Source organism: Triturus cristatus, chromosome 7, assembly GCF_964204655.1.
Source record: "Triturus cristatus chromosome 7, aTriCri1.1, whole genome shotgun sequence".
NCBI lineage: Eukaryota > Metazoa > Chordata > Amphibia > Caudata > Salamandridae > Triturus > Triturus cristatus.
The window spans coordinates 728,104,989-728,177,077 of record NC_140590.1 but is presented as its reverse complement, the minus strand read 5'-3'; positions in this window follow the sequence as shown (position 1 = coordinate 728,177,077).

Sequence of the window (72,089 nt, the reverse complement as noted above, 5' to 3'; positions counted from 1 at the left end):
TGTCCAGCGGATAACTTTAACTATGCACAAACTCGCATAGATACTTACAAATTCATACGTAAGTTAAAGCTTCGAAAGTATTTTGAACTGAACAAAGACAAAGCTACTAAAACACAAAGTGCAACATTGGTCACTCCCTCCAGTCCTCCAGTAGGTACGGTGGGTGACTACAATCTTCTTTGTGACCTCCAGTTATTACAAGAAGAGGGCCGTGTTGATAATCCATCACAAATCGATGTTGCTCCCATTACCAACAAACCGGGCATAACACCATTTAAACCGAAGTCCACTTTTAGTCCCATCATGGTCCATGACAATATAGAAACATACAATGAAATGGTTACCTGCCAATTGAAATCTTTACAGAAATCAGTTAAAGGTGTTCGGCATACCCAACAGCATTGGAACCATGGGTATGGACAACTGATGAAGATCCAAAGTGATGACAATATCATTGTCCGTCAATCGGATAAGGGAGGTAACGTCGTCTTGTGGCCAAGAAAATTGTATGTTGATGAGGCCCTTTTGCATCTTAATGACAGGTCATAATACAAGAGAAGTGATTGGAAGGTGGTCAAAGCTACATGGGGCGATTTCTATAGCAAACTTCTGGCATGGAAAAGTACTGGTCTTCTCAGCACTGAGGAATTCAAATTCCTGAAAGTCAACCATCCCATCATGCCGGTTTTCTATCTTATTCCAAAGATACACAAGAACACAGTTAAACCCCCTGGAAGGCCCATCATCTCGGCCAGGGGGAGTATCTTGGAGAACACGTCGCTCTACGTCGATTTCTTCCTACAGAAGCACGTGAAGGGACTAACTTCCTACATACAAGACACTAACGATTTCTTGAGGAAGATCAATGACATTGAGTGGCAGGATGAATACTGGTTGATCACGCTGGATGTTACCGCTTTATACACCAGTATTCACCATCATGATGGGATCAAAGCGGTTGAATACTTTTTGAGAACTGAGCCAATGTATATGATGGACCACTGTAAGATGATTCTGGATATAATTAACATCTGTCTCAATAATAACTTTTTTCTATTCCAAAATTCAGTGTTCCAACAACTAAGAGGTGTGGCTATGGGGGCTTGCTTTTCCCCGAGCTACGCGTGTCTACACATGGGCTTGTGGGAAGAGCAAGTCCTCAAAGTTGAGTTTAGTGAAGCCATGTCTAACAACATCATTACTTGGCTTCGCTATATAGATGACCTTTTTGTGGTTTGGAAGGGGTCTAAAACTTCGGCCTTGGAGTTTATTCAGGCCATCAATGTCAACCGACTTAACCTACAATTTACGGCTCAGATTAGCCAAACTCAAGTTAGCTTTCTAGATGTGGAGGTTTTTGTTCTTGAGGGCAATCTACACACAAAGCTGTTCCGCAAAGCAACCGCGGGCAATACCGTGCTGCATGCTCTTAGCCATCATCCTGAACATCTTATACGTAGCATCCCCTACGGGGAGATGTTGCGCATTAGACGCATTTGCAGCACGGATGAACATTGCACTTTAGCCCAGGAACAGAGTAAATTGAGGTTCTTAGCAAGGGGTTATTCCCCGGCAGTGATTGACAAAGCATTGGCACGTACCAGGTCCAAACCTAGAGACCTTACCCCGACCACCAAGAATAGCGATTCCATCTCCAGCAAGGCCTCCAGTTTGACATCCATCCAAAATGATGCCCCCAGATTGATTTTGACCTATAGTCGTCAACATCATTGTTTGCGCAAGATCTTCAAGAAAAATTGGTCGTTGATTCGCTTTGACCCAGTAATAGGTAGTAATATGCCTAATGCCCCCGCTGTAACCTTTCGGAAAGCTCGGTCCATGAGTGACATGCTAGTAAAGAGCAGTCCTGAATTGAGCAGTAACACCAGCAACTGGTTACAAGCCAGTAAGGGATTTATTAAATGTTCCTCTTGCAAGGCTTGCACGTTGGGCAGAAGCACCACTACCTATTCTTCTCCATTTGCCAACTCACCCTGCAGGATTACTAAAAAACTAACTTGCAGGACAGATTTTGTGGTTTATGTGCTGGAGTGTACATGTGGCCTGCAATATATTGGCAGCACCAAATTGCAGGCACACAAACGTATACTCCAGCACATGAGGGCGATCACGATTCATGACATATCATACCCCGTAGCAAGACATTTTGGTGACAAACATAATAGCAACCTTAAAGATCTTAGCTACTTTGTGATCGACTCGGTGCCTCCACTGAGACGTGGGGGGGATCGGGAAGCCATCCTCAGAAAACTAGAGACGCGGTACATTTTGGAGCTAGACTCCAAAGTACCTAACAGGTTAAATGCTAGCGAGGACTTCTACACTTGGCTCTAACCCTTGCCTTCGCCACATCTGTCTTGTTTAACTATCCTGTACAGCATGTTATAGTATTTATTCCGCGCCTGTGTTCGGATTCTAAATGACTGTTGAGTGTCGTTGTACCTTTCCTCAGGTTTTTTCCTTTTATTTAGAACAGTAGTTATCACTTTTTTTCTGTCTCCTCTTTTTTGTTTTCCTTAAGAAACCAGATGTTGGTTTTTTTCGGATTGCACTTTTAATACTTTCTTGAACGTAGCCATATTCAGAAGGTCTCAGGAAGTGAAGCGGATAATCCCTTTTCCTTTGTTTAGTGGGGCTTAGTTTAATGTGAATTGGAATGGATTAAACCAGTTACAGGCAGCAACTCATTTGATCCGACATGAATTCAGTTTTTTTAATTCTTGTTGGGTTCACACGTAAACTAAAAAATGTGGAATGGCGTGGTTTTAAGGTGAAAAATTGTTTACTAATATGTTTACAACCTTATTTTGAGTCTATATATCAGCTGTTTAAAACCAATGAAACTATTTTTAATGTAAATATTTTCTCTACTTTTTGTGCTCCCTATTTACTTGGTGTCCCCTAATTTCGTGTCTATTGATTCAGACAAGTTCATCTATTGTTGTTTATTTCTTCCAGAGACCTTTTGTTGATATTGTTGTTTTGTAGGGGTATAAAATGTATTTTACATGTATTACAACTAATTCTTGCATCGCAAGCAAAATGTTGACCTTGATTATCAAAACTACGATGCCTAAAAATGTTCTCTATGTTCATGAATTTGATGTCACGTTATCACGCACTTGCACTTTAAATACTCAGGCTTCCTTTGTTAGCGTCATGTGACCAAGGCCTCCAGTAGGTCGAAACGCGTCATGGCGGTGGTGCAGGTTACGGAGTAAAATAAAAAATTAAGAGCACCTATTCCTGGGTCCGTGTTCGTCTCTGGCGTTTTCATGCAGCGTATCCTGTGAGGCGATTCCTTGTGGCATATATATATATATATATATATATATATATATATATATATATATTCACTGAAAAAACCATAGGTTTCACACATGTTATAGCTAGCTGGACATTTCACTCGTACAAAACCATTGAAATTCCCCCGTTATAGTTAGTTCAGCTAACACTGATGACATCTCAAATGACATCACTGATGACATCGCTGATGACAACATCCAGTGAATGTGGTTTAGTTTGGAATTTAAATATGTATTATATATATACCAATCTGTATTGAAGATTGAATGGATATATAACTGTCTGGATCGAGGGTTTTGTAGCTGTCTGACTGTCTGTTTAAGTGAGTAATTAAAAGTGTCTCACTTAATACATGGATTAGTAACTAAACTATGTGAATGTGTGCATCACTGTCTCTGATGTTGCATAACATGCTGCATCAGTTGGCTACTAACTACATGAGTGTGTATATTATTTATTGATTAGTTGGGTGAGTATTTGTATAGGACACTGAGTTTGTGTGTGGTTGGATGGGGTGTGTGTAACTCTATGCATAGATGTGTGAATGGTTGATTGACTAGGTGTATAGGTTTAAGAGTGCATGTGGAAACAGTTGTTTGGGTGACTGAGTGTATTTATCTGTGTGTTGGTGAGCGAATACATGTTTTAGTTGTACATCCTCAACAAAGTAAAAAAATAAAAGGCATTGTATGTGAGAGTTGGTGTATATAAATAAGTATATATAAGAGTCAGTGATTGTGAGAGTAACTATATGAATGAGTGCATAATTCTAATGGTGATTTTTTAACATATTAACTATGAGTTACTATGTGTTTGAATAAATGAGTTGTTGTGTGTATAATTGTGTAAGTGAGTAAATGTAAGTGTGATTAATTGTTTTCATGAATGAGTAGGATGACTGCATAACCGACTAAGATGACTGCTGATGTGTCAATGTCTATATATGTGTATAAGTGCATTTGATAGTGTTCTATTAATTAGTGACTGCATGTATATGTGATTCTGTTGTTGAATGGGTAGTTTGTGTGTAGACTTAGGAATCAGTGAATGGGTACGTAGTAAATGGTATTGTGTGTCAATGGTTTCAAATATGGTACTCAGTGAGTGATGAAAGGTTATACTAGTGTATGATGAGGTGTATCAGATTGTCACGTGGATGATGTCATCAGTGATGTCATTTGAGATGTCATCAGTGATGTCATCAGTAATGTCACTGACCATGTCATGAATGATGTAATATGTGACATCATCAGCAGTGCATTGCGGGCGCACAAGTTATAGTTAGCAGAACTAACTACAACGGAGGAATTTCTATGGTTCTGTACGAGTGAAATGTCCAGCTAACCATAACACCCCTGAAACCTATGTTTTTTTTCCTGTGAATTTCTAAGGTTTTTTAAATGCTAATTTCTAACTATAATGTCTCTGAAACCTATGGTTTTTTCAGTGAATTTCAAAGCTTTTTTAAATGCTAATTTTTAAGTGTAATAGTAGTTATACCTATTTTTTTGTACTGATTTTCTACAGTTTTTTAACTGTTTATTTATAAATATTTTATTCATTAAATAACATTATATATTTTTTCTGGAAATTGCAAAAAAAAAATAAAACTAAAATATTGTTAAATTTTTTTTGTTTTATTTTTTATTTTAATTTATTTATATTATTTTCTTTTTTAATTTTTTTTCCCAATTTTTTTCGGAGTCGCACACCCAAAGCGTACACATTACGGTGGGTGCGCGGATTCTAGCCGCCATTTTAGAAACGTCGTGAAGTATCCGTGTACGGTGTGCGACGGCTGCGTGTTTTTCAGTTACATCATATACATTTAATATTATGTGATGTGCGCGATTGGTATGCGACCAATCCGTGACTCTTTCTCCCATGCATTCGCTACACATGCGGTACGGTACGCGACGCTTGCGCGGTGGTGGGTCTCACGTGACATCATATACGTGCTGGGGCGCGCTGGGTGCGCGACGCCCGCAAAAAACTTTTATGTTCTAAAATGATATGTATGTGTGTTTAATATACATATTAGGGCAAGAGACTATCTAAGATATTCATAAAAATAATATATTTGTACGTCTAATAAACTTATATTATTTTTAAATATATTTTCGCAAAGTCGCGTAGGTTGCGTGCTTCGTGAGCGCAGAGTGCGCGGATCCCATGTGACCTCAATAAAAAAAGATTTCATTGGTTCATAACATTTCCCACTGTAACTATTGAAGGACCCCACCCTTTTTAATAATTCTTGTTGGAGCATCTTTAGAGAGACATCTCTTTTCCTACATGAACCCTTTCTGCTTGGTTTTTTTGGTGTTTTTCAAAAAATATCAAACCAAATGGCATCTGGACAGCAGCAGCAGCAGGAGGAAGTATCTTCTGTAGAAGAATTCTTGCAGGAGGCACCACGTCCACAGAGGCCGGAATCTGTCGTGTGGAAATTCTTCACTTTTCCACCTGGAGAGAAGAAAGTAAATGCGAGAAAGGTGACGTGCAAAATTTGTGACCGAGTCATGTCAAGAGGCAGTGAAAAAAAATACTCTTGTGGCACTGCTTCTATGTACAAGCATCTCCGGACAACACATCCTCTCAATCTTGCTCGGGAGGAAATGAGGCAAGCTGCTTTGAACCCCTCACCTGCCGTAGCAAGTACATTTGGAGCATCCTCAGGAACACCTGCAATGGACATTAGGCCAGAATTCGCCTTTCTCGAGCAACACTGCGTGAAGTGTAAGAAACTTATATGCTTCGGTGAGCAGTCGGTGGATGCAGTTTGTGCTGCGCAACGCAACAATCGTTGTTCATTTTTTTGTTTTATTGTTTTTGGAATGATAAGTAATTCCAAATGTTTCCTGTTTTATTCGTTCTTTTTTTGTTAATTTTTTGAAAAAATACAAAATTGTTCAAAAAAAGAAAAAAAAAGAAAAATGAAAAAAACCAGTTCTTATCAGAACTACCTTATCTGGTTAAAGAAAGAACTATAACTGCAAGGTAATGTGTGAAAGTTTGGTTGAATATATGTATACAGCATGATTGACTGAAAGAATGCATTAGTAGTGTATGGTGAAGATTTATGAGGAAGTACTGCAGCGTGACACTGCAAGCTCTTTAGCTGCACTGCACTGTGGGACTTCCGAAGCACAGGGATGTGGCATATGTACATGAGTATGTTGCAACTCTTTGCTTCCCTCTGCACTGCTGCACAAACTGCAGCCATGCGGTGACACAGGCACCCTTGCACCATGGTGCAAGGATGTCTGTGTCTTGTGGAGATTGTTTTTGTGCAGGAAGGGACACCTTCCTGCACAAAAACAATCAGTAAAGGCATTTTCCTCTTTCAATGTATGCTGTGGAATGCAGCATGCATTGAAAGGGGAAAAAATGAAGAGAAATGAAAACAATTCTCCTCGTTGCGCCTTGCTACACCAACTCTAGGATGGCGCAGCATTCACACACATCTCCAGATTTACGATTTCTCATAAAAATGTGTCTCGCTCTATGGGTGTTGCGTGGGAACACCCACAGCAACACCTATGGGACGCCCCTTCAACGCAAAGTTCTGTGTATGAAGGGGTCGTATTTACAAGGAGAGGAAAAACCACGCAGGGTGGCTTTTCCTCTCCTTGTAAATATCAAGGAGTGCCTGGCACCAACACTACATTGCAAAAAGTGATGTACTGGTGGCGCAGGGTGCTTGTAAATCTGCCCCATAAGTGCGTAGGTATTGGCAGACTGATACAATAAGAACATAGTGCTGGATGGGTGATTGAAGAATTGCATGAGACTGACAGGAGGTATCCTACGCTGCATGGGTACTACTTCAGTATTTACTGGAGTGGACCAATAGTATGTATCTGCTTAGAGATTTGTAGGGATTATGCACAGAATATTTTATGTGTACTTGTGTTGGTGCCTAGGTCATTTTATAAGAATACCACTAGTACCTGGAATGATGACAGTGCTGCAAATAGAGTGAACACTTAATTTATAAGTGCTTACGTATTGGTGGAGTGATAGGATAAGTAGATAGTGGTAGATAAGTGATTAAAGAAGTGCATAGGACAGACTGGACGATTCCTACACTGCATGAGTACTAACTGGGTATTTAGAAGAGTGTATTAATAGTATGTAGCTAGTTAGAGGTCTGCTTGGATAGTGCACAATATATTATAGATGTACTTGTGTTAGTAGCTAGGCCATTCCATAAGTTCATGACTAGTAACTAGAATAATTACAGTATTACAAACAGAGTGTATAGTGAATTTATAAGTGCTTAGGTATTGGTGGAGTAATAGGATAAGTAGATAGTGCTGGATGGGTGATTGGAGAAATGCATGGGACAGACAGGAGGATTCCTACACTGCATAGGTAATAACTGGGTATTTAGAAGAGCGTATCAATAGTTTGTAGCTGGTTAGAGGTGTGCATGCATAGAGTACAAAATATTGTACCTGCACTTGTGTTTTTGACTATGCCATTCCTTAGTATACGACTAATAACTGGAGTAATTTCAGTGTTGCAAAGAAAGTGCGTGCTGAATTTATAAGTGCTTAGGTATTGGTGGAATGATAGGATACGTAGATAGTGCTGGATGGGTGAATGGAGAAGTGCATGGGACAGACAGATGGATTCCTAGACTGCATAGGTACTAACTGGCTTTTTAGAAGAGTGTATCAATAGTATGTAGCTGGTTAGAGGTCTGCATGCATAGTGTACAAAATATTGTACCTGCACTTGTGTTAGTGGCTAGGCCATTCCTTAGGTATATGACTAATAACTGGAGTAATTTCAGTGCTGCAAAGAGAGTGCATGCTAAATTTATTAGTGCTTAGGTATTGGTGGAATGATAGGATACGTAGATAGTGCTGGATGGGTGAATGGAGAAGTGCATGGGACAGACAGATGGATTCCTAGACTGCATAGGTACTAACTGGGTATTTAGAAGAGTGTATCAATAGTATGTAGCTGGTTAGAGATCTGCATGCATAGTGTACAAAATATTGTACCTGCACTTGTGTTAGTGGCTAGGCCATTCCTTAAGTATATGACTAATAACTGGAGTAATTTCAGTGCTGCAAAGAGAGTGCATGCTAAATTTATTAGTGCTTAGGTATTGGCAGAGTGATAGGATACGTAGCTAGTGCTGGATGGTTGAATGGAGAAGTGCATGGGACAGACAGAAGGATTCCTAGACTGCATAGGTACTAACTGAGTATTTAAAAGACTGTATCAAAGCTATGTAGCTGATTAGAATTCTGCATGCATAGTGCACACAATATTGTAGCTGTATTAGTATTGGTGTGTCTACGGTTTCGAGAATGGTAGTCTGTATTTTAGGGTGTGAGGAGGTGCATCAGATGATCACGTAGATGATCTCATCAGTGATGTCATTTGAGATGTCATCAGTGATGTCATCAGTGATGTCACTGACCATGTCATGAGTGATGTAATATGTGACGTCATCAGCAGTGCATTACTTTAATCCAAAAAGCTGGCGGCCATATTGGCCTGGTCACGATGTGAAAATTCAGGAATTGATACAATAAAGAAAAGAAGACAAGTGTTAATATGCACAAAATGTCATTTCAGCATATCTTGCCCCGTGACCGCCATACCTGTATGTTCGTCAATGTGACATATTCATAATAAACATACTTAGAATTGCAAACATCAACTTAAACAATGGACTACACATTACTTTAAAGTGAAAGGCTATCGTCCATATTAATCTGGGCACATTGAGTATTATAATGGTTCTTACATGAAAGAAAAGGAAATGTAATATCTGACGTCATCAGCAGAGGATTGCGGTCGCATGAGTTATAGTTGCCTGCAGTAACTATAACGGGGGAATTTCATTGTTTTTTACGAGTGAAATGTCCAGCTAACTATAACATGGTGAAACCTATGGTTTTTTAAGTGAATATATATATATATATATAACAACGCAATCCCGGTAGAGATAAAGGCTGTCTAACAGGGCGGTCCGTGCAGGGGTAACCGGCAGCCCCAAATATATCACACCACACTTTCCGATAGAAAAGTAACGCACGGACACCTTGGAAGATTGCAGTTAAGTTGATTTATTCACTGCAAACACAACGCGTTTCAGATTTCGCCTTGTTCACGCTTGAACAAGGCGAAAGCTGAAACGCGTTGTGTTCAGGACGACTGACGACGGAATCTGGGGATCACGGTTCGATCCCCGGCGCCGGCGGAAGATCAGCCCAGCACCATGTGACTCTGGGCAATAGCTTGCTTACTCTTCCTGACGGCCCCCAGCGCCTAGAGACCCTTACGGGTGATTGTTCGCGCTTTACAAATGTGGATTATTATTATTATTATTATTATTTATACTATATCGGAAGTGGGAAGCAAAGTACTCACGCTTACCGGTGTGAAGACTCGGGGATCAAACCGAGCTGATTAATGTAAAGTGATGGGCTGTTGGCGCTGTAGCATACTGGCCGCTGTAGTATAAGTGTGTAAGTAGTGTATGTATGCGATTATACTATACAGGGAGTGGGAAGCGAACTACTCACCCCTACTGGTCTGAAGACTCGGGGATTAAACCGTGAGCTCATTGTTGTAAAGTGATGTGCTATGGGCGCTGTAGCATACCTGTGGAAGTAGTGTTAGTTTGCGTTTATTCAATACAGGGATTGGGAAGCGAACTACTCACCCCTACCGGTCTCAAGACTCGTGGATGAAACCATGAGCTCATTACTGTAAAGTCATGTGCTCTGTGTAGTATTCCAATGTAAGTCATAGTAGAATGTTAGTATGTAATGCTACTATAATGTAAGTATGTAATGTTAGAATGTAGGGCTGTCATAAGGGGAATCTTGGGGAGTTTGTACACGGTGCTGGAGAAGACGGTTGCCTTGCTGTCAGGTCCTGTTCGTGGCTGTTTAAGCTGTCTTCTTTTCTTGCAATAAATCTACTTATCGGATCCACTGCTGTCTTCCTCTTCACCACATAAATTTGGCGATGAGCGGTAGAAGGTAAAAAGAAGGCAGCACTCACCAAGATTTTGAGCTTGCTTGCGTTCTGCTGAAGACCCGTTTTCTTGGTGAAGCCGTTTCTACTCATCCCAGGGTCGTCGGCTGATCGAACTATGTGATCCTACCTCTGGTAGGATTTATATTTATTGATTTTGGGCTTCCTCTGCCTCTTCACTACACTTTGGTTGCTGTACTACACGTGTGCAAGTAGTGTTAGTATGCGTTTATACTAATTCTGTAGTTATGCAATAACCAATGCATCATGGCCCTATGGAGAGCCACCTCCCAGGCGCAGGTCATTCAATGTCCCGGGGTGTGCATCCGCGGGACATTTATGTTTTCTATTGCAGGGCGGGAGCATTGCTTCCACCCTGTGATAGTAAATTCTTGTTTGCCTCGTTGAAGCGAGAGGAGGAAAACCTCATATCGCTTCAATAAAGCGGATCCGGATGGTAAAAATGGATTTAATAAAATGAAGCGGGGTCTCACCCTTTCATTTAAATGAGCCCATTGGTGGGTAATGTTCCGGGGCCAATACTATTATTATATTGCGGTGTCTCTACAGCACTGGGGACCTTAATCTCACATGTAAATTAGGCGCGAGAGGGCACAGAGACGTTTCGCAGACTAGGGGATCGACACCTCCCCGGGTATTGTTTACGAATCGTTCGGGGGACTTCGAGGCCAACTCAAGACCGGGGATCGGCAACCTCCGGGGCTTTACTTAAATATGCAGGGTGGGCCTTGCCAGTCCTTGAAGCCTCGGTGGCCCTAGGCAGTGCCTTATTGGTTCTGAAATCACACGGGCAGTACTCATGGTGTTATAAAGTGATACACTCATAGAACCCTTGCCGTTGTAGAATTACCCAGGCTTCATTTATATAATAGTCTGTTGGTTTATATTTGGTAGGTGCACCGCAAAATTTAAAATGTTTTTCCTCACAACCTACTATCAACCGCCGATTTTCATAATAAACTACAGAAAAGTGTTGTCAGAAAATACACTCACTTATTTATTGGTAAAAAAAATAACTTTTATTAAAACAACACAAATAAATAGAAACATAACTTTATTCGAACAACAGTAAAACATGAAGGAAGTGGGTGGGACTCCCCCGGAAGCAGCGTACAAAACCTGCAAGAGAAAAAAGAAACATAAGTATGTGTGCCATGTCCAAGAGAACAAGCATTTGCAATGCAATAGGTCTTGCATTAATGCGAGTTTAAGCTATTGGCACTGTAAATGACAATGCCTTTTATTGATGTTTTAAAAACAAAAACAATAATAAAAGGCATTGTTATTTGCATTGTCATTAGCTCAAACTCGCATAAATGTGCGACCTATTGCATTGCAAATGCTTGTTAATTGCAGGCAGGTCTACGACCAGGAGGGACCTGGCCCACTTAAAGCCCTGTGCACTGTACGTTTCAAGCAAGCGCCCTCTGCACGAGACTAAAGGCTCCTTGCCCTTTGACCCAAGGCAACCTGCCCAGTGACACTGGCTCCTGCTCACAGTATGAGGTTCCTATCCCTAAAACTCACCACCATTGGCTCACCGCATGAGACCAGAGGCAGCCTTAAGCCGCGCTCATGAGCTGGCATCAGAAAAGAGGCAATACCAGCACGCGCCCTGAAGTTCTCGTAAGGCGCCACTTAGGCGCTCTAAAAACGTCAAAATAAATGCAAAGAAATAACAACCCCCCGGGAGTTGTGTGTGCACGCACTAAAAGAAAATTTAAAAAAGCGCGCGAATGGAGCTCAGAGGCGCTTGAGTGAGTGCACTGGCAATGAACGGGTGCGTGATCGCGCATCCTGCTCTTTTTCAAAGCACATACTCGTGGCGCGTGGCTGTGCACCCCCGCAAGCCGTATGCCGTCACAAGCACAAGTATGTGCTTTGTAAAAAGAGCTGCACGACGACTAAAGGTCTCCTATGCATTACATTCGCACTGCGTAGGCGAGACCTAAAAAGAAAGGTAGTCAGAATGGAAGGAAGAAAGTGAGAATGGGACAGAGAGCGAGTGGGTGGAAGGGAGAAGGGGAGGGAGAGTCAAAAGAACAGAGGGAGGAGGAGACAGAGCATCGGCCTACTGCACCCAGCCCTCACTGTTCAACTCCCATCACCCGTGTGTCTGGGACGCTGGGGTCCGCGAGAAAGAGTGCGGTCCAGCAAGTCTTTCAAATGAAACAGAGATATGAATGAGGACAAAGATTATATTATTATCTACGGCAACATCGCTTGTCTGCACCTGTGCACCCAGGCTGCTGCACCCCAGCCCCTTCCCCCGCACTGTGCTCAATTGCAGCTCCTGCGCACCGAGGCTTCACTGCTCAACTGCCACAACCAGTGTGTCCAACGACGTGCCGGTGCGAGCTCCAACACCGGGGTGGCGCTCTTAGGGTGGCAAAGCAGGTCTCCGGTCGGGGACGGTGTCTTGATACCATGATGGAAGGCGTCAGAATGCCCAGGCCCTCATCACGGGCTGAGCATCCACTCTGCCGATTATGGTGCCACTAACTCAGTGTCTGAAAAGTGAGAAATAATATAATGGTGGAAACGTCTTAAGGTAAATGAAGGTTTATTTCAAGCTTAAGAGAGAACAACAGTTGAGTGCATCCTTTCTTCTTGAAGTATGATCTACCAACTGTTAGTGGTAATCGTGGTTCAAAGAGGAGTTGGAGTGCAGGAGAATACACAAGGGTAAATAATAATATATTATGCCAACATTCACATACAAAGAAACAGAGCACATGCTAGAAGGATAATGTGCGCGTGCAATGCAGTTGGGCAAGTCTGTGTGCATGTACAATTAGTAATCAGCTCACTACAGTGCACCAAATGCCAACACCACGTGTCTGTAGGGCAGCGCTGCCCGCTGGCTCAGGCCTACAGTACAGTCCAGCAGGTCCTTAAAATGAGAGAGAGATGTGACTGAATGAGGTCAGAGATCACATCTTTACGCACTGCAACATCGCTTGTTTGCACCTGTGCACTCAGGTTGATGCACCCCATCCATTCCGCCGCTCCGCGCTCAATTGCAGCCCCTGTGCACGCAGGCCCCACTGCTCACCTGCTGTCATTGGTGTGTGTCCAAACACGACGTCCAGCAGGATTCACAATTCAGATGGAGTTTTGATTGCCAGGATGATGTACACCTCATGGATCCCTTTTTCTATTGCGCATTGTGATATGCGAGGTGGATGCGGCCATATCACCTGAAGCAGTGTGGAAGAACTGGGACATGGGGCGGCATCGTTATCCTATTTATACATACGCAAAATGGGCTGGGCTGGCGTACGCCAGGCCAGCGTAGGGGTGTGAATAATTATTCCGGGGACCTGGGTGTTGTTCAGTTCCTGCCTGGGCAGGAAGTGTTCTTATGTGTGTGTCCCTGTTGCAGTTTTGACGTCGCACAATCCGTAATTTACATTAATGTAGCATGTACCGGGAGGGCGGCAACTATCGCTGATGAGATGCTGTCTGAAAACATTGAATGCACAACATCACATGTCGTTGTCAAGCTTGTGGAAATGCGCAGACACGCATGTCAATGGTTGCGGTATTATTGAAAGTGTTGCTATCGCGAAGTGCACGCATGTGAATGTGCTCGGTTGGAGGGAGGATCAGCAGTGAGGCTACGTCATACACAGTGATAACGCTCATTATAGTCAAGCAATGCATGTCAAACGTGAATCTGAAAGTCTCACATATGACACACTACTATACTGGTAAAGCCTGACAACAGAGCATACTGCAACACAAATCTACACATTACTCTTTACTGTTTGTCACATGTGATCTAGGATGATACCCCTTCGAGCCACCAATACCCAGGCCGAAAGGCAGCACAATAATGCGCGCACACACACACCAGGGGCATCGTGTAACACACATTTGTTTTTTGATATAATGTTTCAGATGCCAGGGTATCACATGTGGAAGGCTACTATACAGAGCATGATTAATGATCAAGACGATTGTTGCATGTTGTGTATACTATAAGATATGTGTACACAGCAAAAACGTTTTCAAAAAAGCTCTGTAAGCAGAAGAGGTCTCTCATCAAACGGTGTAGAGAGAATAACTTAAATGGGTGGGGTCCTCCAATGTTACAATGGGAAATGTTATGAACCAATCAAAAGCTTTTTTTTAAGGTTAAATGGCAAGCGTGCACCGAGCACTCAAGGAGGCCGCACCCGATGCGATTTTGAGAAAATATATTTACTATAATATAAGTTTATTACAGTTAGAAATATAGAAATGTGGAAAATGTTTTAGATTATATCTTGCTATCATATACACTTTAAACTTATTTAGATAAAGTTTAGAGACATAAACAAATAAATGAGGGAATGGCGTACCCGGTGCGATACCATACATCTATGACGTAACACAGGGCCTGGCAGCGTGCACTCATCGCATACGGAACGTGCAGCCGGCGCGACCCTATACGTAGATGACGTAATGCGTGTATTGGCACCACGCAGCCGTCGCATACCAAACTAGGAGCTGGCGCAACCTTATACGTTTATGATGTTAGGCGGGACATGGTGCTACGAAGCCGTTGGATACGAAATGCGCATCCTTAACGAGTTTCGCAATATCGCGGACAGGATTCGCGTGGTGATAGAGCTTGGTACGCTACCGGTACGGGAGTGTAGTTTTCTAAAAATAAAAATATATATACATACTTTTTGAGGAAGATATAAAAAATAACATAATTTTTCACATTTAAAAAAGAAGGATAATAGAGTTGCAAAATATTGCAAAACAAAAAATAGAAAAAATATAGGTTTTATAAATAATAAAATATTAAATTAATATTTAAAATACCTTTGAAATTCACTGAAAAAAACATAGGTTTTACAGACGTTATAGTTAGGAATTAGCATTTAAAAAACCTTAGAAATTCACTGAAAAAACCATAGGTTTCAGGGACGTTATAGTTAGTTGGACATTTGACTCATATAAAACCAGAGAAATTCGCCTGTTATAGTTAGTTGAGCTAACTATAACTCACGCGCCTGCAATGCACTGGTGATGACGTCACATATTACATCACTCATGACATGGTCAGTGACATCACTCATGACATCACTGATGACATCTCAAATGACATCACTGATGACATCACTGATGACATCATCCATGTGATAATCTGATGCACATACTGATGGCCTAATATAAACTTTGATACACGCACTCTAAAATACAGACTACTATTTTTGAAACCATACACACAACAATGCCAAATGCTACATACCACCCACTATTTCCTAGGTCTACACTCACATCCACTCACTTATACATGCAGTTACTCATCAATACAGGACTATAATATGCACTCATACACCTATACATAAAGTCACAGTCCGCCACTCATCAATAGAGTTACTCACACACCTAGTCAGTCATGCAAAGAATGAATCACATAGGAATTTACTCATGTATACAGTTATACACACCAACTGTGTTATTTATATACACACCACATCACTTATTTATGCAGATACTAACACATACTTACTGTCTCATACAATCACTGATAGAAGCAGACACTCTTTTGTACACCCACTCTTCAAATAACTCACTCTCACGTATAGTCATTTATATACTCCAACACTCACATATACTGCCTTAAAAATATGTAGTTACTCACACATATACCAGTGAGACATTCATTCACTCACCAACTCACCCGTACACACACTAACTCACCCATAGAGCCCTTCCCAGATGCACCTTTTAATCCATACAACCAGTGAATCACCCACTCAGACATGTATGCACAGAGTCACACACCCCCGCACCCACCCTTACAGACACCCAGGCACCCATACAGATACTCAGACAACAAATCAATAACCCATATAGACACTCATGTAGCTACTCACCAACCCATGGTGTCGCTTATACACCAACTGAGACACTAATACAGACTTTCACACTGTTTAGTCACTAACCCATACATTCAGTAACCCATGTTCAATCACTCACTTATACAGTCAGTCATGCACCTACTAAATAATCCATTCAGGGACTTGTAAATTCACTCTTTCTTCAATACACCTTGGCATAGATATATATGAAAAATATTTAAACTATACAGAAACACACATTCACTGGATGATTTCATCAGTGATGTCATTTGAGATGTCACCAGTGATATCATCAGTGATATCACTGACCATGTCATGAGTGATATAATATATGACGTCATCACCAGTGCATTGCGGGCGCGCGAGTTATAGTTAGCTCAACTAACTATAACAGGCAAATTTCTCTGGTCTTATCTGAGTCAAATGTCCAACTAACTATAACGTCCCTGAAACCTATGTTTTTTTTCAGTGAATTTCTAAGGTTTTTTAAATGCTAATTCCTAACTATAACGTCTGTAAAACCTATGGTTTTTTCAGTGACTAGATAGATAGATAGATAGATAGATAGATAGATAGATAGATAGATAGATAGATAGATAGATAGATAGAGGGGGGGGCCTGTAGGACATGATCAAAGTTCACACCTTATTTTCAATACCCACTGGTCCCAGCATTTGACCATTCTATCCAGGGTGGGGGAGAAAGGAGGCTGTGACATGGCCAAATATCACACCATGGACGCAGAGCCAGTAGTGTACGGTCAAAAGCTATTCCCAGTGGGCTCTGGGTGATGGAGAAATGGTCTCAGAAGGTCTCAGACATGCACAACTCTTATCGAGGTCGTGGCAACGGGTGCCTTGGAATGGCTAGAGGTATGTTCCAGCAGGTAATGGGCGCAGGGATGCTGGCATGCTTGAGAAAGTGCTAAAGTATACCATTATAAAATTCAAAAAAAGTTAACTGAAAAAATATTTTTGAAGGGATATTAATGGCCATATTCTAAGATCAGTTACTAACAAAGATAACTCAAAAAATGGTACCTTAGTCAATAACTATACATCCAGACCCTTCCCACTGAACAGGGGCACCAGGCAGGGTTGCCCTCTCTCCCCCCTGATATTCGCTCTGATGCTGGAGCCACTCGCGGCCTGGGTTAGGCGAGATCTGATGGTGAGAGGTTTGAAATGGGCGGAGGGGCATGATGACAGAATATCACTATATGCAGATGATATATTGCTCTACCTGGCATCCCCCTACAAATCCCTTCATAGGGTTTTGAATATATTTACGAACTTCGGTAAATACTCGGGATATGCCATCAATTGGATCAAATCGGTGTTGTTCATCCTGAAGGGTCAGGCTCCCCGATTGCCATCGGGCTGCACGGTGGAGATCACCACGGAAGGCTTCGGATATTTGGGGATCTTTGTAACTCCGGACCCCCGACTTTCTACGACCGTAATCTCGAGGCCCCTCTAACCCGGCTACGGGCAGACGTTAAACACTGGCGCTCCCTGCCTCTATCCCTGGTGGGGTGGGCTGCCCTTTTTAAGATGCTGACCCTTCCCCGGTTCTTGTACATTATTCAAAATTGCCCCCACAGGGTCCTAGACGCATATTTTGCCGGGGTGGAAAGCGAAATACGAACACTGTTATGGGATGATGGATCCCCTCGCATAGCATTGCACAAGCTGACTAAAGGGTGGTATGATGGGGGCATTGCCCTCCCCGATCTCCGTCTTTACTATTGGGCATCGCAGTTAGTGGTGGTGAACCACTGGATTTACAGATCCCCGGTGGATCCGGCATACATGCTGGACAGATATCAGATGGGAAGGGCGGGATATCTGGAGGCACTATACACTAAGGCTCGAAAGGGTTGTTACGTTGGCCCCACAGCACACACGGTGATGATATGGCACCTGGCGAATGCCCGTCTAGGATGGGCAAAGACCCTTACCAAGGCCACCCCCCTGTGGTGCACCCAGAGACTGGGGCTTCTTAGCAGTCACCCCGGGTTCGAGAAGTGGGACATGATTGGAATCTCAACAATAGGAGACTTGGTACAAAAGGGGGCACTTCTCAAATTCGAGGACCTACAGAGAATGTATGATATGGCCCAAGGGGAGGTGTTCCGTCATCTGGAGATTAGACACGCCCTCACCACAGCTATCCCGGACATGGCAGATGTTCTAGACTCGTCCCCTCTGGAAGACAGGCTCCTTAACGGTCCACTGCTTACAAAGGCCATTTCACTCACATCCAAAAACCCTGTAATAATTTACAAGACACTTTTCATAAACTTTGAGAGAAATGGCAGGTGGACTTAGGACCAATAGATGAAGATGACTGGCAGGCGACATTGATGTCCCCTCACGAGGCTGCCATAACATTGCGGCATAGACTTATCCAACTAAAAATCCTCCATAGATCTCACCTCAAGGGAACAACTCTTGCAAAGATAAGCTCTCGGCCCAATGCAATATGCATTAGAGGATGCCATCAAGAAGCATCTTTTTACCACATGATATGGGACTGCCCAGGGGTGAGACCACTTTGGGAGGGGGCCACAAAGAGCATCCTAGAAGCCTTTGGAAAAGAACACACCCTTACACCTCGGCTGGGTCTCCTAAATATATTGGAGCCGACTGACCTTACGGAAACTGAACAACAACTCATGACACTGGGTTACACATTGGTCAAGAGGGAGATAGCGACAAAATGGGGAGTAGTAGATAGACCCTCGCTCCGGACGTGGACCAGGGAATATGACAAGTGTATGATTGCGGAAAAAGAGGTATTCAAAGTAAGAGGGTGCCCCAAAAAATGGGACAAAAAGTGGGGGAAATGGAATGCGTATCAAGGTGATTTGTGTGTGTCCCCAACAACAGAACTGGAAATGCAAAGCACAAAACGGAAAAGGCAAGTTATACCCTGATCGCGCTGCATGTATTAAATAGAAGATGGTTATGTATGATGAAATATGCCAATTATTTTTTGATTATACATGTGATTTGTTACTGTTCAAACTCAATAAAAAAAATATATATTTTTTTTAAATAGTACCTTAAGAGAATTCAATAAAAAGAATGTTGGGTCTCCTATCCGCCCCTAAAAAAACACCGAATTTCCCAACTGTGGTTAGTTATACAATGATCTTCTTTCCATCAGAAAAGGTACGATTAATGGCATAGCTTGTTCCTTAACACGTCTTCGCAATTGCATCATTTATTATAAACAAATAAGCTGCAAAATATTGTAAAAGATTGCATGTCTTGAAAATGTTTTGGTGACAGTGGAAATGTAGCTTTGGACCTGGGTAAAATCTGGATAGGGACATCTAGTAGTTCACAGCAGCATTGCAGCATTTCATTTGCTATTAATGTTTTTTAGGACATGTACTGCTTGTGAGATTCTGAGCTTCAGCTTCACAAGAGCGGCCACTAGATGGTGATCACTGAAGCTCAGAAAAACAGAACTCAAAATGTCAGGGCAACAGTACTTTGATGTGGCAAAATTACAGGACCCCAAGACAGAGAAGGCATTTGTCTTACAAAAACATCAGGTCCCAGCTCCTGGCAGACACGGAAGATCTGTCTGAGCCAGCTGTAGACATAGTCAACAAGAAATGGGAACAGGCCTCTTCAAGAGCAGTGAAACATCCTTTGGGGCAAAGGAAGAGGAAAGAATGGTTTTGTCAAGGTGTTGGATTGTGAAAGAAAAATTAGCCAAGGAAAGTAAACCCACCATCTGCACAACTGGGTTGATGAATAAGTTAGTACTTTATTTTAAGAATAACTGGTTAGGAGGTAGCAGGGGCAAGACACCCTCAGAACAAGGTATAACCTGCCTTTATTTGACCTATTTGACCTTTCTTAGCCACACAGGCATTCCTACCAGAAGAGATGGGAACAGGATCAAGGGACTACCCTCACAGAAGAAACTTGGCAATGGACTTGATCCCGAGCAGCCAATACTTATTTGTCTACAACATAAGGCTAACTCATACAAAATTCTTACCAGGTAGTACTTTAACCCAGGACTCCCACATGCGATGGTCAAAACCTTTGATCTCTGTTGGAGAGGTTGTGGAACTTTGGGTACTTACTTACATATGTGGTGTGAATGCACGCAGGTGAAACAGTTTTGGGTAGCAGTACTCCAGCAGTTCTGTAGTCTTGCCCCTGGACCCGCTAGTGCTGCTGCTGAGCAAAGCTGGCAAAGATTCAGTTTATCGATATGCAACTCCTAGGTGAAGATTGCTCACTTTTGTCTTGGTACGTATACAAAACGGTGATGGGGGGAGTGCTTGAATTAAACTCAGCCACTGGTAACCACTCAGGGCCAAATCAGTCTTGACCCTACCCCAATAGGAATAGTCCGACCAGACCTGCCAAGCCAGGTCCTCCCTTAACTGGAACACAAGCAATTCAGGACTTGTTTCGCCCTAGTTGCGGACTCAGCAGCCGGGTACAGTTTGGCTCCAGTGGCACAGTGTACATGGGAACCATGTCTGGGCATATCCATCCCATTTATGGAGTATACAAAACAGCGATGGATGGAATGCTTGAACTAATCTCAGCCTCTAATAATCACTCCGGGCCGTATCCCAATCCATCGTTATTCTGCGCCCTCAGCTTGGACACAGCTATATGCAAATCTGTCTCAATAGGAACAATACAGCCCGAATTGCCAAGCCAGTTCTTCCCTGAACCGAAACACAAGCAACCCAGGGGGCTTTTAAGCTTGTGTTTTTATCCCTATTCGAGCGGCAGCTTCATTTCCAATTCCCCACTCCCCTTTCCTGGGTTTCACCACCATATTGTGCATTTGTCATGTCTCACCATTCGTTCAAATGTTGAGCCAGCTGTGTAAACCACTGTCCTCCAGGAGCTTGGTGGGAGTGGGAGCAAGACCCGTCCCTTAATCAACATCCCTCTTCACAGTCGCCTTCCAGACATTTTCCGATTCCTCCTCTCTTTCACCTTCGGGGATTGATTGAGTACTGGAGGAGAATCTGAAGTCTTTCTTTTGTGTCTCCTCTTCATCCTTGATTCTCTGTGACTTGTCCTATCTATTTTGTTTTTAGGTCTTGGCCGGAGCAACAAAGTGGTTTGATCAGAAGGTAACTTCTATATGGTTTCCCTCCACCCACTTCAAATGGATAAGACAACATAAGTGGCAGGCTACTGAAAACAGGAGGGCAAAAAAACAGAAATTCAAAGAGGCTAAATCTGAGTGGTTGCAGGAGAAGTACATGCAACAGTACATAGAGGCAAACACAGTGGTCAAAAGAATTACAAGAGCAGACAAGTGGGGGTACATAGATAAACTTGACAGCCAAGCAGAGGAAGCAGCCAGTAAAGGAGAACTGGAGAAGATCTTCAAGATCATGAGGATAGCCAGTGGTAAATCTTGTGCAACAAACAACACCTTTATTATGGATAAGCAAGGCAGAACACTCACACCAGAGAAAGAGCAGGAAGTACGCTGGACTGAGTACTTCAAAGAAGTCCATTACCAACAAACTAAGCAGACATCCAAGAAGCAGAGATAGACTTGGCTGTGGACACCGCTCCACCACAGAAAGCAGAAACTGTCACTGCCATCCAATCTCTCAAGAACAGAAAAGCTCTTGGCCAAAATAACCTGTATGCAGAAATGTTCAAGGCAGACCCTGAAACATTAGCCAAGGTCCTCCAACCACTGTTTACACTGATGTGGGAGGGAATTAAAGTGCCAGACGACTGAAAACAAGGCATCAACACCCTGCAGGCCTGATTTACTGTATTCACTGTCCTGAAGTGGCAAAGAAAATGATTTAACCTCAAGGTAACTATATGTCATGCCTGCATTGGGCCTGCTGTTGTTTCTAATGTATTGTTTGTGATTTCACTTTATGTTAGAAACCAATAAAAATATATATTTTTAAAAAGATTCCAAAGAAGGGAGCATTACCCAACTTTAACAACTGATGTGCCATCACCCTTCTGTCAATACTGAGTAAAATCCTCCCGAAAATCATTATACAGTGCATTTCTGATGCTGTGTACACACGGTTAAGAAAATAAAAGACTGGATTCCGCAAGGCCAGAGGGTGTGTTGATTAGATTCCTACTCTACGCAATGTCATAGAGCAGTACACAGAGTGATGGGGACAACTATACATCAACTTCATTGATTTTGAGAAATCCTTTGACAGTATCCATCCTGGAAACCTCCACCATATATTGAAAGCCATAGGCTTCTATGATATTTTTACCTGGAAGGTGGCATATAGCGAGTATAGCTTTGAAGTCAACACCAGTGTGAGACAGGGATGCGAGATGTCTGCGTTGTTCTTCAACCTAGTCTTTAACTGGGTGATGTGACACACAACAGAAAACCAAGCCAGAGGCATATGGTGGACCTTAATCTCTACACTACAGGACCTTAACTATGCAGATGGCCTAACCTTGATGTCTGAACACATGCAGGAAAGAAGTCTCGCTTCAACATCTAAGCCCAGCAAGCAGACCTGAAGATCAACATGAAGAAATCAGAAGTTATGCCACTCAACACCCCAACCCCTTCACCAGTCAAGGCTGATGGAGAGGACTTAGCCATTACTCAAGAGTTAGGCTACTAAACAAGTACCATCAGACATGATAAGAAGGCAGGTAGTGAAATCAAAAGCAGACCGAACAATACCAGGAATGCCTGGTGTGAAAGTCATCTCAATACAACACCAACACCAAGATGAGGCTTTGCCAGAGCTGCGTTCTATACACACTCTTGTATGCATCAGAATGCTGGCAGATGACAAAAAGCGACATCACCAAACTGTCAGCTTTCCACACCAGTTACCTGAGAAGAATCTTGAGCATTTTCTGGCCGCATACCATCTCCAACAAGGAACTGCTCACCAGATGCAAGCAAGACAACACAGACACCATCATTATGAGAAAAAGAGAAGAACAGGACTCCATCACAAGAACATTTCTCCACTGGACCCCTGAACGTAAACGGAAGAGAGACAGGCCAAAGAGCACCTTGAGGCAAACTGTAGAAACAGAAATGAAGACCTGGAAGCACAGCTGGGGCACTGTACAGAAATGTGCCCAAGACAGACAGAGTGGAGGTCCTTTCTTGCTGCCCTACATACTAAACGGCATAATGGAAGTAAGTTTGTAAGCACTTCTTGTTAGTGTAACAGTTGCTTTTTTTATCAATATACTTCAGTGAGAATATACAGATGGAGACAGTGATTCTGCAGTCTTATAACTACATTTCACATCTCTGAATTTATGAATGAATGAGTGGGCAAACCTGCAGTAATATAATTTCTTCATAAATATCTTGATGTTTGGAGAGGTGCAGAGGTGTTACAACCGTTTAAAAGTGTATGCTAGTATGCAATGCTTTCAAACATAACCACAGGACCCGTTCATGTCCATATATTGAGTGCAAGGACATCTGTGTGTTAGCTGTGGTACTACAGCCTTACAGCATCCTCTAATGTCTGTCAGAATATGTAATATTTGTAAGTAAATGTGCAGCAGCCTTTCATCTCTATTTAATATAAAATTGTGTTGCTATATTAGCAAAGCCATTGATGATGCAATTTGATATGTCACCTGTGATGTCATGAGCAGTGCACGTATGATTTATGGCTGCGGGAAAGGAAATGGAGGATTGCCACATCCGACACTTGCCCTGCTGCCCTATTGGTATTTGACAACAGGCACCCAGCAGCTATTTGCCGCACTGAGCTTTCTTTATCTTAATTATTTTTGTGAAGTAGTCAACGGCCCAGGTCCTCAATCCCCTGGTGCCTTGCACCTAGTTTGCAGTTGGGAGCATAGCCCTCTTGTCCTCGTCCCCGTTGGCCTGGGCCATTTTGCAAGCTAAGACGTTGCAGGACATGTGACAGTTACCTAGAGTCCACGGGAAACAGCCTTTACAACGAGGTTTTTACCACGGTGTTCCTTTACCACGCATTTTTTACCACACATGTTTTTATAGCGCATAAGCTTTTACAACGTATGCCTTCACCACGCACTTAAGGTACATTTGGGGGTTTGGGGGTCTCCCCCAACAAATACATTGTTTATATATATAAATATACATATAAACAATGCGTTGTAAAGGCATATGTTGTAAAATAAAATGCGATATAAAAAAATGGCGGCAAAAAAATGTGTGGTTCCGTCATACAACCGAGTCCACAATAGTGTACTGCGTTGAGAGGTGCATTTCCTGTTTTTTGAAGTTTTGTCATGGTGATGCGGTTCACCTCTTGTCAACCTTAACTAAAGTTATTACAGTGTAACATATCTCTATTCCTTGAAAATTGACAAAATCTAAAGTTAGGGGTAGTTAAGGTTGAAGTGGTAGTTAAGGTTCCTAGGGAGGCAATATTGGTTACAACACAAAACCTAAAACAATGAAAAATTCCCTTGTTTAGATATTACATTAAACGTTACCCCAGCTGGCATATGATCTAAGTAGACATAAGGGGCACAATATATGACGGTATTTAGCATGTGCAAACGGGTTTGCGAGCCTTTTGCGCCTGCTAAAAACCTGTGGCCAATGTACAAACACTATTTTTTGAGTTGCATATAAAGTTCCCTTCCTAATAGCGACCGCAAAGCCATGTACCAATGTTTTGCAACCGCAATTGCGGTCGCAAAACACTTGCAAATTACCATCCTCTTCAAGAGGGTGGTAATGCAGTCACACATGGGAAGAGGTCCCTAGGGGACCCCTTCCCCTTTGTGACTGGCTCAGAAATATTTTATAAGGGCAGGCAGTGGTCCCAGGGACCACTGCCTGCCCTTAAAAAATGAAACGAAAACGTTTCATTTTTTTTTTTTTAAATGCGTCCCGTCTAACTTTAATGAAAACGGGCTGCATTTTTTTTTAAAACTGTTTTATTGCAAAGCAGTCCCAGGCATGGAGGTCTGCTAAACCCAGCAAACCACCAACCCTGGGAGTTGCAAATTGCGAGTGGCTCATTAATATTCATGAGTCTCGCATTTTGCAACCCCATTGGGAATCGCTAACAGTGTCTCTGACACTGTTGTACATTTGCTTTTGCGACTCGCAAATTGCGACTCGCAATTTGTCACAATTTGCGAATCACAAAAGCAAATGGTCGTACATCGGGCCCAGATGTGAATGAGGGGTTTAGGTGGTTATTCTGATGCCTCTGCAAGAGTTTGCATTATACTGCATCGCTAAGAAACCGGAGTGAGACTGAATTTCAATGGTAACTGTGCAATTGTTCATGGGAGCTGAACCGCTTTGGCATTTCCTGAAAGTATCAAGCATGATCATTAGTTTGTTGTCATGGGTATGAGGTTTCGCCCCAAAGCATTACATACTCCTTATGCATCAGAGTATGATAATGTTTTGGACACTGTGAGGGTGGTGTTATTTCACAGTACTGGGCTTGCCCAAAAGGGCCTTGGTGGGTATTTTGTGCCCTTCCCCCTACCTTAAACAAGAGGAATCTTTGGTTGCACCCCTCTCCCCTCAGTGGCTACTAGCCTTTTTCATGGTCTCGTCTCTTGGCACAGTCGGGAAAGGGGGCTAGGAACCAGTACCCTAGGGCAAGGCAGTGGGCCTCAATCCTTCTTTGCCCCTGAGCAAGGTGGAGGTGGCATGTACATCTCTTCTTCTCCCTCCACTGAGCACAATGGGAAGCGCTCCTACAGGACCTTGGCACTGCCCTGCCACCAGGAGGGCCACCACAGACACTGATTGCAAAGATCCTCAACTATACGGACAGGGAGGATATCCCACAGGCTGTTCGGAGTTTGGTAGACCCCTCCTTTTAGGACCACATTTTCCAGATTTTCCTTGATTCCACGCAATGCGTGCAACAGCTGAGACAAACGTTCGGGGGGTGAACCAAAAACTGAAGGCCATGTAATCCGCAAAACTGAATGCACTGCACGAGGGGCACTCTAATTTTTTCACGAAACTAGAGGAGGTGTGGGACTGGCTGGAGGTTGGCTGGATGGCAGAACCATGGTGTCCAGGACTGATGATGCTCGAGCTTGGTCCCACCACACATGTCGGAATGGATCAACAGGGATGTGGCGAGGCAGGCACAGGAGGGAGTCATGCTCAGAAACCTGTGTGGTGGTGGGATAAAATGGCATGCTTGATGTGGAACACCAGTGGTTGGAGAGGAGGAGGTTAGGGCCGTGGTGGATATGATCACATTGGCAACCTCCACTGAGGGTTGCTCGGATATGATGGAAGATATGCCGGTACTGGCCGCAGTGGCGGCTGGCACGGATCGGGGTGGTGAGAGGGAGGTGAGAGGGAGGGGGTATATTGAACATTAAATTAAACTTAACTCCTCGCCGCATCCTCCTCGACTGGAAACACGGAACAGAAAGCACCCAGGAAGTACAGAGGCTCCCCTAAAATAATCACAATGCTGCAGTGCAGCATTATGATTGGTCTGAGCACCATGGTTTGGCAGTCAGATGGAGTCTGGGAGCCTGGGCAGGTTCTCCACCAAGGCTGTAATGTAGCCTGGGTGGAGAACATGCTAAGTGCGCATGAAAGTTTGGCCGGCCCAAGATGGCTGGCCAAACCTTCATGCGCACTTAGGGAGTGAAAACCACTCCTCCTCTCCTCTATCAGCAGAGCAGCCATGCCCCGCCCCACCTTGCAAAGCTGCTGCGCCCACAACAGAAAACAATTTAATGATAATAAAATTGAGTTATTATCATTTTATTTTTCCTTAAACTGCTGAAAAGCAGTGGGGGGATGCTCCTCTGCCTAAGCGGAGGAGCTGTCACTGCCTGGCCAGCATATGAACCCTGATGCAGTGTAGGCAAAAAAGGAGGTGGTCTAGCTGTTGTTTTCAGGCAAACATTACATATCATTAAAGTCAACGACATCACCATAAAGAATTGTGAGGCTCTTCTCACCAGATACAATCCTACACCATCTTCCTCCTGTAACTTCCTGCTCCTTTACAAACCTCCACCTAGCAAGGCGACATTCCCAGACACACTTCTAGATACAGTTTCAAACCTGATAACAATACACTCCAACCTATGCATTCTGGGTGACCTCAACATTTCGTATGACAAACCCAATATGACCCATCCAAAAACAATAATCACTGGCCTAGACACACTGAACCTGCATCAGATTGTCCACAAACCCACACACATCGCTGGACATATCCTAGATGTCATTTTTGGCATCCTCTAATGCAATATGCATTAGAGGATGCCATCAAGAAGCATCTTTTTACCACATGATATGGGACTGCCCAGGGGTGAGACCACTTTGGGAGGGGGCCACAAAGAGCATCCTAGAAGCCTTTGGAAAAGAACACACCCTTACACCTCGGCTGGGTCTCCTAAATATATTGGAGCCGACTGACCTTACGGAAACTGAACAACAACTCATGACACTGGGTTACACATTGGTCAAGAGGGAGATAGCGACAAAATGGGGAGTAGTAGATAGACCCTCGCTCCGGACGTGGACCAGGGAATATGACAAGTGTATGATTGCGGAAAAAGAGGTATTCAAAGTAAGAGGGTGCCCCAAAAAATGGGACAAAAAGTGGGGGAAATGGAATGCGTATCAAGGTGATTTGTGTGTGTCCCCAACAACAGAACTGGAAATGCAAAGCACAAAACGGAAAAGGCAAGTTATACCCTGATCGCGCTGCATGTATTAAATAGAAGATGGTTATGTATGATGAAATATGCCAATTATTTTTTGATTATACATGTGATTTGTTACTGTTCAAACTCAATAAAAAAAATATATATTTTTTTTAAATAGTACCTTAAGAGAATTCAATAAAAAGAATGTTGGGTCTCCTATCCGCCCCTAAAAAAACACCGAATTTCCCAACTGTGGTTAGTTATACAATGATCTTCTTTCCATCAGAAAAGGTACGATTAATGGCATAGCTTGTTCCTTAACACGTCTTCGCAATTGTATCATTTATTATAAACAAATAAGCTGCAAAATATTGTAAAAGATTGCATGTCTTGAAAATGTTTTGGTGACAGTGGAAATGTAGCTTTGGACCTGGGTAAAATCTGGATAGGGACATCTAGTAGTTCACAGCAGCATTGCAGCATTTCATTTGCTATTAATGTTTTTTAGGACATGTACTGCTTGTGAGATTCTGAGCTTCAGCTTCACAAGAGCGGCCACTAGATGGTGATCACTGAAGCTCAGAAAAACAGAACTCAAAATGTCAGGGCAACAGTACTTTGATGTGGCAAAATTACAGGACCCCAAGACAGAGAAGGCATTTGTCTTACAAAAACATCAGGTCCCAGCTCCTGGCAGACACGGAAGATCTGTCTGAGCCAGCTGTAGACATAGTCAACAAGAAATGGGAACAGGCCTCTTCAAGAGCAGTGAAACATCCTTTGGGGCAAAGGAAGAGGAAAGAATGGTTTTGTCAAGGTGTTGGATTGTGAAAGAAAAATTAGCCAAGGAAAGTAAACCCACCATCTGCACAACTGGGTTGATGAATAAGTTAGTACTTTATTTTAAGAATAACTGGTTAGGAGGTAGCAGGGGCAAGACACCCTCAGAACAAGGTATAACCTGCCTTTATTTGACCTATTTGACCTTTCTTAGCCACACAGGCATTCCTACCAGAAGAGATGGGAACAGGATCAAGGGACTACCCTCACAGAAGAAACTTGGCAATGGACTTGATCCCGAGCAGCCAATACTTATTTGTCTACAACATAAGGCTAACTCATACAAAATTCTTACCAGGTAGTACTTTAACCCAGGACTCCCACATGCGATGGTCAAAACCTTTGATCTCTGTTGGAGAGGTTGTGGAACTTTGGGTACTTACTTACATATGTGGTGTGAATGCACGCAGGTGAAACAGTTTTGGGTAGCAGTACTCCAGCAGTTCTGTAGTCTTGCCCCTGGACCCGCTAGTGCTGCTGCTGAGCAAAGCTGGCAAAGATTCAGTTTATCGATATGCAACTCCTAGGTGAAGATTGCTCACTTTTGTCTTGGTACGTATACAAAACGGTGATGGGGGGAGTGCTTGAATTAAACTCAGCCACTGGTAACCACTCAGGGCCAAATCAGTCTTGACCCTACCCCAATAGGAATAGTCCGACCAGACCTGCCAAGCCAGGTCCTCCCTTAACTGGAACACAAGCAATTCAGGACTTGTTTCGCCCTAGTTGCGGACTCAGCAGCCGGGTACAGTTTGGCTCCAGTGGCACAGTGTACATGGGAACCATGTCTGGGCATATCCATCCCATTTATGGAGTATACAAAACAGCGATGGATGGAATGCTTGAACTAATCTCAGCCTCTAATAATCACTCCGGGCCGTATCCCAATCCATCGTTATTCTGCGCCCTCAGCTTGGACACAGCTATATGCAAATCTGTCTCAATAGGAACAATACAGCCCGAATTGCCAAGCCAGTTCTTCCCTGAACCGAAACACAAGCAACCCAGGGGGCTTTTAAGCTTGTGTTTTTATCCCTATTCGAGCGGCAGCTTCATTTCCAATTCCCCACTCCCCTTTCCTGGGTTTCACCACCATATTGTGCATTTGTCATGTCTCACCATTCGTTCAAATGTTGAGCCAGCTGTGTAAACCACTGTCCTCCAGGAGCTTGGTGGGAGTGGGAGCAAGACCCGTCCCTTAATCAACATCCCTCTTCACAGTCGCCTTCCAGACATTTTCCGATTCCTCCTCTCTTTCACCTTCGGGGATTGATTGAGTACTGGAGGAGAATCTGAAGTCTTTCTTTTGTGTCTCCTCTTCATCCTTGATTCTCTGTGACTTGTCCTATCTATTTTGTTTTTAGGTCTTGGCCGGAGCAACAAAGTGGTTTGATCAGAAGGTAACTTCTATATGGTTTCCCTCCACCCACTTCAAATGGATAAGACAACATAAGTGGCAGGCTACTGAAAACAGGAGGGCAAAAAAACAGAAATTCAAAGAGGCTAAATCTGAGTGGTTGCAGGAGAAGTACATGCAACAGTACATAGAGGCAAACACAGTGGTCAAAAGAATTACAAGAGCAGACAAGTGGGGGTACATAGATAAACTTGACAGCCAAGCAGAGGAAGCAGCCAGTAAAGGAGAACTGGAGAAGATCTTCAAGATCATGAGGATAGCCAGTGGTAAATCTTGTGCAACAAACAACACCTTTATTATGGATAAGCAAGGCAGAACACTCACACCAGAGAAAGAGCAGGAAGTACGCTGGACTGAGTACTTCAAAGAAGTCCATTACCAACAAACTAAGCAGACATCCAAGAAGCAGAGATAGACTTGGCTGTGGACACCGCTCCACCACAGAAAGCAGAAACTGTCACTGCCATCCAATCTCTCAAGAACAGAAAAGCTCTTGGCCAAAATAACCTGTATGCAGAAATGTTCAAGGCAGACCCTGAAACATTAGCCAAGGTCCTCCAACCACTGTTTACACTGATGTGGGAGGGAATTAAAGTGCCAGACGACTGAAAACAAGGCATCAACACCCTGCAGGCCTGATTTACTGTATTCACTGTCCTGAAGTGGCAAAGAAAATGATTTAACCTCAAGGTAACTATATGTCATGCCTGCATTGGGCCTGCTGTTGTTTCTAATGTATTGTTTGTGATTTCACTTTATGTTAGAAACCAATAAAAATATATATTTTTAAAAAGATTCCAAAGAAGGGAGCATTACCCAACTTTAACAACTGATGTGCCATCACCCTTCTGTCAATACTGAGTAAAATCCTCCCGAAAATCATTATACAGTGCATTTCTGATGCTGTGTACACACGGTTAAGAAAATAAAAGACTGGATTCCGCAAGGCCAGAGGGTGTGTTGATTAGATTCCTACTCTACGCAATGTCATAGAGCAGTACACAGAGTGATGGGGACAACTATACATCAACTTCATTGATTTTGAGAAATCCTTTGACAGTATCCATCCTGGAAACCTCCACCATATATTGAAAGCCATAGGCTTCTATGATATTTTTACCTGGAAGGTGGCATATAGCGAGTATAGCTTTGAAGTCAACACCAGTGTGAGACAGGGATGCGAGATGTCTGCGTTGTTCTTCAACCTAGTCTTTAACTGGGTGATGTGACACACAACAGAAAACCAAGCCAGAGGCATATGGTGGACCTTAATCTCTACACTACAGGACCTTAACTATGCAGATGGCCTAACCTTGATGTCTGAACACATGCAGGAAAGAAGTCTCGCTTCAACATCTAAGCCCAGCAAGCAGACCTGAAGATCAACATGAAGAAATCAGAAGTTATGCCACTCAACACCCCAACCCCTTCACCAGTCAAGGCTGATGGAGAGGACTTAGCCATTACTCAAGAGTTAGGCTACTAAACAAGTACCATCAGACATGATAAGAAGGCAGGTAGTGAAATCAAAAGCAGACCGAACAATACCAGGAATGCCTGGTGTGAAAGTCATCTCAATACAACACCAACACCAAGATGAGGCTTTGCCAGAGCTGCGTTCTATACACACTCTTGTATGCATCAGAATGCTGGCAGATGACAAAAAGCGACATCACCAAACTGTCAGCTTTCCACACCAGTTACCTGAGAAGAATCTTGAGCATTTTCTGGCCGCATACCATCTCCAACAAGGAACTGCTCACCAGATGCAAGCAAGACAACACAGACACCATCATTATGAGAAAAAGAGAAGAACAGGACTCCATCACAAGAACATTTCTCCACTGGACCCCTGAACGTAAACGGAAGAGAGACAGGCCAAAGAGCACCTTGAGGCAAACTGTAGAAACAGAAATGAAGACCTGGAAGCACAGCTGGGGCACTGTACAGAAATGTGCCCAAGACAGACAGAGTGGAGGTCCTTTCTTGCTGCCCTACATACTAAACGGCATAATGGAAGTAAGTTTGTAAGCACTTCTTGTTAGTGTAACAGTTGCTTTTTTTATCAATATACTTCAGTGAGAATATACAGATGGAGACAGTGATTCTGCAGTCTTATAACTACATTTCACATCTCTGAATTTATGAATGAATGAGTGGGCAAACCTGCAGTAATATAATTTCTTCATAAATATCTTGATGTTTGGAGAGGTGCAGAGGTGTTACAACCGTTTAAAAGTGTATGCTAGTATGCAATGCTTTCAAACATAACCACAGGACCCGTTCATGTCCATATATTGAGTGCAAGGACATCTGTGTGTTAGCTGTGGTACTACAGCCTTACAGCATCCTCTAATGTCTGTCAGAATATGTAATATTTGTAAGTAAATGTGCAGCAGCCTTTCATCTCTATTTAATATAAAATTGTGTTGCTATATTAGCAAAGCCATTGATGATGCAATTTGATATGTCACCTGTGATGTCATGAGCAGTGCACGTATGATTTATGGCTGCGGGAAAGGAAATGGAGGATTGCCACATCCGACACTTGCCCTGCTGCCCTATTGGTATTTGACAACAGGCACCCAGCAGCTGTTTGCCGCACTGAGCTTTCTTTATCTTAATTATTTTTGTGAAGTAGTCAACGGCCCAGGTCCTCAATCCCCTGGTGCCTTGCACCTAGTTTGCAGTTGGGAGCATAGCCCTCTTGTCCTCGTCCCCGTTGGCCTGGGCCATTTTGCAAGCTAAGACGTTGCAGGACATGTGACAGTTACCTAGAGTCCACGGGAAACAGCCTTTACAACGAGGTTTTTACCACGGTGTTCCTTTACCACGCATTTTTTACCACACATGTTTTTATAGCGCATAAGCTTTTACAACGTATGCCTTCACCACGCACTTAAGGTACATTTGGGGGTTTGGGGGTCTCCCCCAACAAATACATTGTTTATATATATAAATATACATATAAACAATGCGTTGTAAAGGCATATGTTGTAAAATAAAATGCGATATAAAAAAATGGCGGCAAAAAAATGTGTGGTTCCGTCATACAACCGAGTCCACAATAGTGTACTGCGTTGAGAGGTGCATTTCCTGTTTTTTGAAGTTTTGTCATGGTGATGCGGTTCACCTCTTGTCAACCTTAACTAAAGTTATTACAGTGTAACATATCTCTATTCCTTGAAAATTGACAAAATCTAAAGTTAGGGGTAGTTAAGGTTGAAGTGGTAGTTAAGGTTCCTAGGGAGGCAATATTGGTTACAACACAAAACCTAAAACAATGAAAAATTCCCTTGTTTAGATATTACATTAAACGTTACCCCAGCTGGCATATGATCTAAGTAGACATAAGGGGCACAATATATGACGGTATTTAGCATGTGCAAACGGGTTTGCGAGCCTTTTGCGCCTGCTAAAAACCTGTGGCCAATGTACAAACACTATTTTTTGAGTTGCATATAAAGTTCCCTTCCTAATAGCGACCGCAAAGCCATGTACCAATGTTTTGCAACCGCAATTGCGGTCGCAAAACACTTGCAAATTACCATCCTCTTCAAGAGGGTGGTAATGCAGTCACACATGGGAAGAGGTCCCTAGGGGACCCCTTCCCCTTTGTGACTGGCTCAGAAATATTTTATAAGGGCAGGCAGTGGTCCCAGGGACCACTGCCTGCCCTTAAAAAATGAAACGAAAACGTTTCATTTTTTTTTTTTTAAATGCGTCCCGTCTAACTTTAATGAAAACGGGCTGCATTTTTTTTTAAAACTGTTTTATTGCAAAGCAGTCCCAGGCATGGAGGTCTGCTAAACCCAGCAAACCACCAACCCTGGGAGTTGCAAATTGCGAGTGGCTCATTAATATTCATGAGTCTCGCATTTTGCAACCCCATTGGGAATCGCTAACAGTGTCTCTGACACTGTTGTACATTTGCTTTTGCGACTCGCAAATTGCGACTCGCAATTTGTCACAATTTGCGAATCACAAAAGCAAATGGTCGTACATCGGGCCCAGATGTGAATGAGGGGTTTAGGTGGTTATTCTGATGCCTCTGCAAGAGTTTGCATTATACTGCATCGCTAAGAAACCGGAGTGAGACTGAATTTCAATGGTAACTGTGCAATTGTTCATGGGAGCTGAACCGCTTTGGCATTTCCTGAAAGTATCAAGCATGATCATTAGTTTGTTGTCATGGGTATGAGGTTTCGCCCCAAAGCATTACATACTCCTTATGCATCAGAGTATGATAATGTTTTGGACACTGTGAGGGTGGTGTTATTTCACAGTACTGGGCTTGCCCAAAAGGGCCTTGGTGGGTATTTTGTGCCCTTCCCCCTACCTTAAACAAGAGGAATCTTTGGTTGCACCCCTCTCCCCTCAGTGGCTACTAGCCTTTTTCATGGTCTCGTCTCTTGGCACAGTCGGGAAAGGGGGCTAGGAACCAGTACCCTAGGGCAAGGCAGTGGGCCTCAATCCTTCTTTGCCCCTGAGCAAGGTGGAGGTGGCATGTACATCTCTTCTTCTCCCTCCACTGAGCACAATGGGAAGCGCTCCTACAGGACCTTGGCACTGCCCTGCCACCAGGAGGGCCACCACAGACACTGATTGCAAAGATCCTCAACTATACGGACAGGGAGGATATCCCACAGGCTGTTCGGAGTTTGGTAGACCCCTCCTTTTAGGACCACATTTTCCAGATTTTCCTTGATTCCACGCAATGCGTGCAACAGCTGAGACAAACGTTCGGGGGGTGAACCAAAAACTGAAGGCCATGTAATCCGCAAAACTGAATGCACTGCACGAGGGGCACTCTAATTTTTTCACGAAACTAGAGGAGGTGTGGGACTGGCTGGAGGTTGGCTGGATGGCAGAACCATGGTGTCCAGGACTGATGATGCTCGAGCTTGGTCCCACCACACATGTCGGAATGGATCAACAGGGATGTGGCGAGGCAGGCACAGGAGGGAGTCATGCTCAGAAACCTGTGTGGTGGTGGGATAAGATGGCATGCTTGATGTGGAACACCAGTGGTTGGAGAGGAGGAGGTTAGGGCCGTGGTGGATATGATCACATTGGCAACCTCCACTGAGGGTTGCTCGGATATGATGGAAGATATGCCGGTACTGGCCGCAGTGGCGGCTGGCACGGATCGGGGTGGTGAGAGGGAGGTGAGAGGGAGGGGGTATATTGAACATTAAATTAAACTTAACTCCTCGCCGCATCCTCCTCGACTGGAAACACGGAACAGAAAGCACCCAGGAAGTACAGAGGCTCCCCTAAAATAATCACAATGCTGCAGTGCAGCATTATGATTGGTCTGAGCACCATGGTTTGGCAGTCAGATGGAGTCTGGGAGCCTGGGCAGGTTCTCCACCAAGGCTGTAATGTAGCCTGGGTGGAGAACATGCTAAGTGCGCATGAAAGTTTGGCCGGCCCAAGATGGCTGGCCAAACCTTCATGCGCACTTAGGGAGTGAAAACCACTCCTCCTCTCCTCTATCAGCAGAGCAGCCATGCCCCGCCCCACCTTGCAAAGCTGCTGCGCCCACAACAGAAAACAATTTAATGATAATAAAATTGAGTTATTATCATTTTATTTTTCCTTAAACTGCTGAAAAGCAGTGGGGGGATGCTCCTCTGCCTAAGCGGAGGAGCTGTCACTGCCTGGCCAGCATATGAACCCTGATGCAGTGTAGGCAAAAAAGGAGGTGGTCTAGCTGTTGTTTTCAGGCAAACATTACATATCATTAAAGTCAACGACATCACCATAAAGAATTGTGAGGCTCTTCTCACCAGATACAATCCTACACCATCTTCCTCCTGTAACTTCCTGCTCCTTTACAAACCTCCACCTAGCAAGGCGACATTCCCAGACACACTTCTAGATACAGTTTCAAACCTGATAACAATACACTCCAACCTATGCATTCTGGGTGACCTCAACATTTCGTATGACAAACCCAATATGACCCATCCAAAAACAATAATCACTGGCCTAGACACACTGAACCTGCATCAGATTGTCCACAAACCCACACACATCGCTGGACATATCCTAGATGTCATTTTTGCTAATACCGAACTAGTTACCTTTCAAACTATAACTCCATCACATGGTCAGACCACCACTTGCCTGCTTTCCAACATAAAACAGCACTAAGCGACTCTCCTAAAACTACCTTACATCAATCCACCTATCGGCCGTGGAACAAACTCAGTTTGGAACACTTAGAAACACAACTAACATCCAGTACAAATCTGGAAACAATAAATTCTGTTCAAAAACGACCTGAGTGGCTACAGGAAGCTTTTGACATCCTAATACCACTCAAAACCACACAACAGAACAAAAGAAAAAGGAGCCTTGGAGAATCATAGCGATAAAATACATAAAACAACAAAGTAGAAAGCTGTTCGCCCAGATGTCACAATTCATTGAAGAGAATGACATACTTTCAGACTTCCAAACAGGATTCCGTCCGGGAAGAGGGACTGAATCTGCCCTCCTTGCCATCTGGGATGACCTGAAGAATACAGTAGACAGGAACAGGGTTGCTGCGCTACTCTTCTTGGCTGCCTTTGACACGGTTCGCCATGACACTCTGAAACAAAGACTCTATGAAGCCGGCATAGAGGGAACTGCTCTAGACTGGATCCAGTCCTACCTTCGAAAGAGAACTAATGTCATCCATACCCCACCTTTCTCGTCCAAACCATACTCCACAAAAGCAGGGGTCCCTCAAGGCTCTACCATCGTGCCCATACTTTTCAACATCTACATGAAGTAATTACCGGTACTGGTCAATCAATTTCACCTCACATGTTATAACTATGCAAATGACATGCAAATACTCCTTCAACTGGAATTATGATATCTGGGCTTCATCAATGATAGAAATGTGAAGTTTCTAAAAAAGATGAATTATATTATCAATGATAACATGTGTAGATAATAGACACTCCTGTCCTGTATGTGTTAAGTAATTCTCTCGAAACTGGTTGCAACAAGATCGAGGCGCATCGTGACATGCCTGGTCGAAAAAGACCAATGTACATTCATGCTGGGATGTGTTACCCATACAAAAACAACAGTTGATGGACCGAATACAGAACAATGTCATACATTCACCCCAGTACAGAGATCTGGGCCTAAATCCATCGGTTTTTTGCTCACCATGCCATTCCAGTTTGAACCCAGCCATATGCAAATCAGTCTTGCCTCATGGGAACAGTCCAGCCCGAACTGCCAAGCCAGGTCCTCCCTGGACTGGAAACAAGCATCCTAGGACCGGTTTCGGGGTTCCACCCCTCTTCAGCCAGGATAGCTTGATACCAGTGGCATGGAGAGCACGGGACCCACGTCTGGGCATACCCGTCCCACTCGGGGTGACAAAAGCAAAAACAGTTCATGGACAGAATGCAGAACAATGTCATACATTCACCCCAGTACAGAGATCTGGGCCTAAATCCATCATTTTTTTGCTCACCATGCCATTCCAGTTTGAACCCAGACATGTGCAAATCAGTCTTGACCCTGTGCCTCATGGGAACAGTCCAGCCTGAACTGCCAAGCCAGGTCCTCCCTGGACTGGAAACAAGCATCCTAGGACCGGTTTCGGGGTTCCACCCCTCTTCAGCCAGGATAGCTTGATTCCAGTGGCATGGAGAGCACGGGACCCACGTCTGGGCATACCCGTCCCACTCGGGGTGACAAAAGCAAAAGCAGTTCATGGACAGAATGCAGAACAATGTCATACATTCACCCCAGTACAGAGATCTGGGCATAAATCCATCATTTTTTTGCTCACCATGCCATTCCAGTTTGAACCCAGCCATGTGCAAATCAGTCTTGACCCTGTGCCTCATGGGAACAGTCCAGCCCGAACTGCCAAGCCAGGTCCTCCCTGGACTGGAAACAAGCATCCTAGGACCGGTTTCGGGGTTCCACCCCGCTTCAGCCAGGATAGCTTGATTCCAGTGGCATGGAGAGCACGGGATCCACGTCTGGGCATACCCGTCCCACTCAGGATGACAAATGCAAAAACAACAGTTGATGGACAGACTGCAGAACAGTGTCATACATTCACCCCAGTACAGAGATCTGGGCCTAAATCCATCGATTTTTTGCTCACCATGCCATTCCAGTTTGAACCCAGCCATATGCAAATAAGTCTTGACCCTGGGATGTGGTACCCATATGAACCTCCTGCTTCTCTCACATGTGATACACTCGGTTCAGGGAATGGACATGGAGTGGCTCTAGTGATACTAGATATCGAAAAAGGTTTTGACACCCTGGGCTAGGAGTACCTCTGGTAGGTGTTAGAGCATATAGGATTGGGAACGTGTATCATATCCTCGGTGGGACTATAGTACACCACACCCACCACGCGGGTGCAGACTGGGAATGTAATGTCTGAGGTCTTCTACATAGAGAGTGGTATGAGACAGGGCTGCTTCCTGTCCCCGATAATTTTTGTCCTGGGAATGGAGCCACTGGTATGCCTGAGACAGGACCTTGGAGACAGGGGCATATGTGTTGGGAACACAGTCCTTATTGTTTCAATGCATGCTGATGACACCCTCCTTTACTTGCATCACCCGCAGGGCTAAATGCCAGTATGTTGGAAATAATGGAGTACTTTGGACGGGTGTACGGACTGCTTGCCAACAGAGGTAAGAACGTCTTATTCCCTTTGGCGAGCCAGGCAGCTCGACTGAGGTGGGACTACCCTGGTAAATTGAGAAGTTCCTGTATTTGGGTGTACAAACAGCACATGCCCAGGGTCTTCAATATGACCTCAATATAGGGTGTGTTATTGACAACTTACGCTCTTCCATTTGGTTCTGGAATACAAAGCTGGTTTTGGTGATGGGCAGGGTAGCTTTAAGCAAAATGGTGCTTCGATCAATCAATCAGTATTTGTAGAGCACACACTGTCACCCCTAGGGACATGTGGGTGCAGAGGTGTCATGTCTCAGTCGAAGAGCCAGGTTTTGAGCATCTTTCTGAACTCTGCCAGGGAGGGGGCTGTATGGAGGTGGAGGAGTAGGGCGTTCCAGGCCTTGACGGCAATGTAGGAGAAGGAGCGGCACGATGCCGCTGCAATGGATGCGGGTGGTGTATGCGAAGGCGAGTGCAGCAGAGCACAGGTATCTTGCAGGCAGGTGGAAGTTCAGTTGATGGTTGATGTAGCCTAGTCCTTAATTGTGTAGAGCTTTGCAGGCATGCGGTTGGATCTTGAACTGTCATCTCTTCTGGATGGGGAGCCAGTGGAGGTCTCTGAGGTAGGGGAGTGATGTGAGACCTTTAGGGGAGGTCCAGGATGAGTCTGGCTGCGGTGTTCTGTATGGTCTGGAGTCTTTTGAAGAGTTGGGTGGAGATTCCAGTGTAGAGAGTATTGCTGTAGTCTAGGTGGCTGGTGACTAGGGCTTGCATGGCGGTCTTTCTGGTGATTCTGCGGAGCATGCGGACAGTGTGGGAGCACGAGAAGGTGACTGCATTGACTTGTCGTTTCATTGTTAGTTGGCTGCCGAGGTTGTATGCGTGGTCTGTTGGTGTGGGTGTTGGTCCGAGTACTGCTGGCCACCAGCTGTGGTCCCATACGGTGGTGTTCTTCCAGAAGATCAGTACTTCTGATTTGTCGGAGTTGAGCTTGAGGCAGGTGTCGCTCATCCATTTGGTTTCATCTGTCATGGTGCTGCGGAAGTTGGTTTTGGCGTTGGTAGGGTCTTTGGTGCATGAGAGGATGAATTGAGTGTCGTCGGAGTAGAAGATTATGTTGAGGCTCTGGGATCTGATGAGGTCTATGAGGGAAGTAATATAGATGTTGAATAGGTGGGGCTAAGGGATGATCCTTGGGGTACGCCGCAGGTGATATCCATGAGTGCAGAGGAGAAGGGAGACAATCATATGCTCTGTGTGCATCGTGAGAGGAAGCAAGTAATCCTTTTGAGGGCATTCTGTTGTATGTCGGAGGTGTGGAGTCTATCGATGAGGGTGTGGAGAAAGACGGTGTCAAACTCAGCGGAGAGGTCGAGGAGGATAAGGGCCACAGTTTCTTCACAGTCGAGGAGAGATCTGATGTCTGTGGTGGCAATCAGCGCAGTCTCGGTGCTGTGGTTGGCACGGAATCCTGATTGTGAGGCGTTGAGTAGTTGGTTGAGTTCCAACAATTCGGTGAGCTGTTGGTGGGTGGCTTTCTCGAGTTCTTTGTTAGGTCGACGTTGTTGTAGATTGTGGCTATGTTACTTTGGAAGGGCTTATACCCCAATGTCTTTATATGATGCAGAATTCCTTCTGCAACTGCCGAAATCTGTATTCACGGAATTCAATAGCCTGCTGGTGTCCTTGGTGTGTGCAGGTAAGAGGAGCAAAGTCAAGTTGGATATCCTGAAACTTGACCCTGAGGAGGGAGTATTGGGGCTTCAAGACTTGCAGTTGTATTACATGGCTGGGCTCCTCCAATACGCGGCGTTATGGTGTGCAGATGGGAGTAATAGGGAAAAGCATCTGCTAGCTAGCCTGGTGAAGGAAAGAGACCTCCCCAAGCTTTTGATGAGCGCCGCAAGGGTGCCCCTGGACGATCCATATGTAGTAAAGCAAGTAGTAAAGATCTGGGAACTAGCGGTGAAAGTGGTTTTAAGATGATCCCTGTATGCTTGGCCTCTCCCTCTCTGGTGCCTGAATCTTTTCAGTACATACTGTCACTGATGGATATGTCCCAATGGATGGCAGGTGGCTGGTACAGGGTGGGGGATCTATACCTGAACGGCTCCTGTTTGATTAGGGAGGAGGCCAGCCCTTTGTTCCAGGAGTATCCGAGACAGTTCCTGCAATATGCTAAGCTTTCACGTACAGCCTTAGAGGTCTGGCACATTGATACGGTGCCTACCTACAGTAGCTGGGCTACACACCTGGATTATCCGCTCACGGATACTGAGTGGAAACGTGCATGTGATCAAGTGAAAGATACCGCTAGTAATGCACTTTTAAGCTCACGCAGTTCTATTACCTGCACCCAGCTCACCTTTTGCCACAAATTCTACACAGAATATTTCCAGACTGTACAGACGCATGAACCAGATGCAGTGTGACCCTGGCTCATTTTTAGGTCTCGCCTGGCAAAAGCAGTGCATGTGCTGCTCTCGTCAGAGAGGACCTTTTGGAATCGATTCTCCGCCGTGGGCTCATGCACACGCCTGCATGGACAAAGATGGCTGCTCTTGCCATCTGTCCAAAGCAGACAGCATGCGCGGGTCCGTGGGGCAGTGGACAGTCCGCCACCATCTTGTTCACGCCGGCTTCCTTCAACTCTGGCTCCGGCGTACTTTCACTTTAAACAGTGCACGCGCACGCGTGACTGACCCAGAGTTAAAGGAAGCCAGCGCGCAACAATTTACAACCGAGTTTTGAAGTATCCTGTTTAAAACTCCAATTTTAAAGAACAGTCCCACATAAAAACGCAATCAGCTGCTGCTTCCCATCTCCTCAACTGCTGCTGGTTTTAAGGTAAGTTTCAGAAAAAATATATTTATCATCTGTTTTTAGCGTTTATTAAATTTTCAATACAAATTGCACCCCGGCTCCTCGGATTGGGTATTCAAGTACCAATGCATTCTGACCAGAGGAAATGTACAGTGGTAATCAGGCACACATACCTTTCGGTGCTCATGATTGCCTATTTTTAGCTGCTAGTTGTAAATCAGGTGTTAAAAAGGCAAGAGCATGCAGGGCAAATGCAACTTGTGTTGTTCGCTCATACCACCACAATTTTATCGGTCAGACAGTGGCAGAGGATGTCGGAAGTCACCTGAAACTATACCTCAGAGAAAGCCTGGTGAGCACCGTGTAAAACTACTCAAGGTCAGTGGAAGGAAGGCGCCAAGGACACCTTGCTGGCAGGCTGGTAGGATGGTGATCTATCACCGAAAAGCGATTCGACGATTGTCACTATATGAATGCAATTAGAATTACACTTTTAATCAGGGTGAATGTGACAGATGTGAAGTGGAGGCACCCTTGGAGGGCTTGCATTCAAGGCATTTGCAGTCACGAAGGGAAAATATGTTAGCGTGATCTGAAAAATGCAACATTCAAAACATCTCTATCACTGAAATGATCCTTTACTGGCTCAGCAACCATCCTGTGGAGATCTCTTCTTCCTCGGCTAAGAGCCCAACTCAACCTGGGCACTGCTGAAAACATGTCTTCTGTCTCCACCTGAACTCGAAGCCATAGGTTTGTCTGCACCCCTCTGCCCCACTCCTACTTGTCCCACAGTTGTGTTCTTTCCACTGAAGCCTCTCTCCACCCAACTTTCACGTGTAAATCTCGATTTCTTATGCAAAGCACATGAACGCCTCTTTGTTGCAGTAGTGTAATAGAAATATTGTTAAAATGTTTTTTCCATTAATAAAACAGAATATATACACTAACATTTTGAGGAATTTGAGGCCTGAGGTCACCTTTCTCTCTAGACTTCTCCACTGTCACCTGATGTTTGGTTGAAGCCACTTATGGCGTTCATCATTTAAAGCTGTGATGCAACCAGACACGCATAATTTCTGTATACTCTAAAAGTTCATGTGCGGGAGTGTTCTGAATGTGTCGACACCTAGAAAGGATGCACAATATGACTGATGGACAGAAGAAGTGAACCTACAACGATTTCCACCACCACTGATCATATACTAATCGCAGTTGTCAGTTTGATTTATGTATTGTGGCAGCTTAAGACATAGGGAACATATGAATGCATATTCTATCAGCGATCTAATCAATTTTATGGTTTTATCATCTCATTAACTGCAGAAAAGAAATAAATAATCCTGCTCATCGATGACCCTTTACTGACCTGGATGGGAAATAGAAGACTTTAACATATGTAACTTAATTCCTGCATTACACATTACATATGAGATTCACGTCAGCTACCTCTGACCTCGGGAGAGCGACTCGGCGGCAAAGGGCTTTTCTCCCAGTTAACGGGGCTGACCAGTGTGCATCAAGGAGGCCGACAGAAGAGGAATGTTACCTGGGCAGGCTGTTGACGTAAGAATGTTAGTGAGGCAAGCTTTTTTTTTTTTTTAAATGAGCAGTTTGCAATTTCTCCCAATTACATTAGCTTCGCTCTGCATGGTTAAGACGATGTTTTCGTCGTCTTAACCATGCAGACGACGTGGTTGTGTTTGTCATACAAGGTTTTGCACAACACTAATTTGTGACCCAAAGAAACTTGCAGAGAATATTAAATACCAGCCAAATTAGCCTCTGTGTGTTGGTGCAGCCTGTTATTAAAAGATGGATATACATGCTAATAGGAAAGTACTTACATGTGTTAATAAGGAATGCTTTCAGGATAAGTGCTGGAAGATAAGCTGCTTCCCACCCCCCTCACTTCCGTGGCTAGATTCCGTGCGGCAGGCATGTGAAAGAGAGTACAAGGAGCGAGAACAGCCTTTCTCGGTTCTTGTGCACAACAACACTACAGAATAAACAGCTTTAATATTATACTTGAGGTACTGGTTGGCCTTGCAGTGACTGAAACCACACTCCAGTCCTAGGCTTCAATCTACCAGCCGGATGGGATACACCCTCAGACATGTAGTCCAGGCAGTGGGATGTGGAAGGGAAAGTGACCTGGAACCACTGGGATATGAAGTCCCCGATGATAATGTAGTCATCTTGGTACCCTTCTTTACAGTGCATTCTCTGTAAACATATGTATCAGTGTGCACGTTTTCACCAGGCCAGCCCCCGACATGGTGCTCTCACAGGGCAAGTTAAGTGAAAGGATCGTACAGCCGGAGTGAACACTGACTGTGACAGTGTCCCTTACCTAATGAAGGAGTGCTAAAATATTAATTGGCACAGATGTATCCCGGACGTTCCCATGCCAACGAACCAGAGTTAACAGCGAAGGCAACAGGCTGTTAGGCTGGCACATAAGTCTTTCATTTTTGGCGTACAGTTTGAAGTCCAACATTATCAAGTACAAAAAAGGTTATTTCACAGCATGCGGTGCACATATTCTCTGTAATATAAACAAGCATTGGAAATGCAATAGGTCTCGCTTTTGATTAAATTAAAGCCATTTGCTTTGCTAATGGTATTGTATAGCAAAGCAAATGGCTTTAACTTAATAAGAGGCGAGACCTATTGCATTATCAATGCTTGTTTACACATGACATTGGAGTGTCATAGGCTAGAGGCCTACTGGGCCGGGGTGGTGCGTTCACTCAAGGAGGTCACTGCTGTCAGGGTGAAACTAATGGCTCGCTATTGCCTCCTGGGCCTTCTACGTATCTCCAAAACAAGGGGGAAGATAATACATAGATTTGCGTCGCTGGTGTTGGCCAGACAGCGCGTTGCAATTCACTGGATAAGTCCTAAACCCCCTACATTGCACAAATGGCTGTCGGACCTATGGGAGTGAACTGTGGCTGAGGAGTGTAGGCTGAAAAGGGTGAGGACAGACAAGAACGTGGAATGAGACCTAGAGATATGGGGAGGGAGGGTGGGGCAACTGGAGAGAGTGGAATGGGAGGACAGGGAGCTCCAACCTGTATCCTCTCATGCAGAGAGGGAGACCCCTTAGGTGGTTGTGGGAACTGGGGAGCACGAAGATAATGAGCTGTTGCGTTTCCCTCCTGGATATCGTCTGTAGTTATGTGCGTCAGTTGGGCCTGCGGACCCAGACCATGTCACTGTATGATGTCCTCTGTTAGGAATGTGACCTGTGAACATCCCCCCCCCCCCCCACTTCCCTGGTGTGGCCTGGTCTGGGCATCTCATGGAAACTGTGTCACATATGTGTATCTGGGATATTGCTGCAATGTTCTGTTTGTGATGTGTTTCATTCTACATGCTTTCCTATAAAATACTAATAGAGACAATTTAAAAAAACACAAAATAGTAAATGGTTGACAGTCTCAAATGTTTCATCAAAAAGTTATTTATATGGAGTCCATTTTATATAAAAAAAAACGTTGTTTATTAAATCAATTTATCATTAATGGCTCCAATATCCGATTTCCCCCATAAATAAACATATATAATACATCCATCTAGACCATAAAAAAATATGTGTATTGATGTTCGGATTATATTTATCAGTTTGATGAATTTCAATTAAAAGAGTGATTGTACCTAAAAAAATAACATTATACCTATCCCCCAGCCCCATCCGTCCCTCTTCCCTTCTTTCTTCCCCTTCCCCCTTGTTTTGTACCACTTGGTGGTATACCTTATTTCTCAGGCGATGCATATTCTGCTGCATATGACAATATTGTACTGTATGGTGGTCTTTGGTCTACATTTATCACCTCATACTTTAATCCCTATTCTTTGAGATGATGATTATTATCTGGTAGCTTTGGAAATTAATTGCTTTCTTCACTATGTATCTGGTCATATGCATATAATAGTTCTGTCCCACCATCAATCTAGTACGAGTATTCTCTTTGGCATTTTCCCATCCACAATAATTAACCTACGGCTCTCATATTGCTGTCATGTGTCTATGTATCCCTTCTTATATGGATGTATCAATTGTGGCAAGTATGTAATGCAGTATACCTTGATTGTATGTCTTTTTCTCTAAGTACAATAAAATATTTGAACACAAAAAAGACCTGTTCTGACTAAAGTCCTCTGCCTTAATGCCAAGCCTGCTCAAAATGCATGTAGCAGTTTGTGTGAACGCTATGATCAAAATTTCTTATGAACCCAATATGGAAAATCTCTTTTTGGGTTCCCTAAAAAAACTTGGCCCCCACCATGCACTAAACAATGGTCTGTTAAATTATGTTTAAATCCGTTAAACTGAATCAAAGTTATCTGCAAAAGCAATGGGTATGTTTTCTGTAACAGGGAAGATAAATAACCAGTAGTTGCTCCCTCCAACCTTTTCATATGCATACATATGTGTGTCTATGTGTGTGATGCACACATGCATATGTAGTAAGGCACTGTCCCTGCATCTGAGAATTAGCGGTTGATAGCTGAACGCACCTAATGCATAGAGATATCTGAATGCTCCTAATGTATGCATTGACAAGACGACAGCTGCAGTGATGATGCACCTAATCCACGGTGCAGGCCTCTCAGTCAGCGGGCTGCGTGACGCACGCACGCGCTACCATCCCCCGCAGACGGATATACGGCAGGTAAGCAGCGCCGCCTGTGCCGGTCAGGCTACGCATAATGACGCACGTGTCCCCAGATCGAGTCACCATGGAGGAGGTGGACGTTCAGTGGCCTTTGGCGCGCACCAGCATGGATGGTCATAGGGAATGGGGGCAGGGAGCTGTGTCTAGAACACTTCGCAGCTGTCAGTGCAAGTAAAAGCTGGTCGCTGTTTTGCTCGTGTGTTTGTGCCGATTTGTGTGTCTAGGCGTGGGAGAGTGTCTGGGGCTGTGAGAACTCGCGGGGATGGCTGGAAGGCGTTATGTCGAGTCTCACATACAGGTCTGCGATGAGAGGACAACTCTGAAAGGATGTCTCCAATATTCATCATCTTCATTTATTTAAAGAGTAACGACACCCCTGCTTGGAGAACGTAACAAAAGACGTAACACGATCGTAAAACGTCAAACACGTAAGGCCTGGTTCCCAGAGCATATTACACACTTGTGTACAGCTTACACACACACATTTTTGACTGCATCAGTAAATTGGGAGCTTGCAAAATCGTTTAATCAAATAATAATAATAAATAAAACTGCACCAACCCGTGGGAAATTTGGTTTGGCTGTATCTCAAGTGAAGGTTTCACGTTAAGGAATACCACAACTAAAAAAGTAAAGCAAGATACCGGCAAGATATTGGTTCAAGCAGAAAATGTTTATCGAGTGAGCGAGACACTTTTAAGCATGACCAATCTCTACACCTGAAAATTACACCAAATTTCAAGACATTTCATATAACACGAAATGTTCAGATTTCACTGGCGTTTTTAAAATGTGATTTTTGTATTTTTTTTAAATTTTGCCCAGACTTAATGTAAATTCCCATGGGTGAAGTTTTCCATTAGCGAAGTTCAATTGTGAATGCGGAAATCCCACCGACATGGTGAATGTTCATGCTTGCAAATTTCATCCCAGATCGACTTTTACAGTCAGACAATGCGTCTGCCTGTGAAAGTCACTAAGAAAGCACAAGCTCAAAAATTCGTGGGCATTCACTAATTATTTGAGGGTAGTTTACCACCAGGAATAACCATTTAAATTTACAGCTGTCAAGGGCAAAACTATGTTTCTATGGTGAGCAGAGGGCACGAAGATGCTCATATTTTGTGGAGGTGTAGGAGAAGGGTTTTTTCGATGGGAACAATATTTTCACCTTGAAGAAACAAAAAAGAACATATTACAAGCAGTTTGGCATTACATTTCCATAAATGAAAAATCTACCTGGTGGAAATTCCACATGCATACGTGTTATGCACATGATTATGCCTGGAAAACCATGGTTATCATAGTTTTACAGAAGTACTCCTGGAATTCTTGAGAAATTCCTCCAAAAGTTGAAATGTGCCCCAAACCTAATACTGCAGCAGCAAATATCAGACATATATTCTGTAGACTCTAAAAAATGGGCGTTTTAACCGATAGCTTGGATATTAATACACCTATTTACTGGAAGAAGGGTATCAGGAAAAGGTGCCTTGCAACCATCACACAACGAATTGATACTCATAACCAGTGGTGGTCTGGCCTCTAGAGAAAAGTGAAGTATTCCCGACGCTAATGTCTTTGGCAGTGTAAGAGTGAGGCAGATTCAGTCAGAACTTAGTCTAACAAATGGGGATAAGCAGGGGACTAAATTATAACATTGGCATAGCAAAGACTGATATGCAGCATATGTCCATGCACCCAACAAGGTAATTATTCAGGCATAGCAGTGTAGTCTTAGTCCCACAAACTACCCTAAAGACATACTAGGGGGTATCTAAGGAACTGTTCTTTGTCATTAGCGCTGCAGGTGGGAGAATACATCATCTCTATAATCTGATCCAAGAAGGGGAAACTAAGGATAAGTGGGAGTGGGAAACATCCAGTCAACTTTTTTCCTGCTGTGAGTCCCCTCAATCATGTAGGAGTCTCTATCCTATACTTTCCCTCACTTCTGATCAATAGTTCACAAAGATCTACTTAGGGTGTTCTGATCTGAAGTGCCTAAAACAATGAGAAAAGACAGTCCTTCACGGATACTTCATGCACATATTTGGTCAGGAATTGGAAATCCATAGTACTTTACACACATCCCTTAAATGAGATGCCTAATTTTTAACTCATTAATTTGCCTTTATCTTGTGCATTTTCCAAGACCTCTTTCTTCTTTGGGGAAAGCATGCTCATAAACTAAATGCCAAATAGTTTTACGCTTCTACCGTGGTGCTCCTACTTTGAGGAAAACCAGACAGCTTTTAGTTTTCTCTGACCAAAGATGCAAACATAAAACTGATGCCAATCAATCCATCTTTACTGTGCATTGCATCGCCTATCGCTAGGAATTGGTTACCTGGTCCTAAAATAATACCCACAGCCTTACTCAGACACATTACTGTAGTGGAAATCTGCTAAGCTGGCACCTGTTTATGTGCAGCGCTATCACCTGGGTGCAAGCTGTGATAGGACAATTTGTAAAACATCGCCTGTTAATTCACATAAGAAACAATTAAATAAAACGAATTTCATTGCGCGCGCTGAAACGCATTTGGCGTTTCAGCGCGCGCAATTAAATTCATTATATATATTTTTTCTTTACATTACTCCGGTCGGCCGTGTGCCAGAGTTTACTACCCCCATTCTGCCCCCCCCCCGCTCCACCGCCCCGCGGCACTCCCTGCACAGGCTGCTACTGTATGCAACCCCATTAGGAATCGCTAAATGAAACCAAATGTGTTTCGTACATTAGGAATAGCAATTTCCTAATTGCGATTCTTAGCTAATCACAATTAGGTAATCGCTATTCCTAAAAATTTGTACCAATGGCCTCTTAGTTTAAGCAGTAGGGGCCATATGTAGGAAGCCCAATACCGGTCGGTAACGGCCGATTTTCGGTAAATATCCCGTTACCGACCGGTATTCAGGCTTTTGGTATGTAGGGGGCACATTTCAGGATTCGGTAATTTACCGAATCGGTAAAATTACCGAATCGGTAATTTTACCGATTCGGTAAATACCGAATCCTGAAATGATATGTAGGGGGAGTGTGTGGTTGTTGTGGGGATTCGTTATTTACCACCAACTAAAAGTTGGTGGTAAATGACGAATGGCTGTGAAAAAGCATTTTTTTGCACTTAGAAGTGTGCAATGTGGCAGACAGCATGTATGTGTGCCACATGTGCACACATGCAGGAATCAGGGGTGCAACAGGGTGTCACTGTGACACCCTGCCACCCTTGATTGTGCTCCCCCCATTACCGAATCGGTATTTACCGATTCGGTAATGGTAACAGGCTTCCCATTGATTCCTATGGGCCTCCTGGCCCATAGGAATCAATGGGAAGCCAGTTACCATTACCGAATCGGTAAATACCGATTCTAAATTACCGACCCATTCCGAATCGGTAAATATTACCGATGGATTACCTACATAGCATTTACCACTTCATAAATACCCAATCGGTAAAATTCGGTATTTATGAAGTGGTAAATGTTAGGCCACCTACATATGGCCCTGGATCTCTGAGACACGTGAATATAAATTGCCACTAAACCTACACACCTTGCTTTTTATCAGTAGTGGCTGGCCATTCTTTTAAACCTCATACAGGAAGGTCTGTTAAGTAAGCTGACAATAGGAATGAGAGGTGGACTGTTTGACACAGTGGTGCCATCCGTGGACATGTATTATGTCATTTGGAAATCCTTTTCACACCACGTATTGCAGGCCCATTCACAGAAAATCAACTTGCAGTCATTTCTATATTGGCCAAAATTAGGGAATCTATGATTATGTTCTTCGTCTTGATGAGACAGAAGGTATCAGATGGGAAGAATATGCCCCATGCACAGATACATTTGCTTTAGGTTTCAGTGCTAAGAAAGGACCACCTCCTTCCCCACCAATCCTGCTGGAAACTATTTCTTAACAACAGTTAATCTGAAATCTTATGTACATGTATGTACACTAACCCAGTAAACAAATGTGCATACAAGTTCAGACCGGCACAAAGTGCACCCCCAGAAGTGTCTTGCTGCAAATATCAACTCAAATTATAATTTGACAGATGGAAGCACAAAGATGTGTTAAGACTATAAGCGCTTACACTCAGCTATCCAGGGGCTATCATACCCGTCCTACTGTTTGCTCTTTACAACTACTGTTTGCTGTGTATCAAATTAAATTTTTTTGACACTTCATTCTGATACAAGGGAACCTCTACAAAATGTTGAATGATAAACCACTTCCAATTGTTCTTTTGCCTGAAGAATCTATTTTGTGTGCCTAGAGTTGCAAAATACGTGTTGGCTTTAGTGTCTTGCAGTTGTTTCCTATTAAACATTAAAAAGCAACATTTTTAGTGTTTTTAATGTTTAAAGAAACAGAAAAAAACTGTGGTAGGCGTAGGAAATACAGTGTACCCTAGCTGTAACCAGACAATGCAAGCATTCAGAATACAGTGACCTCCAACCAGCTTTATTACTCATACCTTTGAAATCCTCTTTCCAGATCATGGTCTTCCATTCGGGGACCCCATTTCTTTGTATTTTTCCTCGGCAACCCCTCCTTTTATAAACATTCCTTTAGGCCAACATGCAGACCAATAAGCATCAGTCAATATTCACACTCCCCTTTGTCACTATTGGAATTTTGGAACTTCCCCACAACACAGCTATATTACAGCAAGTTTCCAATGTTAACTCCCTCATGTCTAGTCTATTGATCCATGCATCTCATCGGCTAAGCCAGGGAAGTAATTTTCCTGCTTTATTTTCATCATTGTATAAAGTCCCCCATGTGGCCAAGGACTGAGCCCATGCCTGATTCCCTACCAGGGTGCAATTTCCTACTGTTTCATGTCTATCAAGCATTCTTTTGAAAGATTCTTATCAGTGTGATATTTTTGTTCCAAAGTCAATAATGCTTCTTCGGCCTCTCTAGCTGCTTGGAAACATGCTCTGTGCTTACCCACTACAGACAATACAACATGGCCGCTAATTAGCACTTTATATGCCTCCAATAATGTCACCAAGGACTGACCTGAAAATCCTCTGTGGATTCCCATCCCTTTTTGTGTCACCTTTTTAATCCTTCAACAGCTATATATCAAACCACCATTACCTGCTCTATGGGATCTGAGAACCCAGGCAAGAAATCCCATGTCAAAGAATCTTTTTAATGCTAAAAGTAAACACAGCCAATCTGTGAAAAGGAGTCATGCCTCCGAGAATAGTAAGAGTAATGTTATTCCTCTATATGTACTGCCCTACAGGCACCGAGCATTCCCATGACCATAGTACAAGTTTTCAGTTTGGAGTGAGTAATGATGTTTGATGGGTCATTTCCTGAGCTATCTTCTATGTCATTCATTACCAAATTCATGTAGACACCTTCCATCACGTCACTCTGAAAATTCAGTAGTACCGTACCTTTCGTATCGAGTACCCATAGAGAGATATATAAGGATATTTATGGAATATTCTTTCACTCATTTACATACCCTTTTTTGCTGGTCCTGAGGATGCGCCAAGTATCTCAGCCCAAGACCAATAGGGGCGCTATACATGTTCACCCAATAAATACGAAACTGTTACCTCACCTACCTACACCTGGCTACCTAGGGCCATTTTAACGCTTTAGTAGCCTTAACCTTTGGGTTTTCTACTTTCTGACAGAAGAATTCACCCATCAAAGTGGCACAGCATCGATATCTTCTAGCCAATTTTATATTAACTCACTATCTTATGAGCACCTCCTCACATGCATCAAATGGCAAGAATTCTCTAAAAGAACTCCATAAAAGTGACCCTTTGGGGGACCCATAGGGCATTGCAGCGCCGGCCCGTCCAGGAGTAACCGCCCTATGATGAAACATGACATCCTTTGGGATGTGTGAGGGCAATAAGTAAGAGTCTTGCTGACTCTTCTGTCTATACCCTAGACCGATTCTTCTTTCCCCTCCCTTCTTCTTTCGGAACAGTGACCCCCTATTTTGGAAAACACGGCTAATAATCAGCCACATTCCCCAACTCACAGTGTGTCTGTTGACCAAACATGAACTCATTTAATGAAAGCAATACTACAATCTTCTTGGGTATCGGTCTGAGAGATATGGGGATAGAACTGCTCCTACCTAGCATATTCATAATATAATGTATTGTAGCACCAGATACCACAATAGCCATATTAAAAACGTACATTGGAATTCTCCATCTCTCTAAAACCCCATTTCTTTCAAACAGGCATCCTACTGCCTTCCAGGCAACCTCTGAAGGGGGGGGGGGGATTTTACAGTAATCCAAAGTCAATTGTTTCTGGAGCTTGGTCAGTGCTTGTAATACTGTCGCCATTTCACATCTTCAACTGGTATTTGTACGATTTCTCAAAATTATCCGCAGCCATCCGAGTTGTAAATTCTTCTTGTGTCAGTGTAAAAGGTAGGGCTTGCTGCTGCTATTCATCTAAGTCTTCCCCCTAATTTATCTATCTTTTGTCGAGTGATACGCATACTTCTCCTAGTATTTCATCATTCAGTGTATGCGCTGACTCAGCTCATTCTTGACTGTATCAAAAGTTTGTCTTTGTTTTTGACAGGGTGTGTAAACTTCAGGAAAACAAAGTTGCCATTTTCTTTCTGCAAGGGGTCCTTCTTTCTCACTGCCTGCAGAATGGTATCCACGTCTATGGAGTTTAGAAGGTGTGCTATAATTGCTTTAGGTTGTGCCACTTGTGAAGAAAGGGTGATAGGGCCGGGTCCCTCTCTAACAATTTACTCTGGAACCCATGGTCAATGGACCGGTATTACCTGCTGAGAAGTGTAGAGGGGAGAAAACTCATTAAGGCAACAAACTACTTTAAAGGGACATGACTCTGAAGAATCACAGACTCCGAATTCCAAGTTAGTGGGTTTATTACAGTGCCAAATATAACTGGATATACAGACACCTCAAGACGAGGTTGTAGAAATACATAGGAACTAATACAAATCTAAACCAATGGGCAAGATTGAAACGCTGGAGCATAAAAATAATCACAAATACCAGAACATGGGCAATGATTGCCCCCACGTCAAGATCAGTCCATTTGGGGTTGGTAAGTGAAAAGCACTAGTCTGTCCCTACACTATTACTACCGTGACATCCCTACTTAGCATTCCCCAGACAAGGTCAGGAAAAGGTGTTAGCGTGTGAAGACTTCCTAAGAAGTGCACTCACATTGTATGGGTCAAGTAGCCAAAGCTACAGAGCTCGTCTGAGATGTTCCTTCCCTTTCCATCGATCTCTTCACCTCTTCTGTCTCAACCCCCGGGGCACTGTCCCTAACTCAAAACGCAAAAATATAGAACATGCCCACTGCTTGCATCTGGATCACCTCATCCTGCTGGACATTTCTCATAGGTGATTTTCCATTTAGTTTCGATACTCCCAGATCCTGGCTCGATGACCTTGATTCCCAAGCCTCCTTGAGTGAGAAAGAATACCGTCTCCCAATTATCAGCATTCTTTGCATAAAAGTATTGTCTCCCCCCGAGCCTAACTCCTAACACAAAAGGTTTTATTCTAACTAACAAAGACAACTTTCTCCACCTGCAACAGAAACGTGAGTACAGAATATACATGAATTTTACCTTTGCCCACACTATGAGAGCTGTCAGAGAGAATACATTTCAGGCCTACAGAAATCGGCCAACATAAAAGGAAGCACATAAGCCTTACGAATTACACATGAAGGAATATTTTATTTAAACATTTCTAAACCATCATGTTACATAAGCAAATCAAATGCATAAATGATTGTGAGTAGCCTATACAATCCTACACATTAAAGCTCAATTAACCATGTCTATGTGCAACTTTAATATGGTGCACGTTTAAATCTATGCATTGCATTGTAAAGGAGCAACTTTGTTAATCAATTACAAACAAATGCTAAGGATTACATTATTCAAAACACAACTGCCACATTTACTTCTTTACATGGCACAAATTGATTCTATCATTTCTTTTTCACATGTTATTACCAAGTACATTCTAATGACCAAATTTTAACACAACAAAGGAATAAATGTAGATGCAGACTATTCTTGATAATGATGCACCTCTACAAATGAAAGAGCACCATCGAGCTCTATCAGTACCCCCCTCTGATGACACGTGTCATCACAATCATTCACAACTCCCTGTAGAAATAACTGACCTAAACAGAAGTTGCAGCCAGTCTTCCCTGTCAAAACTTTTCTAGGCTTTTGAGATTCTCATATTGACTGTCCTGCAGTCTCTCCATCCTCCTCTCACGCTCCCTCCCTAAGAGATCTCTCAGCCTGTCCTGCCTTGTGCCACTTGTAAGCCTTTACCAACCCCAACAAAATAATCACACAAACCGCCACTATGATGATGGGTTTCAAGATATAACCAATGATTCCCTTACCAAGGTTGGCAGACCAACTTACAGTCTTTCCATACCCTTTCCCAACTTTGTTCCAAACACCCTCTGTGGGCAAATCATGCACCTCATGTTGAATCTCAGTGATATTACTTATATACTTTTTGAGATCTTTGTTGTTGTCTGGTATAGAAGTACAGCACTGATGGACCCTTCACATTTTACTGACTCCATCTCTCCATCAACAAGCAACAAAGACTGAGCTGTATTCGCTGACAGCTTATCCACAATAGTTGACAACCTTCTAATCTTAATATCGTTTAGCACCACTCCCAAGCTTGGTATCATTGCTCCAAATACATCTCCAACAATTTCACCTGCACTTGCACCTCGCGTCTCTCTATGATGTAATCCACCTTCCAAGGGTCCCAAATCCTCCACTTGATACCATACCAATTCAGTGGCAATCTCACATAGGCATTTTTCCCACACACAAAATACACATTTGGCACCACTTGCACCGCATCTTGCAAGAACTGCTTTGCAGTAGCCTCAATTGTGAAAATGTGATCACACATACTTGGTCCCACAAAAACCTTATCATAGTACGCCGATACCTGTCTGATACAAAGCTTTCCTTGCTGTTCAAAATCTAAAAATATTGGACCATAACTCCCCTTCTCCTTGAAGGGGAGTTATGGCTAATTCTTCCTTCGTCCCTTCATATTTTCCTTCTCTACTATTAAGTATTACTGGTAGTTGTCTATGTCTATCTTCCACTTGATCGATAAACTTGTTCTCTAAATCTGTTAGTGTGCATGTCAAATTATGACGATGTGCATAGGCTATGTCTAATGTAACGGTAGGTATGAAATACTTCCCCACTCTATCTTCTTGCTTATAGTAATCATACTTATTCAAGTGCTTGTAGGCTGGAACTTCTGACAGCACCACATCATAGTTGGAGAAATAATATTCATAATGACCCTTACTGTAAAACATACTAAGCAACAAACTACACGTATTACCATATGTCAAAGGAAGATGGTGATAACGAATACCCTCTTCCACAGACGCAGGCAACTGCATACACACATAGCAATCCCTCACATCCATTGTGCTTACATACTCGTATAGAAGCTGTGGAAATATGGATTTTTATGATCAGTTATGTCCCCTATCTTGGACCCCAACGGTTTCATGTATAAATCACAAGTACATGTATGTTCCCTCCAGTTCCAGTTATGAAGACGCAAACACATGTGCGTCCACCGCCAACATGTCCTCTTTCAGATCCGCCATGAATGGGCCGGATATTCTATTCCTAAGTATGAAAGCCCACCGGCTTATATGGTTCACTTATGCCATTTTACAGTCCAGGCAAGTAGGCCCTGATTCTGCCATCAAGCTTTTCCTGCCTTCTGCCTCTGAAAGCTCCAGTCTGAGCTCGCATCTGTATCCATGAACTTTGCCCTACTCTCTGCGCAACTAACGGTGCCTGACATCAGCCTGTTGCCTGCCAAAAACTGTATTTCACCTTCGAAATTATCTGCTCCGCTCCCTACCCAATGCATTCCTGTCTAGTAGTTTAAGTAAATATTCTTCCAGCTACCGAGCAAAAGGCCCGGCTTCTCTGTCATTATGCAAGTAATTCATAGCCCTGTTACTATGGAAGATTTCTGCCCTCGCATCTAGTGTAGACACTTAGACGCTTGTACACGCACTAACAGTCAGTATAGTCAGTATAGAATAAGATTCTACTCTAAAAGACCTCTCTTTTGGATAACATAATTCTCTAAACATAGGATGTTAGATATGATTTGGGATTAGGTTGACTTGACCCTCCAGACTTCTGTCGCCACATGTAGAGCTAAATGTCAAGTCCCCTTCACCCCCTAGTTGCACGTCAATCACACGTCATGCTGCTGCGCGCGCATTTCTGCCAAGTATTTCTGCTGACATTGCGAAATTCTTTCATGGAACCACCCTATTATGACATCATACCTGATGACGTTCTTTAGTTACGCCCAGTTACACCCACTTTTGCTACGCATGTATGTTTTATCTTTGCTATCAATTGTTACGCCTCCTCCATCTGTTTCACTGTAATGCCTATTGTATAAAAATGATTACTTGTCAATAAAGTAGCGTCTTCACTTCCTGAACCTTCGTGGTGATGGAATATGGAGTTCCTCAATTTAAATTGATTTTGGAATAAAGCCCGTTCCGAACCTCTAATACCACGGATTCTGCCTCTTATTTTACTGAGCTATTGTTATAGATTTTCCGCATCAAATTAAGTTCCGGTAATTAAATTATTTACCACATAAATGGCGCCCGAATAGGGACACTTTCTCATCTCACGCGCCGGCGGTGCGTTGCAGGCCCGGTCTCCTGTCACAGCTGGACGGACAACAACGCGTACCCACAGGATTTCCTGTATCTCCCTCCTGCCGAGCGGGGGTAACTGAGGCTGCGATCAACACCCAGACGAGGCGGTGAGAAGTGCGAAGTATCCCGACCAGAGCCTAGCTGAGAGAGCAAGATCCGAGGTATACAGAGGCCCACCAGTTTCCGAAGTTTCCGAAGTTCCGAGTCGAGTCCAGTCCGGTTCAAGTTCAGTTCAGTTCCGAGGCCTTCCGTTCCGAGCTACCCGGTGAGTACCATTATCGGGGAGGCGTTCTGACGTGCACATAGTTTGTGCCGGTCAAGACGGGTTTGGGTACACAAATCCGGTCTGCACTGTTTCAGCAGTGTATCTGTACTGTTTAGCAGTATATCAAGTATGTCTAGTATAAAATTCAGAATTACCTAGTTAGTATCGAGTATTATGCTTAGTGACTAGTTCCCTAAATGACCATCATTGTTTATTCATTAAATGTTAAATGTTAAAATGTTTTAAATACGTTCTGTATATTGTGGTGTGAATGACTGTTCATTATTGTGTTTTATGGTATTAAACGTGTTCAAAATTAGGTATCAGATCAGTTCCCAATATGCCGTTCTTTTCGAAATTAAGACAGATCAAAACCAGAAAAGGGGTACTCGAAGGAGCTGTTCCCATTCCTCCTAGGGACACTCCAGGGTACTTCATGTATCATAAACATGGCCTAGACGCCATATTATTTCTTGATCTATGGGTAGACTACACCAAGGAATTACCAGAAAGTCAGAGGTGGCCCGCAGCTGGGACCTGGGATGCAGATTGCATTATGAAAGTAGAAGAAGAGTTATGGAAAAAGAAAGCTAGACAGTCACAGAAAGATGCCATTGAATTATGGCGTAAAGAATCATATAGACGTACAGAAAAAGCGCTCAGACAGGAAGAGAAAAGTAAGGAGAATTCAAATAAAGTTCGAGAAAGTGTATTAATTGAAGAAGGTACTCGAGTAAAGTCAGAACAAACAGACAGACAAAGAAATGCCCTTGTGAATGGTATGTATCCTCTTCTGGCCGAAGGATTACCTAAGGCTACTCCGGAGATACCAAGAGACTTGCCACCCCCATTATTTCCGATAAAAGCACATCCCAAAGGGCATCCCAGATCCGCAGAAGATGTTTTTCTTTCCTCTTATTTAGACGACGCAGCTCCCGAGTATGCTAATGCTGCGCCACATAGACCGCCTGCCGAGGGGGTTCAACGCCAAGACCCTCCTCCGTCTGTACCTCTGCAACAGCAAACCCCGACACAAGTTCCGGCAAGCACATCTGTTTCTACATCTGCATCTACACCTATGGTTGCTATATCACGTTCAACGAATCCTTTCACATCCAGCACCCCAGGTGGTGCTACCGGAGGTACATCAAGCATTTTTTCTACGCCACCCAGAACAAATAAACTTTCCTTTCAAGAATTAGCCCACCAACGTACGCCCAAACTAGTAACTCCCAACACGCTCAAGGAACTTCTAATAGATTGTAGATATGACCCTGTGCCCGGAAAAGGGGACGAAATGATGCTGGCATCATTACGTATCCGACGAGCTGCAATATACTTAGGGAAGCTGCTAGGAATGACTGCACATTTAGAAAATATATATCATTTTGTTCAGTCAGGGCGAGACCCTGAGAGTATTAACAGAGCCATGGAGTACCAAAAGGTGGAAATACAGGGGGAACTGTTACGCTTCCTCATAAACTGTGTGATCAGAAATCAAGACCAACCAGGGGTAAATCCGGAAGAAATGCAAATTCTTACCACATGGGGTAAGAATATATCAGAGGGGAGACACGATAAACGATCATGTATAGTAGCTATGAGCCGAAAGATCCGCAAAGAAATAGAACGAATACACGAAGAAAGATTAGCAGTAGACGAACCAGAACAAACCGAGGATGAGGAAGAATTAGAACTGCCCACAGGACAGTTAGAAACTATGGCCTATGTAGGTAGAGGAAGATCTTGCAATAATACTAGATGCTTTACTGATCCGATATGTCCGATACGTCCAGATAATAACAGAAAATTCCAAACTCCTATAATAAATATAAGGTCCCCCGAACATTCATTCCAAGCCGCTGACAAATTACTCCGAGAACGAAGGGGTTATCATATACTCGATTCTATGGACGAACAAGAATTAGCCAGGTCAGCCGTACACTGGGTTGATAGCCCTGGAAAATATGGTGATGATACACTAGCACATACGTTTTTGAACCTCGCCCCAGATGAACAGCGTTTCAACAACTCCTTATATTATATAAAAGCCAACACTCCGATCCTGGCCCCTTACCTGATATATTGACTGAATTACTCACGAATAAATGGAGAGGTTCCGGTACCAAGTTAATTAGAGAAATACTAGAATCCAGAAAGCAGTACATCCTTTTTGTATGTCCTGAACATGTCTCACTGCCCATCAAGGAAAGAACGACGTATTACATGGATAGACAAAATCCCTTACGCGAAGTGCACCCGATAAAGGGTGATGACAATGAGTTTAAACGTGTGTTTGTATACACACCCATATCCAAAATAGAACTATTAGAAATGAAGAAAGTGGTACCCAGTCATGACAAAGACCCAGCGGGTTTCCATCGTGAAATTAAAGATATGTTACTCATGGGAGAATATACCTACCCCGACATTATGACAATATTGAAGGTATTAATGCCTGCGGGCATTTACGAAAAACTCAAGGAAAAGGATTGGGAGGTGGGAGACCAGAAGATAGATTGGACAGCATTAGAAAACGAAGAAAAAGCTCGAGGTCCAGGTTCAGGGCTCGGGGACAAGACCAAAGCACTACCAGGTCTACTAGTACAGGTACTGCCACGTTTATTAACTACGAAAAAGGAAGACTGGGGTGCAATCTCAGCCTGTAAACAAAAATCAGATGAAGACACTAGTGATTTCTATTCCAGATTTGAAAAATGTTTTGGTATAAATAGTGGAATAAAAGCAAGTAGCGAGTCGTATCCACATCTGTTTGTGACAAAATTGGTTGAAAATGCCTTGCCCCAAGTTAAGAATAGAGTATTGAAATTCGAGAGTACCTGGCAAGGTAACACTCCGTCACAAATGTTACAAATGCTACAGTACCATCACAATAGAATTAGAGAAGAACAAGAACATGAACATAGACGTATGAAAGACACGAAAATGAAAATGCTAGTTTCCCAGACAGTTCCAGCTGATGGTCATAAGAAGGGTATAACACAGTCCAGTGTTTCAACAGGTCCTGTTAAAGGGACGTGCAACTATTGTAAACAGCCAGGTCATTATGTACACGATTGTCCCGTTTTAAAACATAATATCGCCATAGGTAACACAAAAGAAAGACCAAGACCACTTAGACAGGATCAGAATCAACAAGGAACTCCGCAGCATGCACAGTCCATGCCAGCTCCGCAACAGTCTATGCCAGCTCCACCACCGCAGCCTATTGCTGCCACACAAACAACGACCCGACAGATGTATCAGACCGCACAGTATGACTATCCTGATTATCAACGATGCTCATGAAACAGCCTAGAGAGGGAAGTTGGCTTACCCCTTATTGAGGTCCCTGTAGATCAAGAAGGACCTTATGTACACAGTGAACTGTTAGGTCAAGATAGAAAATTCTTACTTGATACAGGGGCAAGCCGAACAACAATAAAACGTAGTGAAGTTCCAGGGGCACCCCTCTCAGGCTCACAGAATATTTCCCTTGGCTTTTCAGGAAAACCTATCATTAACGAAGTAACACAGCCTCTTCCACTTACGATTGGTCCCTTGACACGAACTACAGATTTATTACTTAATAAATCATGTCCAGAAAACTTGTTAGGCATAAAAACTTTGAAAGCTCTAGGAGCTATTATATGTTGTTCTCCGGAAGGAGTAAGATTGTTTTTACGTGATTTCAAAGGGCACTACGTGTCCCGAGACATGGATCACCGACTACAGACTTTACCCACACATTTATGGGCACAAGGCCCTACAGATGTTGGTTGCATGAACATTACACCATATCGAGTCACACTAAAGGCAGGAGTGGTACTTCCACGAATGCGACAATACAAGTTACCCCCAGATGCTGTAGTGGCTTTACTACAAATCATTGACGAGCTTATTACCCAAGGAGTGGTTGTGGAAACTGACTCCAATGTATGTAATTCCCCGATAATTCCGATTCTTAAACGAACCGATCCAACAGCCCCGCCAGTATATCGATTGGTTATTGATCTGCGCGAATTAAATAAATGCATAGTACCACAATACCCCGTAGTCCCAGACATTTCTTCATTACTGACAGCCATTGATTCCGAAGCAACATTCTTTACTGTAATTGATCTCAAGAATGCCTTCTTCAGCGTCCCAATAGATCCGGAAAGCCAATACTTGTTCGGATTTAGTTTAAATGGACGAAGCTTTAAATTCACACGCGCACCTCAAGGATTTACAGAAAGCCCCAGCATTTATAGCCAAGCACTGAAACGAGAACTCGACAGTATCCACATGCCAGTCAACACTGCCCTGCTTCAATACGTCGATGATCTGCTGATCACCGCTAGAAGCGAACCTGAATGTGAAAAAGCCTCACTGACGGTTTTACAATTTTTGGCCGAAAAGGGGCACAAGGTGTCCCCTTCTAAGCTGCAATTCTGTGTCCAGCGAGTTGTTTACCTTGGTCACTCGCTGTCCAAGGAGGGAAGGCAGCTTACACCAGATCGCATCCAGCTAATTGCTAATATGCCAATACCCAAGACACAAAAGGAGGTGCGGGCTTTCATAGGCCTCACTTCATATTGTAGGCAGTGGATCCCTCAGTATGCATTTCTAGCAAAACCACTCATTCAATTGACAACACAGGAGGCAGCCACATCGACTGTTCTCCCTTGGACTCAGGAACATACACAAGCTTTTGAAAGCCTAAAGAAAGCCTTATGCCAAGCACCTGTTTTAGCAACACCATGTTACAATAAACAGTTTACACTCTTCGTTACAGAACGCGAAGGTACTGCCTTGTCAGTACTCACACAGGAACAAGCAGGATCACACAAACCATGTGCTTATTTTTCTAGTACATTAGATCCCGTAGCTCAGGCTTTGCCTGCGTGCCTGAAATCAGTGGCAGCAACAGCTTTAGCAATCAGACAAAGCGATGCCATAGTATTAGGACATCCATTGACAGTACAAGTACCACATGCAGTAGAGGTTCTCTTGAACCGCACACAAACACAACACTTGACTATAGCACGACTCACTGGTTACGAATTAACATTGTTTCAGCCACATATAGAAATCAGACGTTGTAGTACATTGAATCCTGCCACACTGTTACCTGTAAATGGAACAGACCCACTAGCACATGATTGTATTGAAGTTATCACTATCACGACGAAACCCAGACAAGATTTAACAGACGTCCCATTGTTAGACCCAGACCTGACGTTGTATGTAGATGGTTCATGTATGAGAACAGGTACAGGAGAGCTAGTGGCCGCTTACGCAGTCACAACAGACACTGAAATCATTGAAACAAATTGCATAAATACCTTGTCCGCTCAAGCAGCAGAGTTCATCGCTCTGACACAAGCCTGTACTCAAGCCACAAATAAAAAAGTCAACATATACACTGATTCACGTTATGCATTCGGAGTTGTACATGACTTCGGCGTGCTGTGGCGAGAGAGAGGTTATTTAACTTCTCACGGTGCCCACATTCAGCACGGACCCCTCATTCATGCCTTATTAGATGCAATACATCTACCCACTGCAATATCAATTATGAAATGTAAAGCTCATACGAAAGTTACTGATATCATTTCTCAAGGCAATGATCTAGCTGACAGAACAGCTAAACAGACTGCTCAAACTCAAACATCCGACATGACAAAGACAATAGTCCCGACACCAACATATTGCATGACGGTTAAGGATCCCGCTCTTGACGTAATCGACATACAGACACATGCTACACCAGACGAAATAAAGAAATGGACTGAATTAGGAGGGATCCAAACGGATCAAGGATGGATGACGAAGGAAAAATCTGTGTGGTTCCTTCCTGATTCAATGGTCCAAGTCGTTATTAACACTGTACATAGTCCAGCACATCTAGGAGAAAAAGCTATGCTAGACAGCATTCAACACATTTGGTTCAACAAACATTTACGAGCAGCAGCTAAACAAAAAGTCCGTACCTGTATGATCTGTTGTCAGTTTAACCCAGGTAAAAGCATTCCCGTAGAACAGGGTGGATTTCAGCCTCCTGATCACCCTTTTGAAGTCCTCCAGATGGATTATATCCAGATGGAACGATGTCGAGGATTCAAATATGTTCTCGTAGTTGTCTGTGCTCTTTCCCGTTGGACAGAGGCATACCCGGTTTCAGATTACACTGCTCCGACTACTGCCAAACAGTTGGTTCGAGAATTCTTCCCACGGTACGGTTTACCACGTGCTGTCTACTCAGATAACGGCCAGCCGTTCTCATCCGAACTAATGAAACACGTTTCACTTTTGTTAGGCTATCAGTGGAAATTTCACTGTGTCCGACACCCCGAGGCAGCAGGTCTCGTGGAACGACATAACCAGACCCTGAAAATTAGATTGTCCAAAATCTGTAGAGAGAAAGGTGTCGACTGGGTAGTAGCCTTACCCGTTGCACTCTTTTACATGAGAATGGTAGCACACTCTCGAACAGGGCTATCCCCTTATGAGGTGATCTTCGGTAGACCACCAAATATGTGGGGGACGCCTATACCACGCAAAATAACTGATATTGACTGTAATATGCTGACAGATTACTTGGCTTCCTTGATGTCTGCACTACAATCTTGTCGTTCACAGGTAGCTGCAGCCTTTCCCGACCACACCGAGGTGAAACCCCATGACGTAATTCCAGGGGATTTAGTTCTAGTGAGGAACTTTGATCGGAAGTCTCAGCTGGATCCTAGGTGGAAATCGCCTCAACTCGTATTACTAACGACGAGGACAGCCGTAAAGATCGAAGGACGAAAAGGCTGGATACATTCAAGTCATATCAAGAAATTTCATGGACTACCATCCGACGTAAACGACACACCTTGCGTGTCTTCACCGATTGACTCAAAACTTCCTTTGGTTGAACTGAATAGCCATGAACAATATAAACTAAAACTTCGGTCTTACAAGTCAGGCAATTTGATTGTTTAAGTCCTCTCCAAGGTGAATCGGTCGAATTTGTCTCTGACATGTATCCCTTAGACCTGTATAGAGAAAGAAACAGAAGGATAAAGTTGAAACGACATGCGTACTGTAAATCACTGCGTAGTCATTGCACAGTGACGTTATTAATTTTGTTTTTCTTAAGTCTTTTAATAATTACTGCAAGTATATTGTTGCACACATATTATCCTATTTCGAGACATGTTTATAATGTTACTGCTGAACATTCTTTTAGTGAATTACCTCCGCATGAATTGTCCTATAGATTTGCGCTGCGCAATAACACTTTTATTAGTATGTTACATCATTCCCATCAGGTTAGCAATGCTACAAATTGTTGGATATGTGGCCGACTCCCTCCCTTTCAGAACTATAAAGGAATTCTACCTCTCTTTCCATACCCGTTCACACACAACGGCTCCTGTGGAGCATGGTTTAGTTTAATTAATTCCCTAGATTCGAATTCTGCAGTTTACCAGAATAACTGGGTATGGGGAAATCTGAACTTAGTTTTGCTCAAAGTCTGTCACCCTAACAAGGAGGGACTTCCCAAAAGAACAGGAACTGATCTAGAAAATGAAGTATATGGATTAGGTAATTTTACGCTCAATCTCATGATCTTGAATGTCGAATCCGAAGCTACTCCAATTTTGCCCGCCATGTCAGTATTTCCAGTTAAAGGTGAATTATGTGTAAGAAAGAATGGTTCCATACATATGGGCCATAGTAGATGCACCACTGTAATAGAATTCCGTGATCAAGGCAAGTCTACATTTAGAGCTTCCCGCCATTCCTACTTCATATGTGGTCAGACGGCATACATACGTTTGCCACTAGATTGGGATGGTACCTGCTACATCGGATTCCTTTTACCACCTGTTTTCCTAGCTCCTCCTGATTATCACAGAAACACTCATTTAGTACACAATAGAGAAAGGAGAGATCTCCCAATAGTCGATTACACTGAGACAGCATGGGAAAAATACACAGATTTCAATAAAGGTCTCTTTCCCTATATAGGTACAGTTACCAATAGTAAGCTGATACGTAGATTAACTAGAACCCTTGAAGCAGTAGTGAACAAAACTATTTCCGCCTTAGGCAATTTAACAGAAGATCAGTCTGCTATGCGGATTGTTGTGCTTCAAAATCGTCTTGTCCTTGACGTCATCCTGGCCGATAGGGGCGGAGCTTGTAGGGTCATCGGATCAAGTTGTTGCATTTTCATACCAGAAAATTCGCCATCTGTATATAAAGCTATAACTCGTCTTCATAAGATTGTAAGCCAGATACACCAGAATCCAGGCACCTGGACTTGGTCCGGTTGGTTTTGGAGTGTATTATCTACCTTTGGATGGAAGGTCCTATCCTTCCTAGGTATTGGCTTCCTCATATTATTCAGTTGCTGTCTATGCCTACAATGTGGACCAGCGATCTGTGGTCTGTGTGCCACATCGTGTATTCCACCACCAAGATTTCATTCATTCCAGAAGAAAAAAGAAGAACAAATGATGCTATATGAACAGATCGATGGATTGATGAAGATTGATATCTCTTAACGGGCAAGTAGGGGACAAGGAGGGAATGTGGAAATATGGATTTTTATGATCAGTTATGTCCCCTATCTTGGACCCCAACGGTTTCATGTATAAATCACAAGTACATGTATGTTCCCTCCAGTTCCAGTTATGAAGACGCAAACACATGTGCGTCCACCGCCAACATGTCCTCTTTCAGATCCGCCATGAATGGGCCGGATATTCTATTCCTAAGTATGAAAGGCCACCGGCTTATATGGTTCACTTATGCCATTTTACAGTCCAGGCAAGTAGGCCCTGATTCTGCCATCAAGCTTTTCCTGCCTTCTGCCTCTGAAAGCTCCAGTCTGAGCTCGCATCTGTATCCATGAACTTTGCCCTACTCTCTGCGCAACTAACGGTGCCTGACATCAGCCTGTTGCCTGCCAAAAACTGTATTTCACCTTCGAAATTATCTGCTCCGCTCCCTACCCAATGCATTCCTGTCTAGTAGTTTAAGTAAACATTCTTCCAGCTACCGAGCAAAAGGCCCGGCTTCTCTGTCATTATGCAAGTAATTCATAGCCCTGTTACTATGGAAGATTTCTGCCCTCGCATCTAGTGTAGACACTTAGACGCTTGTACACGCACTAACAGTCAGTATAGTCAGTATAGAATAAGATTCTACTCTAAAAGACCTCTCTTTTGGATAACATAATTCTCTAAACATAGGATGTTAGATATGATTTGGGATTAGGTTGACTTGACCCTCCAGACTTCTGTCGCCACATGTAGAGCTAAATGTCAAGTCCCCTTCACCCCCTAGTTGCACGTCAATCACACGTCATGCTGCTGCGCGCGCATTTCTGCCAAGTATTTCTGCTGACATTGCGAAATTCTTTCATGGAACCACCCTATTATGACATCATACCTGATGACGTTCTTTAGTTACGCCCAGTTACACCCACTTTTGCTACGCATGTATGTTTTATCTTTGCTATCAATTGTTACGCCTCCTCCATCTGTTTCACTGTAATGCCTATTGTATAAAAATGATTACTTGTCAATAAAGTAGCGTCTTCACTTCCTGAACCTTCGTGGTGATGGAATATGGAGTTCCTCAATTTAAATTGATTTTGGAATAAAGCCCGTTCCGAACCTCTAATACCACGGATTCTGCCTCTTATTTTACTGAGCTATTGTTATAGATTTTCCGCATCAAATTAAGTTCCGGTAATTAAATTATTTACCACAAAGCTTTGCATGAGCATTTAGCGTGTAATCACCTTTAACAAATCTTCGTTTAACATATCACTAGTCTGATCTAGCATAGCCTTTTCAGCTCCTACAATACACTATTTTGTACTAGAAGTAACAGGTGTGGATGTTCCTTGCACTCCCACCGCTTCAACTTCTGCATCATGTGACGTTTTTACAGACAAAATTATAACCACCGCTATCACTATTGTCACTCCTACTATGAGTGTACCTATCACACACTTGGACCTATGGTTCGAATTTCCAGACTCCATTTTCAAACTATCGGCTTAGCACAGCAAGAGGATTAAGGCAAAGTCTCTTTCTCCGCCTCAGATTGCTATTCATCCAGTTTACACACAGTTCATTGAAGTTCCAGAAATTGATTCACAGTTCGTTGCACCCTTATTTACACAGTTCAAAAGACTTCCTTAGCCCTCTCTCTTCTTCTACGGAACGTCCCTAAGTTTATTCTTCTTCCACTCCGGCCTAGGCTATCTTCTTTTAAAGCAAGCTTTATTTACAATTCACAGTCAATCAACAGTCTCTTATAAGCTCAGAACCAATTTTAACAATGACACGTTGTAGAATCTCAAGACGAACATCTGCAACTTCTTGAGCCGGCGGCTGATATCCAAAGGTGGGAAAAGACAGACCTCTCAAAACGAAAGCTCTCAAACCACTCAGTATCAGAGGCCTTGGTGCATCCTCTGTTAACACTCCAATGGCCTCTATTCCAGGGACCAAGAGTTCGTTTTCCATTCTGGGGCTGCTCCAGCTTGAGCGCGTATTGGAGAGGGGTGGCGGACACACTTCGAACCTGCACCGACAGAGAGATACCCTTTGATTGACCAACGTATTTACTGTTCACATTCCGTAGAACACGTAACACCAAAGTCACCTCTAGATTCCTCGACCTGGGTATAGTGGTGGCAAAACGGCTGATCACAAAGAGGGGGAAGGCACCTGACCCCCGCACATTGGAGGCGCTCTGTCCTCGTGTTGGCTAGAGCCGAATGCATAGCGATACGTCAAGAGGAAACCATAGGCCTCAGGAAAGTACCTATCTCCACAAACTGGGAAGCAATCCTGGCAGTGCTGTAGCTAGGTGAGGACCAGCCAGGCCAGTCCCTTCAGACACCCAACCCGGTGGGGTAGACGTACACATGCGTCCACCACCTTTAGATCATTCATAGGCACTAGACCGGTTATCCTTAAACATGCACTGGCACTCCAGTGCATGCACCCACCGAATGGGCAGGGGCACACCAGGCGCAAGCATCCGTAGATACATGAAGACACTCCAACTCAGCTCCAAGCTCCACTTCCCACCCCTCAGTTACTGTTGAATAAATGGTACACCATGCTCGCTGAAGCAAAACTGGCTTTAACATGTTACTTGCTACATGACTTACATGCAGGTGAAGTAGTTTGACTGAATTCTTTCATGGAACCACCCTATTATGACATCATACCTGATGACGTTCTTTAGTTACGCCCAGTTACACCCACTTTGCATGGCCAAGCAAATGCAACAGATGAACTCTGCTAAGTGGCAAAATATGTGGTGTCACGTGAAAGGTGAACGGACGACGGGAGACCACAACAGGTTCTTAGCGGGTCCGCTATGATGTCAAAGGTATTCAGAGGAGCACACTCCTCCCGAGCCCCGATCAGCCACTCACACTCAACCATAGTGTTCTTCTTTTTTCATACGTGTCCGTAAGTACGTAGACACGCAGTCCACACACCTTAGCGCGTGTGTAGGTACTAGTTTTACTGTTTTCACCTTTCACGTGGCACCACATCTTTTGCCAGAAGAAGAAAGCCCCTCCTACATTCTCCTGCAGGCTGAAACATATAGACCCATCACATAGCCAACTACAAGATAATTATTTCTCTTTTAGTTGCATCATACATACTTTTTAACCATATCCTGAGCCGCCAGTAATAAACATAAAGAGGCAAGGATTCTCAGAGATATTTTTAATTCACACCACATCACATTTCTGCACCACACCAGCTCTGCTGTAATCAAGCATCGTAGCACAACCGGGGGGCATTCGGCCACCCGGTTGGGACCCCAATGATGAAGCATGACACCAACTAGGTTGGTGTGTGAGGGATCTTTTAACAAACCCAGTGGGTTCCAAACACTGCCTACCAGTGATAGTGCCACACATAGATTGGGTTCTTCCATCATTGTTTAACATATGATTCTAAACTTTCCATCGGCTTCTGCAGTCCCATTATAGGGGAATTGCATGGGCTCCCCATTATTTCCTTCAGGATCCCCTGTTCGATCATGGACTCAATTACATGCTTGATTCCTGCCACTATTTCCGGTGTTAGATTGTACTGGGGCGTTCTTGAGAACTCAGCTTTTGGCGTGGTCTGAATCTTAACTGGCTCAACCCCTTTAATCAATCCTATCTCTTCCCCCGTGAAATTCCATACCTCCAGAGAGACAGAATCTCTCAAGTCGAGTGGTAGTTCCTCAACTGTCAACACAGGATACATCACTATGCAGAGATTATGTTTCGCCAGTTTAAATGCAATGTCATCATCATTAGTCTGCAATTCCACTCCCCTGAGCGTGCAAAAGATAGTACAGTTCAATTTACACAAAAGATCACGACCCAACAAGCAGACTCGACTCGAATCGGACACCACAATTTGGTCTTGATCGTGGAAAGTTCCTATTCTAACAGGTATCTCATCTGTCAATGGATTGGTCATTCTCTTATTAGCAACTCCTACAACTCAGATCGATTGTCCAGAGAAGGGTAAGTTTGGGACTTCTGCAGATTTTACAGTAGAATGGGTAGCACCAGTATCAATGAAGAAAGTGATAGGATGACCGTCAACATCTGCCTCCACATACGGTCCTCTCTGCTATACCTCCAAGACTGCTCCAAGAGTACAGGCTTCCTCCCCCCTCAGGCACCGTCATTGCAACGGGTCTGAATCGAATTCATAAAAAACTGTCAATAAAGGGCATCTGCTGATAAGTTAAATTTCCTTGTGGGATTCTCGGAGGTTGGGGAACTTGCGCTTGTGGACTCAAACCCTCTCCATGTACCGATCTGGGCATTGGTATTGTTTACAACCTCAGGTACGTGTACTACTACTTCATCTTGGATCTGATTAGCTTGGTTTGACCTATACTTGCGCTTCCAATGCCCGATTTTGTGACAATGACATGCAGTGGTTCTCTTTATGGTACTGATATCTATTCCCGGTTTGGGGTCTACAGATTTCCCTCTTTCCTTACCGGATGCATTCTGGGCTCCTCCATGGTTGTTTCGTTGCCTTCGTCCCAACGTTCCTTTATTCGGCTGTGCTTGTTCCACTCTATCTGCATTTCTCATCTGGACTAGCATTAGCTTATCCTTGACCTTCCTATGCTTCGACTCTACTTCATCACTACAATATCTGGCATACCGCACGATCTCATCCATGGATTTGTTCTGCCAACAGATCAAATGCTGCTGGATCATAAAGCTAATCTCTGGCCTTAAACCTAGGATGAATTTGTAAATGAACTGTCTCATATCCTTTGAATCTAGAGTGTCCAATCCACTGTACTGCTTGATGGCTTGCAAGAGCCTTTCGTAATAAGCATGAACTGATTCCTTGGGCTCTTGGGTGGTTTGATCTATTTTAACCCAATCAATATCGTGTGTCAAAATCATGAACTGTAACCATATGATCACCTCCTCAAACATTTTCATAACTGTGGGTGAAGGACCATGCGTTATAGGGCCTCACTCAGGTTTTGAAGTTGGCCACTCAACAGCAATTTTACAAGCAGACCATAAATCACTAGGTACTACAATGTCCAACAAGGTATTCAAATCAATCCACAATACTTTTGAAATCTTGACAAGGCGATCAACTGCTTGTATCACTCAACAGGCTTTTCCCTCAGCCGAGGAAAATCATTTGTAAACGCTGCCAAATTGCCCCTGCTCCAAGGCACATGCTCATACCCTGTACTCGGTACCTCTCACGACAGGTAAGCCTCTACTCCTGTTGTTCCCCCTCCTGGAGGCGGCATATCGCCTATACTCTTTTTGACACTCTTTTTCTTGGACCACCTTTCTTCCCACTTGTCAAGCATGCTCCATGCGTGTATCCCTACAATCAATTCTCAAATATGCGTCTTCATTCCTATGACTCTTTTCTCTTCCAATTCTTGATCACTGTAATTTAGCCTATGACCTCCCTGTAACATTTTCGTTTTCGACAAATCCACATCATACCTCTGTGCTAATTCTGTCAGTTTCTCATGAGCTTTTCTTGCCTTACGGGTCACATCCTTTGCCACAAACAAAAGCTCATCGTGTTCATAGAGTTCCCTTCTTTCCAGGGGCAAGTTTTCACTTATCATCTCATTTTCTTCTGCCTTTAACCTCACTACATCTAGCACTTGGGCCCTTATAGCAGCTTTAATCGTTCCCTGACTTGATGTATTACTCAGCCCTCCGCTTTCACTGCTCTGATTTCCACGGTGACTCCCTTCAACTATCTTCAGTCAGACATTTTGACTCCCAGAAGCTCCTTGATCAACTCCCCCTCCTATCATCCTACCCATGGGACCTCTAACTGGGGCTTCCCACATCCTCAAGTCAGAACGTCTGCTAACAACACTGATCTTACCGCTCTAGGTTCAATGTGCCCTCTAGAAGAGTCTGCAGTGGCTGGAAATGGAGTGCTAGCCTCCACAGGTCTCAAAAAGGGACCACCTTCTCTCACTGCAGCATTTCCTTCAGAACTGATGTCTTCTCCGACTGCTGACTGTGTTTGACTACTTTGTTCTGCCTGACTTGGATCATACACTGACACTATGGGACCAATGTTGACAGGCACCGTAGGGGCTTCCGGTAACCGTGTAGCAGTGTGAACTCCATTCATCTCTGCGCTCCTTGATGCTTGCATCCCTCTTCTTTCCATTCCTGTTGAAAAGTTTCCGACTGCTCTTGCACTAGAGCTCACCTGTGGTTCTCCTATTCCCTC